We start from the raw sequence: 72,089 nt of genomic DNA on the forward strand, positions 1-72,089 counted from the left end.
AGGGGAACAACATTTGGAATGTAAATAAATAAAATAGTTTTAAAAAGTAGCTTCTCTGATGTAGTCTGAGACTCACACTAATCTACAAATAAAAAGATAAGTGTTCTAAAATCAGTTCAGCACAATGCTTTCAAGCTTCCACTTATCACTTATTACTGTCCCAGGCACAAATTCTTGGCCCAGTTTATAGTACTATATATGAGTTCCCTTCTATAGAACAAGTTTTAAGTCTAATTTTTCTATTGCAGTTGGTAACATTATAATAATGTATATATCTTGGTGAACTAGTCATTGTTGTACCTTGTAAAGTTTGCAGCTTGATAAAACTATTGATGACCTATTATTACCTTGATAGCCTACATACCACTTCTCAGGAATATAGAGTGTAGCCATTAGAAGGGAAATTCCAAGGAGCCTGATTGACATGACCTGTGGGTACAAGTCAACCCAAAGCACTAATGGGGGAGTGGGGATTGAAAAGACACAGACACAATGAATAGAGTATAGCCTGGTCAAGACTCAAAGTTTATTTCTGCACTTCCAGCTTATAGGCACTTCAACAAGCAAAGCTCTTCTCAAGAAAGTTTCTTCTCAGTTTGGTGTCTATATTGCTCCTTCATAGAAGCAGACATAGAATTGATATATGTTCTGTCTTAGGTTGATAGGAGCTCAAGAACACTCTTACCCATCATTGGTCATATTTAAACTGGAGAGAAGGATTTTTTAGATGGAGGCCATGTATATGACTCTTCAGATGTAAAAATTGTGACAACATGTACCAAACTACACATTGCAGCTGTAAACAGAGGAGCAATATTATTCCAAGCATGACAACAGCCATGCTGTGTTGTTACAGTGCAGGTCAAGAAGGAAACCAACTTTGCAACTGTCCTAGTAGATCGTGAGCTGTTTAAGCTGCATCAAAATGTACAGGCTCTGCTTTTTCTAATTTAATAACTTCTCGGTGTAATTTTAATAAGTCTAAAGGTAAATTTGCATGATTCCAAACACCTTGCAAGTGGGATTGCACACTCTCCCAACTATGTATACTATCATTAAAATTTTTGGCGTTACATAAATCCATCGATAATTAACAAGACATCTAAATCTAGTTTGCCTTTTTAATTCCTGAATTTCTTCCACAAGAAATTAACTGCTTCAAATAAGACATCCAATTTCTGTTGCATCTTATCATTTATATCCTCCTGAGTGTGCAATGCCATGGAAACATTTCTGGGTAATTCATATACAAAATGAGCTGTTTGAACTCTTTGGAATATGGCAATAGCAACAGTAGTGGCGGTGACTATTAAAGTAATCAAAGCTACAACACCTGCTATAATAAACTAATCATGAGTTTAGGCCTGGCTAACCCCCTTGTTAACTCTTCAATTACCTATAAGCCCTTGTCATCAAACCAATCTTCAGTAATATCTACAGAAACCATCACAAAAGCAGGTTGCTGTAAAAATCATTACAAACTGCTTAGAATAGGCTTTAAAACACATTTGATCTAATTACAGCCAACACAAGACACATCAAATATATTATTTTCAGAATGTAGAATAATGCTAATATTTTCTATTAATAGGTCATAAAGCATGCAAATATATGCCTCAATAGGCTTTTTCATCCAAGCTGGACTTGATCTTTCAGGCTGAGCATTCACATCATATAAGGCAGCAACTACCTTCCTTTTGTAGCCTTGCTGATAATCTGTGTGAATCACCAGAGTCCAGCAGACAAAGCTGAAGAGTAGAGGTAATGTAGAGAGGGAAAGCCAGTTGCAAAATGAGTCATACTAACCAGTTCCCTATATTCTGAGGATTCCAAAATCTTGAGGTCAGACCCATGAGGCTGATAAAGCACAGGCTAATTCCCCACACATCTTTTTCAGAAAACTGTGATATTTGTGTATTCCCTCATCTCACAATGAAAAAATAAAAAGCTGCAGTGTCTGGAATCCCTCAGCCTCTAGGTCAGTGGGTAAAGTTACTTGAATGCCATTTAAACTATCTTTGCATGAGTCAAGATCTTTTCTCTGCATTAGGAGGGGATACTCTCAGACATCCTGTAGCATTCTGCTTTGAAAAATATATGGAGACACTAGTTCCTGATTCTTGGTAATTAATTTTTCTACTGATAGTAAAATTTTGTCTAGCAGGCATATCCAATCATTGTACTGTTGTTTACTGTCACCACAACTTTTGGGCCTTCCTGTACCATTGGATGTAAAAGGGGGCAGATCAGGGACATAGGCCCAATACTGTTCACTCTGCAAATTCATTATTTGATTCAGACTCGCCAATATCAGCAGAAACCTTCACTTGTCAGACCAGCCATTCTGGTAACCATCAAGTGGCATCATTTTTCTGTGAGAAAACACAAACATGACCTTGTCCCAATATTAATACAGGGTCAGATCCATGCCCTGAGCAATCTAAACTATCCTTCCATTTGTCTATAGGCAAATAGAATCATGTATAAGGATGCCAAAATCTATCTGTGGTGGATCCACTGCCTTCCTTGTCTAATATTTTAAAAGTTTAAAATAAAAGTAGCATGTAACAAGGAATTCTTAGAGTAAGATGCATATAGTTCCCCCCTTCTTTATTTTAAAAAGTTGAGTTCTTAATGTTCCATGGGCATGTTCCACCATTCCTTGCCCTTGAGGTTTATAAGCAACCCCTGTTTTATGGTTATGTTAAATTATGAACAAAACTTCATAAATGCCTTACTAGCATATCCAGAGCCATTATCAGTTTTTAATATTTTAGGAGTTCCTATAATAGCAAAACAGTATAGACAATGATGTATAATATGCTTAGTTGCTTCTCCTGTTAAAGCATTTGCAACAAGAAACCCTGAGAAGGTATCAAGAGTCACATAGACATATTTTAATTTTCAAAATGAGAAATATGAGTAACATCCATTTCTCATAATTTATTAGGTACAAGTCCTTAAGTGTGGGGGGCCGACAGAAGGCAGCTATTATCCTTGCACCCATCTTGAGCTATATACCCTGACCAGAGACTTGATTGCATTAGCCTACAACAGGTGAGCACACTCTGATAACATCTTGCTTTAGATACCCAGGATTTTCCCTTGGGTGTGTGAGACTTAAAAGTGTGTGACTTAAGGGTGTGACTTAGAGATCAGATTTAGAGACAAGACCTAAGGGCATGATTAAAGGCATGACTTAGAGGTGTGGCTTAGAAGTAAGACATATAAAAGGTGAGAGGCAGACAGGAGAGTTCAGAACAATTTGGAGTATCAGAGAATCAGACACTTCAGAGAGACACCAGGAACAGAGAATCAGAGGACAGTACAACTTGGAATACAACTTGGAGTTAGTGATTATTAAGTTTTGCGAAATTGGAAGAAAGAACTTGGAACTTGGAGACACTTGGGACTAGGAACTAGGGACTAGGAACTCAAGACTTGGGACTTGGAGAGAGGAAGAGAGACTGAAGAATAAACGGGATTGAATCACACTCTGTCTGGTCTCCATTCTTTGAGTCCATCCTCACTCTCTTTCTTGCTGAACCCCAACCCCCAGACTGGAGCAGCTTGGGGTAGTATGGCTCTAATGATTTAGCCCCCAAGGCTTTGGCAGTACAGGTTCAAACATTGACAGAACGGTCCGAGACATTTTGGCCCCCAAACGTGGGGTAGTGCAGTTCTCAACAACTCTGGCCCCCAAACGAGGGGCAGCTTGGGCCGCAACACTTGAGGATTAACACCATTATGTGGTACACAAAGAAAGTGAGGACACTGAGGAAAAGTCTTTTCAATTTGATGTGCACATTTTCTAGAAATACCAAATGTCTCAAGCTACTATTATTTTGATGATGTAAAGAATGAAATTGTTTGGCTAACTGTTTCTGTATAAGGCCTATAATCTGCCAGGTATGTAAACCTGCTGTGGCATTGCCATCACTAAGAACAATCCAGTATGAGCTTTTAAATGTCCTATAAAGTAGGAAACAGTACATTCTCTTAAATTAAGTGGTATTTGCACAAATAATTGCAAAATTGGAGAATTAGCGGTATCTAAAACAGGTACAATTTCAAACAATTGTAAACCATGAGCTATGTATTGGATATCAGTATACAAATTAAAAGCTTTATTTTTCAACATTTCAACAACAGTAACTACAACATGTAATTCAATATTTGTGCTGAAGCAAGGGGAAACTTGAAAGAATAAACATGTGATACAATTACATATGCTGCCTTCTCATTAGATGAGCTGTCTCTAAATACAGTAAGCACATTGGCAGCATTTGTAAATTTACAGGAAATACAAAAGCATGAATAGAGGCAAATTCTAACAACTTGTCTTTTGGATAATGATTATCAAATTTGCCTAAAAAGTTTGTACATGCAATAGGCAAAATACCAGTATTCTGCAATAACCAATGTTGTTATGAATAAGAAATAAATATTTCATCTGGTTCTTTCCGAAAATACTTTCATGATTCTCTTCTACAATTCTTTATTAACACAGCAACAGCTTTGAAATAGGATGTTCAAACTTTACTTGGAGTTGAAGAAAGACGAATCCACATTAATGTTCTCTTTTGCCAAAGAACTGTTGTGAGTGCATGAGAAATAACAAGAATGCAAACAGCCAACAATTGGTCATAGTTTATATAATGTATCTGGCTAATAGTTTCCTCTACTTTCTGCAAAGCTATTTGTCCTTCATCAGCTAATTGTCCAGGGCAATTAAGATTTGTGTCCCCCTTGAGAATATCAAACAGAGGATTAAGTGCTTCTGTGATGAGCATAAGGTGAAGTCTTAGCCAATTAACATCTAACAGCTTTTGAAAATCATTTAAAATAAGTAAACCATCTTTTCTTATTAGGATTTTCAGTGCCACAATTTGTTTAGGATATGACTGATGTCCAAAATATTTTAAAGGATATTGACTTTGTATATTTTCAGGATCAACAACTAATCCCAAAGATTTTAAAGCTTGTATAAGAGCAAAGGCTTGTAGTAAACTCCTTCAGAAGGATCAGCTAATAAAATATCCATATAATGAATAATATACACTGTAGGATTTAAAGTCCTAACCTCTTTTCTTGAAGCAGAAACAATTTTTGCCATAATGCAAGGCTATTGGTTATTTCTTGAGGCAAAATTTTCCAATGATATCACTTCATGAGTTCTTGAAAATTACAGGCAGACATGTTAACTGTAAACCTTTTACAACCATCAAGATGCAAAGAAATAGTATAAAAACAGCCTTTTAAATCTATAATAATTTTATATGCATTTTTTTTGGAATGCCAACTGGAGTAGGTAAGCCAGGTTGTAAGGCTCCCATAAGTTCCTAGTTTCATTAACCTTTCGTAAATCTTGAAATAATCTTCACTTGCCTGACTTTTTAAAATTACAAATATGGGTGAGTTCCAAGGGGAACTAAAATCTTGAGCTTGTGATTGAATTATACACTGCAGCTAATGGAACATCAGCAGTTTAACTATAATTTATATTTCTTTTGCAATATCAAAGCACAACCATAATTTTGGAAAGCAAAACCCAATTTTAAACAGTGTAAACAATCAATTATCTCTAAAATCAATACCAAGTACATTACTTTCATGTCACAAAGTTTGGCTACCAGTTCTTATATCTGAATGCATGACAATGCAGCTTAAATACTTCATTAAAGAGATATTGTTTTAAATCCTATCTTTTATATGTCTGCTTCCTAGGACAGAAATTACATAAAATATTATCCCAATTTAGTGATATCTTTAGAGACCTGTTTCCCTGGTTTGGTTCATGCCAGGTGTTGTTGTTTAGAATTACTCCAGCCCTGAGTCACCAGTTTTAAGCTAACTTTCTGTTACCAATGTTACAAATTTTTAATCATACCCAATAACTTATAAACCAATACTCTATTACTAAGACATGCAGAGCATATTTGTACTTTTAAAACCAATAAAAAACAAATATGAACTGGCTACATACATCATATATATTTAGAGCAGACAAAAATTTTCACACCTTTTTTAGCTGTAATTTTAAAAGAGGAGCACCTTGTCACCTATTGAACCCAATAAACACAGTTATAGAGACCTTTCTAGAAAAAAACAAAAACAAAAACAAAAAACCAAAAAAAAAAAACAGCCATCAGCTCCCTTACCATAGAAGCCAAGAAACTGTTGGGCCCTTTAAGAGTGGATTGTACAATCAGCCCCTAGGAGGACTTCTCTAGCTGGTATTGCCTCCTAGCTACAGGTACAGGGCAACTTATCACTTTCTGTTGTGCAAATTGAGACTGCATTTTTTGTTTGTTTGTTTGTTTGTTTGTGTTTTTGGTTTGCTTTGGTTTGGTTTCTTTTTATTTGTTTTGTTTTATTGTTTTAGTTTTTGTTTTGTTTTGGGGGGCTCTTTTTTTGAAACAAGTTAAAATTAAATTAAGGGTTAGGCAGCCAGTGGATAAAAGTTTTAACCATGTTTTGTTTTCAACATAAAACAGAGAGCAACAATCAAGCAACAGAATGAAAACAGACAAACTGACAGACAAGGACAGGTTGATGTGCGAAGGACAAATAATGGACAGAGAGGGAAGAGAACTAAATGTGTGACCAAAGGAACCCAGGTAGCCTACCTAAAAGACCCTGAACCAGAACTAAACATTCCTCCAGTAGGAGCCAGAAAGAAAGCAGGATGTCTCCTCACCTCCTCCTGTCCTAGGAGAGAGTTCTGAAATAGCTTACATTTCATTTTCCTTCTCTTTCTCCAAAGCATCCCTGGGTAGACAAGGAGGATTGCTTTTCTGAGACCCACTTTCTCTCTCTCATGTTCAGAGTTTAACTCACATCTCATTCTTCATCTGGGAATTCTGCCAAAGATAGAGGAGACACGGTGGCAACTACTGATAGTTGCTCCCCAGTGCCCTCCTTTTTATACTTCCCTAATTCCTCCTTAGCTTGTCTAATTAATTCTTTCATTTTTTGAGGCTTATGGTGAGGGTCTAAAGCATACCTGATTAATGACCATGAAAAAAAAGTATCTACAGGAACTTTTCAAGTCCATGAGCAGTGTAATGATCTGTTAAGTTTGTATACATACTGTTCCTTGCTCTGGGAACCAAGGACAAACTTCTTCAATAAACTTTAAAAACTTCATCAACTGTTGAGAACTCACCTTGCCCCACCTCCCTTGTGTCTTTCAATTGCTTTTAAGCATATGGACAAACAACAGCCTACTGCTAGTCTGTCCCATTGCACTGCTCACTTACTTTAAGTTTCTTTGTTTTATCCAGCCTTCCTTCTCAGAGGCATTTCTCACTGAATCTCCCATCTCTCACTGAAATCTCTCATAGACTTGCCCCAAGCTGGGCACCACTTTGACATGGCCTACATGTGCAAGTCAACCTAAACACAAATGGGGAAGTGGGGATTAAAAAGACACAAACACTGATTTGTTTGAGTTAATTTTATATCCAGCCACTTTAGCTGAAGTTGTTTATCAGGTTTAGGAGTTCTCTGGTGGAAGTTTTGTGGTCACTTAAGTATACTATCATATCATCTGCAAATTGTAATATTTTGACTTCTTCCTTTCCAATTTGTATCCTTTTAACCTCCTTTTGTTATCTAATTGCTCTGGGTAGGACTTTGAGTACTATATTTAGTAGGTAGGGAGAGAGTGGGCAATCTTGTCTAGTCCCTGATTTTAGTGGGATTGCTACAAGTTTCTCTCCATTTAGCTTGATGTTGGTTACTGGTTTGCTGTATATTGCTTTTACTATGTTTAGTTATAGGCCTTGAATTCCTGATCTTTCAGAGATTTTTACCATGTAGGGGTGTTGAATTTTTTGAAATGCTTTTTCAGCATCTAGTGAGAAGATCATGTGGTTTGTTTCTTTCAGTTTGTTTATACAGTGGATTACATTGATGGATTTCCATATATTGAACCATCCCTGCATCTCTGGGATGAAGCGTACTTGATGATGGTGGATAATAATTTTTTTCTTTTTTCTTTTTTCATTTTCTCTTCTTTCAATATTTATTTACTTATTTCATTTATGGGAGTACACTGTCATGTCTTCAGACACACCAGAAGAGGGCATCGAAGAATCCCCATTACAGATGGTTGTGAACCACCATGTGGTTGCTAGGAATTGAACTCGGAAACTCTGAAAGAGCAGTCAGTGTTCTTAATAGCTGAGCCATCTCTCCAGCCCATGCATGATCATTTTGATTTGTTCTTGGATTTGGTTTGAAAGAATTTTATTGAGAATATTTGCATCGATATTCACAAGGGAAATTGGTCTGGCATTCTCTTTCTTTGTTGGGTATTTGTGTGGTTTAGGTATAAGCTTAATTGTGGCTTCATAGAAAAAATTGGGAAGTGTTCCTTCTGTTTCTATTTTGTGGAATAGTTTGAAGAGTATTGGTATTAGGTCTTCTTTGAAAATCTGATAGAATTCTGCTCTAAACCCATTTGGTCCTGGACTTTTTTTGGTTGAAAGACTTTTAATGACTTTTGCTATTATTTTTAGGAGTTATGGGACTGTTTAAGTGGTTTATCTAATCCTGATTTAACTTTGGTACCTGGTAGCCATCTAGAAAAAAATGCACATTTTATTCAAATTTTCCAATTTTGTTGAATATAGGCTTTTGTAGTAAGATCTGAAGATTTTTTGAATTTCCTCAGCTTCTATTGTTATGTCTTTGTTTTCATCTCTGATTTTTTTTTTTTTTGATGCTGTCTCTGTGCCCTCTGGTTAGTCTGTCTAAGGGTTTATCTATCTTGTTGACTTTCTCAAAGAACCCGTTCCTGGTTTTGTTGATTCTTCCTACAGTTCTTTTTGTTTCTACTTGGTTGATTTCAGCCCTGAGTTTGATTATTTCCTGCCACCTACTATTCTTGGGTGCATTTGCTTCTTTTTGTTTTAGAGCTTTCTGGTGTGATGTCAAGCTAATGTATGCTCTTTCCAGTTTCTTTTTGTAGTCACTCAAATCTGAGTTTTCCATTTATCACTAGTTTCATTGTATCCCATGAGTTTGGGTATGTTGTGCTTTCATTTTCATTAAATTCTAAAAAGTCTCTAATATCTTTCTTTTTTTCTTTCTTGATCAAGTTATCTTTGAGTAGAGCATTGTTCATCTCCCATGCATATGTGGGCTTGCTTTGTTTTGGTTGTTATTGAAGACCAGACTTCTTCCCTGGTGATTTGATAGGATACAAATTACAAATTGGAATTATTTTAATCTTCTTGTATTTTCTTGAAGCTTGTTTTCCATAGAAGCCTTATTTGTAATAGCCAGAAGCTGGAAAGAATCCAGATGTCCTTCAACAGAGGAATGGATACAGAAAATGTGGTACATATACATAATGGAATACTACTCAGTATACTATTAAAAAACAATGACTTCTTGAAATTCTTAGGACAGTGGATCAAACTAGAAAATATTATCCTGAGTGAGGTAACCGAACCACAAAAGAACACACATGGTATGAATTCACTGATAAATGGATATTAGTCCAAAACCTGGGAAAACTGAAGATACAGTTCACAGACCACAAGAAGCTCAAGAAGAAGAAAGACCAAAGTGTGGATGCTTAGGTCCTTCTTAGAAATGGGAACAAAATACTCACAGGAGGACATATGGAGACAAAATATGGATCAGAGACTGGAGGAAAGACCATTCGGAGACTGTCCCACCTGGGGATCCATTCTATATCCAGTCACCAAACCTGGATGCTATTGTGGATGTTGGGAAGTGCTTGCTGACAGGAGCCTGATATAGCTGTCTCCTGAGAGGCTCTGCCAGAACCTGGCAAATACAGAGGCAGATGCTCTCAGCCAATCATTTAATTGAACACAGGATCCCCAATAGAGGAGATAGAGAAAGAACTGAAAGAGCTGAAGGATTTTGCAACCCCATAGGAATAACAAGAATATCACCCAACCGGACCTCCAGAGCTCCCACGGACTAAACGACCAACAAAAGGCAAAGGATGGCCTTGTTGGGCATCGATGGGAGGAGAAGCCCTTGGTTCATGGGCTTGATTTCCCAATGTAAGGGACTGCCAGGACAGTGAGGTGGGAGTGGGTAGTGGGTGGGAGAACACCCTCATAGAAGCAGGGGAGTGGAGATGGAATAGGGGGTTTTCAGAGTGAAACCAGGAAAGAAAATGACATTTTAAATGTAAATAAAACACACCATAAGAAAAGAAAAAGAAAGACAAGACACAGGCACAAGGATTGGAGTCAAGCCTGATCCTGGTCAAGACTCTAAGTTTATTTCTGCAGTTCCAGCTTATAGGCACTTCAGCAAACAAAGCTCTTCTTGAGAAAGTTCCTCTACAAACTATACAGATAATAGTTCCTCTTGGCTGCACAGACACTGCTCTCTGACTTTGGCTACAAAGACTACTCTCTGACCTTCACTAAATAGACTGCTCTCATGATGTTACTCTGACTCTTCACACCTGATATATTCATATGTCACCAAAGAACAATGGTAATAGCCTGTAATTTTTTTATGATCTATAAGATTCCTTTGTCTTACAACTTAAATGGAGTGATTTCTTATCTGACAGTATTCTTTATAATACTACGGTTTCTGGGAGAAGTTCTATCCCTTCCAAATTTAATTACTCTATTAAAACCACTTTCATAAAAACAATTTTAGAATGTTTATAAAATAGCAGATTTTTATGATTTAAAGCATTCTTTATGTTATTTATTCTTGTGTATAGTCATTTATAGATACACCTGTCCTGACCAGAAATAAGATTATAAAGGTGTTCTCATAAATCCTCATGAAGTTTCTTCAGGTGCAATATTTTATATAATATAGTATCTGATAATATTATATTCTGCATTGTTTATACAATAGTTTTAATGAATTTTAAGAGCTTCATCAGTTATAACTGTTATGGTACATGTGGATTTAGTTTTATTATCATGTACATGAAACTGTAAGAAATTCAAGAATTTCTTTCTCATGACTCCCTTCACAGTTATAATCACACTTTCCCATGAACTGTTCAGTTTTTTTAGCTTTAGTAATTAAGTCATTGTAAGACTACAACAAGAATTAAGCCATAAAATAGCTTGTAGTCTGCAAACATACATTATCACTCATTATATTTCTCATCTGATACATCCAAATTGTTGCTTACATTATCAGTTTTACCGTATGGGCTCTATGCCATTGTTTGGATGGACCAAACACTGATAAAAAAATGTGTTTGGTACAGTATTAAAATAGTACAAAGGCTTCTACAGCTATCAATGTAAAAATGTATATGACTACATACACATCAATTTACAGAATAAATACCTCTGTGCATAATTACTTGTTTTTTATTGTAAATGACATTATTCCTTTTGTAAGGAAGGTTCAAAATGTTTTTCCATGTAGGCTGTTAAATTTTATTAGATTTTTAGTCTTTCAGTTATGCTTATAACAATATTTCATGACTATAGTTTTCTTTTGCTAACAACACAAGTAATCATATTTTATATATTTATTTTCTATCCATAAGTATACAATCTTTCTCTGTCTTTTGATAATTTTCTGTTATGAATATTTTTATTGTTCATCTTTGAGATACAATTATATTTTATGTTATTTTCCACTTCTGAGAATATTTGTATATTCATTCATATTTTCTGTATGAATATGTATGTCTAAGAATATCACAAGTAACTATATAACAAATGGAAATACCAGAAAGAGAAGATAGAACAATAGAAGTTTTTTTCCTTTGTTTTAACTGCTATGATTATAGTGAGAAAATATTTTAAGGGTACTGTGTCTGTTATTTTAAATAGTGATATTTGGAAGTCTTCTCAAGCTTAACTATGTTTTTAATAGTTTCAAGAAATATCTCAATAATATATAGAAATATAAGATGACTATCCATAGTGGACTGTCCTCAGAATTGGCTGAATTTATTTCATAGCTACAGGAGTATTTTCTAGACATTTTTTGAAAAACTTCTTGGAAGGCAAAAAATATCATCCAAAGTATTTTCAGTCTCATTGATTCATGTATAGTACATGTAGTTTTACCTATGTTTACCTCATTGTACCCACTTGAACCTTCAGTATAACAAATTCATTTGTAATAACCATGTGGTCCACTTACTGAGAACTACACTTTCAAAGAAAACTGGTTCTCCCTCTCTCACCATTTATCAGTTGCTAATATCGCCTCAGTAAAAGTAGGAGTTCATGCATACTTCTTCTTGTACATGATAAAATTTTTATCTAGCTTGTGTTTGCACAAGAAATCAGCTAGTGTCATGATTTCTATGAGGTCAAATGTGGTATCGACCTTATTGTCTGGAAATCTTTTCTTTGTGCTTGCTTTTTCAAATATTCTCACAGTGATTCCTATTTCCACTTTTATCAGCTTCAATTATGACCTGTGTTATTACTTGCTTCTGATTAGTTTATTTTTTTCTTCCTCATAAAGAACAATTGGCACTAGATTGTGACCTGTGATTTTACAATATATTATATGCTCTTCTTATTGTATTTTTCCCATTATTGCCTTAGTTAGAGCCTACTTTCTTTTATATTTCCTACTCAATTTTTATTCTGATAACCCACTTTATATGTACATATTTTTATACATTTTTTTCTTTCTCCTCAATTTTTTGGATCCATTCCTGTCCTAAATGGAATGCTATTGACATTGTTGTCTAGATTATTTTTGCTATTAGTTTATTCCACACAGTAACTGAAAAATTCTATATTATCTTAATTATCTACATTTTATGAGCTACAATTTTCTGGAATGCTAAATATTTTAAAAAATTGGGATCTCACTTTTTTGATGGGATGGTTTATAAATATTAATTATTTATGAATAGCTCATATATCTGACTGAATAAAGAAGAAGGATGAGGAATTCGATTTATTGCAACTGTTAATTCAGTATCTTTTGAATGTATTTATATCATGAGTGTATAAATAATTTTATAATTAAGTTACAATTGAATATTTTCTTCATCAAAATACCTGTTTGGATAAAATACAAGTACTAATTATTTCTATTGCTTCAAATCTTGTGGATAAAGTGAGCATTAAAAAACAGGGTGAGTGAAATTGCTGCTGCCTGATGACATTTTTATGTTTCTGAAACATTAATACTAGAACTTTTTATACTATGTAATGATTATTTTGTATTATTAGATGGTATGATATGCATGTAATATACTTATATATGCTTGGGTTTCCATTAAAAGTATAAATTGAGCAAATTGAATGGCATTGTACATATGTTATAACATATATTATAATTTGTATTAAATATAGTAAAAAGTCACATAAGTTTCAGAGAGTAATTTGTATAAACTTGTGAGAATTTAACACTTGCTCACATTAGATTTTGACTGTTTAAAGTTTAAAGTTTTGTACAGGTTTGATAAATTTGAAAACAGTTCAAACTTCCTTATATCTCATTGAACTTTTTAAAAAATTAAGTCTTTCTTTTTATTTACTAGTAAAACTTTCTCAGATCCATAACTTAGTAAAACTATAAATGAGTAAAATATTCCTAGATAAATTTCATATATATAATCTTAAATTTAAATCAATAATTCTCTTTAAGAACAAGGTTTCTGTACAAATGCCCATAACACAAATAAGTATTATGATATCTTCATTCATTTTATATGTCCAGTCTCTCACAAAAGAAAACAGTGTAATTTTCCACTATTTCTGAAGTTTTTCTATTTTTTTTTGCAATTCTATACCTTTATATGTATATAAATCTCAGATGATTTAAAGTTGCTAATTCTTTAATATATCTTCAATCTCTGTTCTCTTTACCCTTTGGTTTGGATATAACCAATATACAATCTATATTAGCAACATGTTCAGAGAAAAGGTACCAACTTCTAATCCTTACCACACTGATTGTCAAGAGAAATTAATTCTGACAATAAAACCCAAACATATTATACAAGCACTTGGTTTAAAATGTTATGAAAACAGTGCCTTCAGATTTATACCAAATAAAAGACAGATTAATGGATTCTGGCTTTTGTGTCTTAGTTATTGCTCTAGTTGCTGTGGAGAGCCATCAGTACTACAGCATCTTACAAAAAAATTGCTTATTGGGACTCATATTTTCAGAGTGTGAGTTCATAACCTTATGGTGGGAAACATGGCAACAAGCAGGCAAGCACAGGGCTGGAGCAGTAGCTGAGAGCCAACTTATGATTGAAAAACAAATGAGATAATGGGAACAATAGAGGGAGATAACTTGGATGGCATGGCTTTCGAAATCTCACACTTACCCCAGTTGAACACCCTTCAACAAGGCCATAATTTCTAATCATTCTAAAACAGGCCCAACAGTTGTAGACCACATATTCAAACTATGGTAGTAGCCATTCTCATTTGAACCATTATAAACATACAGTCATTTCATTTCCAGTTATTGCTTTTCCTCTTCTAACAGTTCCCTTTCATTTCTTATTAAACTCATAATCTATTCTACTTTATAAAATCCATTAAACATTATTTTATGTACATATGTATAGGCCTGATGACTTGGAATTGAAAAATCTATCAAGGGTTCTGTCCCCAGAGAAAACTGACTCTCCCTCTCAGTCAGCATTGATGCTTATCTAATTGTGTGAACTCATCTAATTGTGTGAACTGTGAAATTTCTTGCATCTACAGTGATATGTCGACTGATATGAATTTTATTCAGGTTTTGTTAACACAACTATATTTGTTGAGATTTAATGGGTGGACCATCACTGTTATGTCTAGAAGACACTAGTTTATTGCAGGAATTTGAATCAGTCTCTTATAGTCTTTCTGTCCTATCTTTTGCCATGTTCCCTGAGCCTTAAGTGTAGTGGTTACCTATAGATGTATATATTAAAACTGAATTTCTACCATCAGTTACATATAATTTATTGATGTTTGTAGTAGCCTACTTTAATTAAAATTTTGATTTTTTTCAATCTCTTCAGACAGTAAAAACATCTTAATATTACTTTCTCTGGATATTATAAAAATAAACAAATATACAGCAGATTAGCTAATGAAATTATATAGTTAACAGTGAGGTTTACATTACTTGACAGGTGTCATAAAAATAAATTATTAAAGAAAAGACAATTTATAGTTTTATTATTTATAAGATTTAATTGAGAGTAGATTTTTTAATGTGCCTATCTAGATAAAGATTAATTTAACAGGATTTGTTTCTTGAGTTTTTTTCAGCACTTCATACCTTTGTTGGTGCTCTTCTGGTTTGCACCTATGTCCAGAGCAGGCCCAGTGTTTTGGCTTCCTGCCCACTCCTACAACATACAGAGGAAGCTTGATTCCCATGAGGTGGGACATACTCAGGATCACAGGTGAGGCCACAACATCTGACCCAATACTTAGACTAACTAGAACCCCCAGGGACTCAGAAGACACAAGAACCCCAGGCCAGCCAGAGGTACACATTCTTCCATTTTGTACCTGTGCCTGGAGAAGACCCAGGGATCTGGTTCTCAAGCCACTCCTATAATACTCAGAGGAAGTTTGCCTCCCAGAAGCTCTGAAAGACTAGAATCTTAAGATCTCAGGATCTCAGGATCTCAGGATCTCAGGATCTCAGAGGCAGCTTGACTCCCAGGAGCTCTGACATACTCAGGGTGTCAGGATCCCCAGATCCCAGGATCTCAAGAATCACATAATCACAGTAACAGCAGGATTTTCAGGAGTTGTGACACAACCAGGATCACAGGTTCACAGGAAATGTAGGCTCCAGTCAGAAACAGCAAAGCCAGTTAGCACTAGAGAAAACCAGATGGTGAGATGCAAGTGTCAGAACAAATACAACAGAAACCAATGCTACTTGGCAACATCAGAACTCAGTTTTCCTATCACAGTAAACCATGAATCCCCAAGACAACTGAAAAGCAGGATTCAGATCTAAAGTCCCATCTCATGAATATGATAGAGGACTTTAAGAAAGAAATATATACCTCCATTTACAAAATACAGAACAGAGGTAAAAAAGTAGAAATCTTTAAAGAGAAAACCCATAAATTTCTTGAAATACAAAAAACCACAACCAAACAGGTAAAAGAATTGAACAAAACCATCCAGGATCTAAAAAAATGGAAATAGAAACATTGAAGGAAACAAAGAGAGAGACAACCCTGGAAATGGAAAAGCTAGGAAAGAGACCAGGAGTCATTGACTCAAGTGTCACCAACAAAATACAAGAGAAAGAAGAGAGAATCTCAGGCATAAAACATACCATAGAATATGCTGACATAAGAGTCAAAGAAAAATACAAAAAATAAAAAAGCTCCTAACTCAAAACCTCCATTACATCCAGGACACAATGAAAAGACCAAACCTAAGAATAAAAGGTATAGAAGAAAGCTAAGACTCCCAACTCAAAGGGCCAGTAAACATCTTCAAAAAAATTATAGAAGAAAACTTCCCTAATTTAAAGGAAGAGATGCCCATAAACATACAGGAAGCTTACAGAACACTAAATCCTGTTGGGGGCTGACTTTTAGCAGAAAGCGGCTGTCAGCTTTGCAGCCATCTTGAGCCATATACCCTGACATAAGACTTGGATTACAATAGCCTACAACAGCTGAGCACACTCCGATAATCTTGGTTTAGATACCTTGAGATTAAAGGTGCGTGAGAATAAAAGTGTGTGAGATTAAAGGTGTGTGGCTTAATTGTATGACTTAGTAATATAGAGATCAGAGTTAGAGATAAGACCTAAGGGCATGATTAAAGGTGTAACTTAGAGGTGTGGCTTAGAAGTGAGACATATAAAAGGCAGAGACAGAACAGATCAGAATCAGACTGAGATCAGAGAATCAGACACATCAGACATTAGGTAGAAGACACTTGGCTTCAGACAGAATCAGACACAGCAGGAGACACTTAGAGGAAGAGAGACTGAAGAATAAACTGGATTGAATCACACCTTGTCTGGTCTCCATTCTTCGAGTCTGCCCTCACTCTCGCTCTTGCTGAACCCCGACCCGTGGACCAGAGCGGCAGTTTGGGCAAGGATACAGTGGCCGCCCAAACGTGGGTCGGCCCGGGCCTCAACATTTTGCCTGGGCTGCGACGTTTTTTGGCCACCCCAATGTGGGGCTAGTGTGGACCCCAACATTATTTTGGCCGCCCCAACATGGGGCTAGTGTGGACCCCAACAATATTGGACCAGAAAAGAAATCCCACCCATCACATAACAATCAAAAGCACAGATTGAAGAAAGAATATTAAAAGCAGTAAGAGAAAAGGGACAAGTAACATATAAAGGCAGAGCTTTCACAATTACACAAGACTCCTCAATAGAGACTCTAAAAGCAGATCTTCGGCAAATGTAGTATAGACCTAAGAGAATAAAAATACCAGCCTATTATACCCAGAAAAACTCTCAATTACATTGGTGAAGAAATTAAGATATTCCAAGACAAAACCAAATTTAAACAATCTTTCCACCAATCCAGCCCTACACTGAATTATAGATATGAAATTCCAACACAAGGATAAAAAGTTATAAGATAAACTTTAGAACAAAATAATGTAAGAGGGGCTTATTGAGCTGCCTATAGCCTATGTAGTGGGTTTCAGGTTTCTCAAGTTAGTAAAAGAAACATGATGAAAATTCAAAGCACATACTAAACTTCATACAATAATAGTCAAGATTTCAACACTCCATCCATGGACAAATCATGGAAACAAAAACTAAAGAGGGACACAATGAAACTAACAGAAGTTATGAACCAAATGGATTTAATAAATATCTATAGAACATTTCATCCTATAACAATAGGATATACCTACTTCTTCATACCTCATGACACCTTCTCCAAAATGACCATATAATCAGACACACAACAAGCTGATTCATCTTTACAAGAAGATTGAAAAAATACCATGAATCCTAACAGATCATCATGGAATAAGGCTGTTCTTCAGTAACAACAAAAACAACAGGAAACCCACATACATATGGAAGCTGTGAACAATGTTCTACTCAATGATAACTTGGTCAGTGAAGAAATAAAGAAATTAAAGACTTTAGAATTTGATGAAAGTAGAAGCACAAAATACCAAAACTTATGAGACACAATGGAAACAGTGCTAAGAGGAAAACTCATAGCTCTGAGTGCCTCCATAAAAAATTGGAGAGAGTTTACACTAGCAGCTTAATGGGACATCTAAAAGGTCTAGAACAAAAAGAAGCAAACATACCCAAGAGGAGTAGACATCAGGAAATAGTCAAACTTCAGGCTGAAATCAACCAAGTAGAAACAAGGAGAGCTATACAAAGAATCAATAAAACCAGGAGCAGGTTCTTTAAAAAAGTCAAAAAGATAAATAATGCCTTAAGTAGACTAACCAGAGGGCACAGAGATAGTATCTAAATTAACAAAATAAGAAATAAAAAGGGAGACATAACAAAAGAAACTGAAGAAATTCAAAAAAATCATCAGATCCTAGTACAAAAACTGATATTCAACAAAACTGGTAAACTTAGATGAAATGGATGATTTTATAGATAGATACCAGGTATCAAAGTTAAATCAAGATCAGATAAATCATCAGAATAGCCCCATAACTCCTAAAGAAATAGAATAGGTTATTAACACTCTCCCAGCAAAGATAAATAAATCAGTAGCCTTCCTCTATGCATATGATAAATGAGATGAGAAAGAAATTAGTGAAATGACACCCTTTATAATAGTCACAAATAATATAAAATATCTTCGTGTGACTCAAACAAAGCAAATGAAAGATCTTTATAACAAGAACTTCAAGTTCTCTGAAGAAAGAAATTGAAGAAGACCTCAGAAGGTGGAAAGATCTCCCATGCTCATGGACTGGCAGAGTTAACATATTAAACATGGTCATCTTACCAAAAGAAATCTACAGATTCAGTGTAATCCCCATAAAAATTCCAACTCAATTCTTCACAGAGATAGAAAGAGCAATTCTCAAATTCAGTTGGATCAACAAAATACCCAGAATAACTATAATTATTCTAAACAATAAGAAAACTTCTGGGTGAATCACTATCCCTGACTTCAAGCTGTACTACAGAACATTAGCTATAAAAGCCATATGATATTGGTACAAAGACAGGCAGGTAGATCATTGGAATTTAAGTGAAGACCCAGAAATGAAACCACATACCTATGTTCACTTGATCTTTGACAGAGAAGCCAAAACAATCCAGTAGAAAAAATGACAGCATTTTCAACAAATGGCACTGGTTCCGCTGCAACTCAGCACATAGAAGAATGCAAATTGATCCATTCTTATCTCCCTGTACAAAGCTCAAGTCAAAGTGTATCAAGAACCACCATATGAAACTAGATACACTAGATCTAATAGAAGAGAAAGTGGGAAAGAACCTTGAACACATTGGCACAGGGGAACATTTTCTGAACAGAACACCAATGGCTCATGCTCTAAAGTCAACAATTGACAAATGGGACCTTATAAAATTGCAAAACTTCTATAAGGCAAAAGACACTGTCAATAGAAGAAAATGCCAACTACAAATTTGGAAAAGATATTTACCAACCCTACATATGATCGAGCTTGAAAAAAAATTGAGAGGTCAGATGCCAAATTGAATTCACATTCAGAAACCATAAAAAAAAACAATCAACCAACCAACCAAACAAACAACCAAACAAACAAACAAAAAAACAGGAAGTATAAGCAGCCTATGGACCTTCCAGGACCACCTCCTTTGACTCAATTGTTCCAGAAAGGCTCTACAGTCTTCCCAAAACCCAGCACAGTCTGAGACCTTTGTGTGCTGGTCACATTTAAACCACAATTTATACTATAAGAAAATTTAGTTCTTTTCAGTATTTCATTACATACAGTATTGAAATATCTGAGTGGGCAATGACTATGACATTGAAGTGGTGTATGTGACTTGTCATAAGATCACAATTAAAAGGTAAATAGATTTATTATCCTTAGGAATCTGAGGCAATGCAAAATTGTAAATATATTTGCCAGTCACAGTACAAAGAGGTTGAGAATTAAACACAGAGAAATATTTTCTAACTGCTTCATGCAGAATAATCAGAACAAATAACAAAACATCTTTGTTTCTGAATTTAAAACTGTTTTCATTTATATCTCCATAATATATCTTGAAGATAATGTGAATACATACCATAATCCCATCAAGTATATTGAATTAAATTTAAGAATCAAGCTTAAATCATTTGATTAACTCATGTAAAGTGTTAGTCTTAGTTATGAAGTTTATTTGTATCACTTATGACAGAAAGATATTCATAGAAAGTATAGTATTGAAAAACTATGATGTTCTTTGATGATTCTTCATTATCTATTGAAGTAGTATGGATAAGTATAATGCTGTACTCAAACTTAGTGAATATTCACGTACTCTGTTTCCATGTCATTACAAAGATAAAGCTCAAGGTATAGGACAAAAATAATTTAATTTAATTTAATTTAATATTGATTTAAGGAATCTCTCTCTCATTTAGAGAGTGTTAAGAAAAAGGCACCAGATGCTCTGGAACTTGAGACATGTGTACTCATGAGCTGCCATGTGCATACTGGGAATAAAATCTGCCAGAGAAGATAGTGTTCTCAAACATGCAGCATCAAAATATGCAACACCAAGTGATTAGTTATTTTCAAGACAATTTTATAGTAATTAAGTTGCTATTAAATAGTTGTGATGACTTTTTAGTCAATATAATTGTATAACCACAGTATTGATATTTTTATTCAGTCAGTTAGGGATTGATGAGTCATTAGATAATATTTGGATCAAGTTTGATTAAATATTTTAAAACTTAATTCATAGGTAAGTGATCCACATTTAAATTTTAATACCCAAATCTTGAAATAGGTTTGTTTCATAGGTTAAATAGGACTGATCTCATGAGTAGTTGAAATTACTTTGGTTTTTTTATTCAAATTTATTCTCACATATATTTTAATAAATAACTCATAGCTTGTTTTATTCGGGTTAAATTGTTATGTATTTTACTCAGAGAACAAGCTGTTTTGTATCCACAAATAATTTCTGGTAATAATTCAATTGTCCTTCAGGCAACAGCTTGACATTCTTTCATAGTCACAAACTTGACATTTATGTTCTATTCTCATTTGTAAACCAGATGACTCTCTGATTCATGATTTGACAAAATAGAAAATAAATATCTATGTATCACAATAAAATAAAGTTGATGAACCTCAAGTGTACTTCTTTAATATTATTGCTTATAATTAGAATGCAAGTAAAATATTTTAACTTCCAAATTTTAATGAAATGTAATTAATTCTAACATTTTCAATATTGAAAATGTCTAATGTACAATGAAAAGAAGTTGTGGTGCGATGTTAATACAAGGTCTTCTAAATCAACATGACCAAAATTCATAGAAATTCACAGAAACGGTAGCAGCATGAAGAGGGCTTGCATTTGTCTGCTGCAGGTCAGCTGCATAAATATCATGGCTTCTACTTCAATGATTTTATGGGTTTCTGAGTATGTGAACGAATATGTCTGATTCTCATGCCTTCCTTTGAGCCCATGTCCTTCTGTTTTTATGTCTTATCTGAGTTTTGTTTTATCTTATTTTATTATGTATTTTTGTCATCTCTCAATAGCCTTTTTTTGTGTGTTGTTTTTTAATGAGAGATAGAAGCAGAGTGTATCCAAATTTGAGAGTAGATGGAAAGGAACTGATAAGAGTAGTGAAAGAGAACTGTAATCAGAATATCTAACACCTTGGTAGGTGAGAGAAAAATTATTTTCAATAAAAGAAAAGGTAAAAATCAGAAAAATCTCTCACACACACATACACACATGTGTGCACACACACACACACACACACACACACACACACACACTGTACTTTGATTAGGTTTTATAACCTAACAAACCAGTACTGGAAAGACCAAAAAAGGAAGATCATGTGTTTGAAGCTAGTCTCATATACATTGTAAAACCATGTACCAAAAATTTAATAAAAATTAAATATTATAAAATATATATAAATATGAAAATAGACATAATTAATAAATTTTCTTTATTTATTTGCTTTATATCCCTATATCAGCTCCCCCTCCCAGTTCCCCCTACATTTCCTCTCCTTTTTCCTCATCCCCTTCTCCTATGAGAAGTGGGAGGCCTCTCTGGCACATCAGTTCAGTGCAGGACTATTCACATCTTCTCCCATTGAGGCCAGACAGGGGAACAGAATCCATTGTCAGACAACAGTGCCTCGGGAGAGTTATAGTACTCTCCTGTTTACAACCATAATAAAGTATCATTAATAGTGTCAGGGATTGGTTATTGCCCATAAGACAGGTCTCAAGTTGGGCCAGTAATTGATTGGTCATTACCTCAGTCTCTGTTCCATCTTTGTCTCTGGACTTCTTGTAGGCAAGACAAATTTTGTTCAAAAGTTTTGTGGATGGTTTTGTGTCCTTACCCCTCCACTGGGAGTCCTGCCTGAATACAGGAGGCAGCCACTTCAGGCCTCATAACTGCCCCCAACTGCTAGAAGTCTCAGATAGAGTCACTCTCATAGTTTCCTCTTTCCCATGTCTCTGGCAAGTCCTAGAGATGCCCACTTGCCCCTTCATCACAAAATCACAAACATTCTCCTGGGATTGTCTCATGGGCTCCCCCTAAACCTAATCTAATAACTAGATGCCTTCACCATCACTTCTCCTGCCCAGTTCTCTCTCTCTATTCACCTCTGATATCTGATATATTTCTCCTCAGTGAGATTCAAGAATCCTCACTCGGGTCCTCCTTGTAATTTAGCCTCTTTAGGTCTGTGGATTATAGCATGGGTAGCCTGTATTTTATGGTTAATATATACTTATAAGTGACTACAAACACTGTATGTCCTCTTTGGTCTGGGTTATCTCACTCAGGAAGATACCTTTTTAGTTCCATTCATGTGCTTGAAAATTTTATAATTTTTTTTTTTGTTTTTAATAGCTGAGTAATATTCTATTGTGTAAATGTAATACATTTGATTTATCCATTCTTCCATCTAGGAACATTTTTTTCCAGTTCTGGCTATTACAAATAAAGTTGTTATGAACATATTGGGACAAATGTCCTTGATATATGGTAGAGTAGTCTAACTAGATATTGAGGTTGAACTATTTCAAATTTTCTGAGTTATTGTCAAATTGATTTTCAGAGTGGTTATACAAGTTTGCACCCCCACCAGCAATGAAGGAATATTTACCTTGCTCCACACACATCCTTGCCACCATGTGCTGTCACTTAAATTTTTGATCTGGGCCATTCTGATAGGTGAAAGATGGAACCTCAGAGTCCTTTTGACTTACATTTCCCTGATGACTAAAGATGTTAACAATTTCCTTAAGTGTTTCTTGTTTGTCTGTAATAGAGTGCCTTCTTAAGATTTCTCTGTTTAGCTCTGTACCTAATATTTGAATTGGGTTATTTAGATTATTGGATTCTAACTTCTTGAATTCTTTATATATGTTTGAATGCTAGACCTTTGTTGGGTGTTGGGCTGGTAATATCCTTTCCCATTCTTGCTATATATTGCCTGTTCTGTGTTTAGGTATGCGATGTTATCTCTAATCTTTCTAAGACTTTTAACATGAAGGAAACTTAGATTTTGTCAAAGGCTTTTTTAAGCATCTAGTTGGAGGGTCACATGGGTTTTTTCTTTCATTTTATTTATATGGTGAATTACTTTGATGGATTTCCATATATTGACCCCTCCTGCATCTCTGGGAAGAAGCTTACTTGATTATGGCAGATGATGTTTTTGATGTGTTCTTGGAATTGGTTTGTAAATATTTTATTATTTTTACATCAATATCTGTAAGAGTAATTGATCTAAATTATTGTTCTTTGTTGAATCTTTCTGTGGTTTGGCTATCAAGGAGACTTTGGCCTAATAAGAATGTGCTTAGCAATGTTATTTTTTGCTTCCATTTCCGCAACAATATGAACAAGCAAGGATCATCTCAGAGAGCTGCTTCATTAATGATTGCCTTGAGAAGGCCTTTGACTAAGGAGCTGTGCTGGAGACTCCCAGGGGAGGCTTTCTCCCCTCCAGCCCCTCTGGTACTCTTTTGGCACTTGCTCCCAACCACATTTTGATTGTCCCTGGCTCCACCTCCCCTTCTTCTCTGGCATCCTGATGGGAAAGATAGAACTAGTACACCTTGTTCCCTACTCCCTCTCCTTACAGTCAGCCAGCAGCACCCAGTTACCCAGAGAGAAGACTGGGAAACACTGTGGACCCTCCCTTCCAGAATTCGCTCTGGTTCCTCCAGACAAAAGCCTTCTAGCTATACACAGGCACCCCACACACACACTCTCCAGTGAAGAGGCAGAATGCAGTACAATTCTTTGCAGTACAATTCTTTGGATTTTCTCACTTCTTTTTGTTATGCCCCCCTTTCATTCTGATTTTTAAAATTTGGATATTGTCTCTCTGCCTTTTATTTAGTTTGTCTATGGGTTTTTCTATCTTACTTATTTTCACATAGAACCATCTCTTTCATTTATTTTTTTGTTTGTTTGTTTCTAATTTCTTAATTTCAGCCCTGAGTTTGATTATTTACTGCAGTCTACTTGGGTGTGTTTAGTTCTTTTGGTACTAGAGCTCTCAGGTGTGCTGTTAAGTTGCTCATATGAGATCGTTCCATTTTCTTTATGAAGGTACTTATGCTTTTAGTTTTCATTGTGTCCTATAAGTTTGGGTATGTTGTGCCTTCATTTTCAATGTATTCTAGAAAGTCTTTAGTTTATTTCTTGATTTCTCTATGACCCAGTGGTCACTGAAAAGATAGATTTTCAGTTTCTATGAATTTGTAGGGTTTTTGTTGTTTCTGTTGTTCACATCTATCTTGAAATCATGGTGGACTCATAAAATGCAAGGGTTATTCCAATCTTGTTGGATATGTTGAGGCTTGCTTTCTGACTAAATTTGGAGTCATTTAGAGAATATTCCATGAGATACTGAGAAGAACATACATTTGTTTATGTTTGGGCAAAATGTTCTGCAGATATTTCTTAGGTACATTTAATTCATAACATCTGTAAGTTTCATTATTTCTCTGTTTAGTTTCTGTTTCAATTAGCAGTCCATTAGTGAGACTGAGTCTTGATATCTCCCACTATTAATGTGTGGGTTTCAATGTGTGATTTAAGCTTTAGTAATATTTCTTCGAAGAACTTGTATATCTTTGAATTTGGGGCAGAGATGTTCAGAAGTGAGATGTCATCTTGGTGGATTTTTCCGTTGATGAGTATAAAGTGTCCTTCCCTCATCTCTTTTGATTACTTTTGGCTGAAAGTCTCTTTTATTAGCTATTAAAGTGGCTTACTGCAGGTTGTTTCTTGTTTCCATTGCTTGGAAATTCTTTTTACAGCTCTTTACTCTAAGATAATGTCTGTCTTGCTCATGTGTTTTTATCATATTCAGAAGAATGATGTATCCTGTGCATACATCACTCTGTTAGTCTGTTTCTTTTTATTGAGTAATTTGAGTCCATTGATGTTAAGAGATAAATGACCAAATACTTTTAATCCCTATTATTTTGATGTTGGTGATAGTACTGTGTGTGTGTGTGTGTGTGTGTGTGTGTGTGTGTTTTATGCATTTGTGTGCATGCTCGTATACAAATGTTCTTGTCCCTGAGTATGCATGGGGAAGCCAGAGAACTGTGTTTTGTCCTGTCTGTAGCCATCTACATTACATTTATAAGAAAAGGCCTTCTTACTTAAATTTGAATATCCCCAGTATTTTTATACTGTCTCACCACTGAGTTTCTGTGATATGTGTGTCTCCTTGCTGTTTTTGCAGCTACATACTTTTAACACTAGATGTGGCTTTTATATACATAGTAGAGATACTAACTTAAATCCTTATGTTTTCATAGCAAGCACTTTGCTCACTATGAAACCTCCGTAAAACATTATTTTAAAGATGAACTTTATAAAATGATAAAGATCTATTAGTATACAAATCTTTTATTGATTGTCCCACCTCTTTATCACCTGTTTGTTATAAAAAAAAAAAATATGGACATTTGGGCTTATTAGTTAAGTAGTAATATTAGCACCGAGTGAAAATTGTAAACTTCTCTGAGTATGGTAGAAAAATACAAATAATAAATTTGAATGACAAATAAAATTACAGATTTAAGCAACAATTGGTGGAATTAGAATTCAGGAAAATGGAATTCAAAGCAATATACAGATTTCTAAGAAAATGCATGGAAGAATTATCAGTTTTGCAATAATCCAAACTCTGACGACTAAACTGCACAAAAAATTAACGTATATCTTTAGTTTTCAAATATAAAAAAATAGCATGAAAATTTGTGTAAAATTGCTTTAAGATCCTCTTAGCAAAATAACAACAAGAAATTAAGGAGTAATAAGATTGTGAAAAATAGTCTTCTATAGGAATGTACAAACCAGTTAGTTATCTATCATCAAATTATCAGCCTTGAAAACATATATATTACCAATGTTATACAGGCTGAGAATGGTACATTTATAGAAACATGCATATATGTGTATGTAATAATTAAAAAATAAGAGGCCATAAATTTGAAAGAATGAAAGGAGGGATATATCAGATGCTTTGGATGGAGGAAACAAAGGGGGACACTGTAATATATATTATCTAAAAAATTAATGAAAAAATTGTGAAAAGATAATGAAACTGTTTTATAAAAATATGTAAAATTCTGCCATAAACATAGGTGGAACAAAGATTCTGTTAAATGTGATATAACTAAAGGGAAATGCTGAAATAAATAATTATTACAAATAACTGTGAAACAACTTTAGAATCAATAGTAGGCAAAAATTCTCACCCATTCAATGATGCTGAAGTATTTCTTATACAATGCCTTAGGTTTCTATTGATGTGATAAAATATCATGACCAAAAACAACTTGGGGAAGTTATTTTTTTTGTTGTTGTTGTTTTAGCTTACATGTCCTGATCATTGTACATTATGAAATGAAAGTAAAAATAGGAATTCAAAAAAGAAACTTATAGGCAGACACTGAAGTTAAAATCCTTGGAGCAAAACTTCTTACTGGCTTGCTTTCTATGGTTTTCTCAGTCTGCCTTTTTAAACTATCCAGGACCTCCTACTCAGGGGTGGCATTTCTCCTATACTGAGCTGACTTTTCCCACATTAATCACATAAAAATAAAAAAATAAAACCAAAACAATAACAAATGTTCTACTTGCCCAACAGGCCAATCTGGTGGAAGCATTTTCTCAGTTGATATTCTGTCATCTCAAGTGTCTCTGCTTTGTGTCTTATTGACAAAATGTAACCAAGATGCTCTATCACACTCCTTGTGAACTTGAATAACACAATTATTATTAAGAAAATTGAATACAACTCTCTATTATAAGAGTTTCTTTATGACATTAATTGAAGTTTTACTTGATGTCAGTTATGAAACACATATTTTCCCATTTATGTTTCACTTTCTTAATTAACAGAAAGAATGAGATTTTTTCATGACATTTTTGTTTGTACTTTGTTTTGATTATCTTCTTTCCATTTTCCTCTCCTCAATTTCCTCTTCTCAATTTTACACTTATGTCTTTTATATCAAGATACATATTATGACAATCATTAGCCATGGTTATGTTTGCTTTATCTGAGAGACATGGTAATTATTTAACAAACATACATGTCAACAGTGTAATAAATAGTATAAATGAATTTACAAAAAAATAAATTTATGATCATCTCAATAGATGCAGAAAACAGCTGTGGCACAGTACAACTTACTTTTGTGGCAAAATTCCTAGAGAAGTAGTATTTGAGCATAAGTATCTCAAAATAATCAAGGCTGTGTATGATAAATCTGCAACCAACATCATCCTAAATGGAGAAAAATCAATGAGTTGGCTGAAAATGCCTTGGCTTATATCTGGATCATCAAATCTATTCTATTAATCAATGTGTCTTTCCCTTTCTTTCATTTTTATTTTCTTTCTCTTTCTTTCTTTTTTTCTTTCCTTCTTTCTTATTTTTTATTTTGTAGTACAAATTTAAATTAGGGACAATGTTACCTACAGCAGAATTTTTATTATTTAGGATTATTTTAGCTATCATAGATCTTCTGAATTTTGATGTGGATTTTAAGAATATTTTTTAGACCAATAGTGTTTGGTTTTACTCTATGGCTCTGGGGTGTCAAATTTCTAGTTCTTGGTTACTCAAACAGTATATGGCATGGATTTCTTCTTGGAGTGGGACATACATCAAAACAGAATCTTTTCCATATCTTTGGTTGCCATGTTGTATAAGATATTTTTTACTTCATCTTATTGTGTCTTAATTTAAGAAACAAAGAGAAACAGAATTTGAGACACACAAAGAAAGGCAAAACATCTCCAATCATATTCCATTACTTTCAACTAAATTCCTGACCAGCTGAAACCTCTCTATACTCTGCAGCCTTCATTGGTTAGGTAGAATTAGCCATCCATATTTTAATATATTAAAATAAAGTCCCATATAATTTAAAAATACTTTTTTAAATTCTATGAAGAATTGTGTTGTAAGTTTTGTGAGAAATGAATCAATATGCATCTTTATGAATATGTAGATTGTTTTTGTTCTTGTTAAGACGAAAACTTTCAGAGACACTGTCTTAGTTTCTCTCCTCTCTATATGTATAGGAGTATGTGTGTCTGTGTGTTGTGTGTCTGTGTATCTGTTTGACAGTGTGTGTGTATCCCTGTGTATGTGTTTTATACCACTAAGTATGACAATGATTCCCAACAAAAGCTGTGGATTATCTTTAAAAAAAATTCTCATTGCCAGGCAGGGGAAAATATCCCTCAACTTATTGGTCAGGATAAGCAAAATGATTCCAAAATACTGTAAATAAGGTAGGTTTGTCATTGTCCTCAGTTACCTCCTAAAACTTGCAGGAAAGAGCATATTTCTGAACATAGCTCTTGCTGTGGACACAGCTCAAAGAAAATTGAGGTGGAACTGTCCATGAAGGCTATTTGTCAAGAACAAACTCTCATAGTATCTGAAGGTGATTTGTCAGAGGGCAAGGAGACAAACACATAATCAATAATTGTATCTAGCTAGGACAGCTGTGATCAACATCAATGAACATCACAGGTAGTTATTTCTAAAGGTGAAATACTGTCATTTATAACAGGACTGCAACAACACCAGTCTAATTATATTTAAGGTCTACTCAATACTTGAAAAACCAAAGTCTAGTAGTGTTTACCTACCAAACTACATACACATCACCAATGAAATCACAGATAATAAAGGAGGACAAACTACTGCCACTGTCCAAAGCCAATAAAATTTCTGAATACATTGTAAACAATCGTTTTACCAGTGGATGAGTAATCCAGTTTCTACTCACTATAAATGACTCATAGTACAGCATTTAAAAAGCATTATAGAAACACCTGACTGGACAAAATGCAAAGTTCAGCTCATCTTGGGGTGTCTAACTTTGAATGAACACACACATAAATGATATATGTGAACAATTGTTGGGGACCAACTTATAGCAGAAAGCGGCTATCAGCTTTGCAGCCATCTTGAGCCAAATACCCTGATATGAGACTTGGATTACAATAGACTACAACAGCTGAGCACACTCCGATAATCTTGGTTTAGATACCTTGAGATTAAAGGTGCGTGAGATTAAAGGTGTGTGACTTAAGAGTATGACTTAGAAGTATAGAGATCAGAGTTAGAGACAAGACCTAAGAGCATGATTAAAGGTGTAACTTAGAGGCGTGGCTTAGAAGCAAGACATATAAAAGGCAGAGACAGAACAGATCAGAATCAGACTATAGAGAGACGAATCAGACACATCAGACATTAGGTAGAGTCTGCCCTCACCCTCGCTCTTGCTGAACCCCGACCCACAGACTGGAGCGGTAGCTTGGGCCGGGATACAGTAGCCGCCCAAACGTGGGTTGGCCCGGGCCTCAACATTTTGCCTGGGCTGTGACTTTTTTGGCCGCCCCAACGTGGGGCTAATGTGGACCCCAACACACAATGTATATACATATGTATATATATATACACATATATGTATATATAATGTGTGTTTGTTAAGTTACTTATATGTGTTATGCATATATGTACATATAATGAATATCTACATATACACATGTATATATACCTCAAATTGAGTTGGACATATATAAATACATATTATATATATATATATATATATATATGTGTGTGTGTGTGTGTGTGTGCATGTGTTTGCATGTGTTTGTGGTTATGTATATATGATGTATATATGTATATAACATTCATGTACATTCATGTTCACAACAGTTTTAGAGAATAATTCAGAAGAGGTGAAATATATAGAGAGAATCTCTTGTGTAGTGTGTGGAAGCATCACCTGTCAATAAAAGCTAATGGCCTATTAGGAAAATGCAGGAAACAGAGGTGGGAGTTCCATTAGGGATATAGGAACTCTGGGAGTTAGTCAGGTGCAGTAATATTCACCTCCCTGGCTCAGAGAAGACAAACATATAAAACTGAGTAGAAGTAACCAGCCATGTGTTACACATAGAATAAAGCAAATGTCTTTTGTAAGTTAAGTCCAAGTCAGGGAATAAGCCCAAGCTTATAGCATAAACAATAATTCATAAATAATTAAGTCAAAAAGTTACTATATGAGAATTGGGGTGCAGGTAGAAATGTAACTGTACTGCAGTTACAGAAATGTTTATAAGAGTCATAGAATCAGGATAATTTTGAACTGCTGGAACATAAACCTTTTACATATGACAATGAAGATGTACCCATGGAATATCAAAAGTAAAATTACATAAATAACATATGCACAATAACAATGTAGGTTGATTGACATGCTTTTATTGATAAGGGAAATCTGACAAAACCTTAACTCTAAGTGAGGAGCAATAGAAAATTGATGACTACTAGAAGAAGTATCAGGAATGTTCAGGGACAAGCCCCTGATAGATCACCTAATTTAAAGTAGTCAGGTATAAACACATACACATGATTAACACAAAAAAATCAAAAAGTCTGTGTGTGTGTGTGTGTGTGTGTGTGTGTGTGTGTGTGTGATAATAATGAAAGGAAAAGAAGGGAGTAGAAGGACAAGTGAGGTGTTGAAGATAGGAAGAGAAAGGGGTAAAAATGTAAATATTGTCAGCCACAGAAATCACATACTTCTTCAGGAAATAGAACACTATCTGTTAATTTAAAACCTCTCTCCCCTCTGCCTCATCCTTTTTGTTGAGGCAGACTCATAGCTGGCCTGTTTCCAGGAAGACAACATATTATGACCCATCCCAGAGGATCCATTGCACGTAGAGCAGTTGACTCCTAGGCGGCCTGCTCCAGTGAAGACACCATACCCTGATCCATTGGCATGGATTCCTTCTGATCTGAGCTATTGCACTGAGTAGACCTTGTGTGCTACCGCTGCAACCAATCCCACAATACTGAAAGGCAGCCTGAATGCCAGGAGCTCTGACACCCAGGATCACAGGATCACAGAGACAGCTGGACTCTGAGGAGCTATGACACAACCAAGATAACAGGAGAGACAGGCTCTAGCCAGAGACAGGGAGTGCAGGTAACAATAGCAATAACCAGATGGCAAAAGGTAAGAACAACAATGTAAGCAACAGAAACCAAGGTTACTTGGCATCATCAAAACCCAATTCTCCTACCACAGAAAGTCCTGGATACCCCATCACACCAGAAAGGCAAGATTCAGATTCAAAATTACTTCTCCTGATGATGATAGAGGACTATAAGGACATAAATAACTCACCTAAAGTAATACAGGAGAGCACAGATAAACAGGTAAAAAGCCCTTAAAGAGGAAACACAAAAATTCCTTAAAGAGTTACAGGAAAACACAACAAAACAGGTGAAGAAATTGTACATAACCATCCAGGATCTAAAAATGAAAGTAGAAACAATAAAGAAATCACAAATGGAGACTCCCCTGGAGATAGAAAAAATAGAAAAGATGTCAGGAATCATAGATGCACACATCACACACAGAAGAGAAGAGATAGAAGAGAGAATCTCAGGTGCAGAAGATGCCATAGAAACCATTGACACAGAGGTCAAAGAAAATGCAAAATGCAAAAAGATCCTAACCCAAAATGTCCAGGTAATTCAGGACACAATGAGAAGATCAAATCGAAGAATAAAAGGTATAGAAGAGAGCAAAAATTCCCAACCTAAAGGGTCAGTAAATATCTTTATAAGAATTATAGAAGAAAATTTCCCTAACCTAAAGAAAGAGATGTTCATGAACATACAAGCATACAGAACTCCAAATAGACTAGACCAGAAAAGAAATTTCCCCATCACATAATAATAAAAACACCAAATGCACAAAACAGAGAAAGAATATTAACAGCAGTAAGAGAAAAAGTAAAGTAACATATAAAGGCAGACCTATAAGTATTACAGGAGACTTCTCACATAGATTCTAAAAGCCAGAAGACCCTAGACAGATGTCTTACAGACCCTAAGAGAACACAAATGCCAGCAAAGGCTACTATACCCAGCAAAACTATCAATAAACATAAATGGAGAAACCAAGATATTACATATGCAAAACAAAATTTATACAATATATTTCCACAAATCTAGCCCTACAAAGGATAATAGAGGGAAAAGTCCAACACAATAAGAAAAACTTCACCCTAGAAAAGGCAGGAAACTAATCGTTTTTTAACAAACCCAAAAGAAAATACCACACAAACATAAGTCCAACTATAATAAAAAATAATAACAAGAAGCAACAATCACTTTTTCTTAATATCTCTTAACATCAGTGAACTCAATTCCCCAATAAAAAGACATAGACTAACAGACTGGATATGTAAACAAGACCCCGCATTTTGCTGAATACAGGAAACAAATCTCTGTGACAAAAACAGACACTACCTCAGAATAAAAGGATGGAAAACAATTTTCCAAGAAAATGGTCCCAAGAAACAAGCTGGAATAGCAATGCTAATATTGAATCAAATTGACTTTGAACCCAAAAGTTATCAAAAAAAGATAAAGGTACTTCATATTCATCAAAGGAAAAATCTACCAAGATGAACTCTAAGTTCTAAACATCTGTGCTCCAAATGCAAGGGGACCCACATTCATAAAGGAAATTTCACTAAAGCTCAAAGTACACATTGAACCTCACACAATAATAGGAGACTTCAATAGCCCACTTTCAGAAATGGACAGATCATAGAAACAGAAACCAAACAGAGATATAGTGAAACTAAGAGAAGTTATGAACCAAATGGATTTAACAGATAACTACAGAACATTTCACCAAAAAACAAAAGAATATGCTCAGCACCTCATGGTACCTTCACCAAAATAGTCCATATTATTGATTGCAAAACAGGCCTCAACAGATACAAGGAGATCGAAGTAATGCCATGCATCCCATCAGATCACCACAGAATATGGCTGGTATTTATTAACAAGAAAAACAACAGAAAGCCCAGGTACACTTGTGGAAATTGAACAAGTGTACCTGGGCTTTTGCTCTACTCAACGATAATTTGGTCAAGGAAGAAATAAAGAAAAAAATTCAATACTTTTTAAAATTTAATGAAAATAAAGGCACATCATACCAAAACTTATGGGACACAATGAAAGCAGTGCTAAGAAGAAAACTCATATCATAGCTCTAATTGCAAACAAAAAGAAACTGGTAAGAGCATACATTAGCAATGTGACAGCACACCTAAAAGCTCTAGAACAAAAAGAAGCAAATACACACAAGAAGAGTAGATGACAGGAAATAATCAAACTTACAGCTGTAATCAACCAAGGAGAAACAAAAAGAACTATACAAAATATTAATAAAACCAGGAGGTTGGTTTTTTTGAGAGAATCAACAAGATAGATAAAGCCTTAGCCAGACTACCCAGAGGGCAGGGAGACAGAATCCAAATTAATAAAATCAGAAATGAAAAGGGAGACATAACAACAGAAACTGAGGAAATTAAAAAAAAAAAAATCATCAGACCCTACTACAAATGCCTATACTCAACAAAACTGGAAAATCTAGATGAAATGGACAATTTTCTAGAGAGATACCAGGTACCAAACTTAAATCAAGTTCAGATAAACCACTTAAATGGTCCTGTAAACCCTAAAGAAAGAGGAGCAGTCATTAAAAGTGTCCCCACACCAAAAAGGCCAGGACTGGATGGTTTTAGTGAAGAATTGTATCAAACCTTCAAAGAAGACCTAATACCAATTCTCTTCAAACTATTCCACAAAATAGAAACAGAAGGAACACTACCCAATTCATTTTATAAAGCCACAATTAAGCTTATACCCAAACCACACAAAGATCCCCCAAAAAGAAAACTTTGGATCAAACTTTCTTATGAATATCAATGCAAAAATAAAAAAATTTTTGCAAACTGAATCAAAGAACATGTCCAAGCAATCATCCATCATGATCAAGTAGGTTTTATCCCAGGAGTGCAGGGATGGTTCGATATTTAGAAATCCATCAATGTAATACACTATTTAAACAATCACACACAAAAAACCATGACTTTCTCACTAGATACTGAAAAATCATTTGAAAAAATTCAGTACCCCTTCATGGGAAAAGTCATGGAAAGATCAGGAATTCAAGGCCCAAACCTAAACATAGTAAATGAAATGTAGAGCAAACCAGTAGCCAACATCAAACTAAACTGAGAAAAAGGTGAAGCAATTCTACTAAAATCAGGAACTAGACAAGGCTTCCACTCTCTTCCTACCTATTCAATATAGTACTGGAAGTCCTAGCCAGAGCAATTAGACAACAAAAGGAGATCAAAGGGATAAAAATTGGAATAGAAGAAGTCAAAATTTCACTATTTGCAGACAATATGATAGTATACTTAAATGACCTCAAAACTTCCACCAGAGAACTCCTAAACCTGATAAACAACTTCAGCAAAGTGACAGGATATAAAATTAACTCAAATATCAGTAGCCTTTCTGTACTTAAAATATAAACAGGCTGAGAAAAAAAAATAGGTAAATGACACCTTTCACGATAGTCACATATAATATAAAATACCTTGATGTAAATCTAACCAAGCAAGTAAAAGATCCATACAAGAACTTTAAGTCCCTGAAGAAAGGAATCAAAGATATCAGAAGATGGAAAGATCTCCCATGCTCAGAGATTGGCAGGATTAACACAGTAAAAATGGTCATCTTGCAGAAAGCAATCTTCAGATTCAATGCAATCCCCATCAAAATTCCAACTCAATTCCTCAAAGAGTTTGAAAGAGCAAATCTCAAATTCATGTGGGATAAAAAACAACCCCAGATAGCAAACACTATTCTCACCAATAAAAGAACTTCTGGGGAATCACCATCTTGAGTCTCAAGCTGTACTAAAGAGCAATGGTCATAAAACTGCATGGAATTGGTACATAGATAGGCAGGAAGATCAATGGAATAGAATTAAAGACCAAGAAATGAAACCACACACCTATGGTCACTTGATCTTTAACAAAGTAGCTAAAACTATCCAGTGGAAAAAAGACAGCATTTTCATCAAATGGTGATGGTTGAACTGGATGTCAGCATATAGAAGAATGCAAATAAATCCATTCTTACCTCCTTGTACAAAGTTCAAGTCCAAGTGGATCAAGGACCTTCACATAAACCAGATATGATGAAACTAATAGAAGAGATAAGTGGGAAGAGCCTCAAACAAATAGGCACAGGGGAAATGTTCCTTAACAGAACAATGACTTATGCTTTAAAACTGCAAAGCTTCTGTAAGGCAAAGGAGAAAACAGAAACTAACAAATTGGGAAAATATCTTTACCAATTCTACATCCAATAGAAGGGTAAAATCCAATCATACAAGGAACTCAAGAAATTAGATTCCAGAAAATCAAATAACCCTATTAAAATTTTTGGTACAGAGCTAAACAAAGAATTCTCAACTGAGGATATTCAAATAGTTGAAAAGTACCTAAAAGATGTTCAACATTCTTAGTTATCAGGAAAATGAAAATCAAAACAACCTGAGATTCCACCTCACACCAGTCAGAATGGCTAAGATCAAAAACTCAGGTGATAGTAGATGCTGAGGAAGATTTGTAGAAAGAGGAACACTCCTCCATTGTTGGTGGAATTGTAAGCTGGTATAACTACTCTGGAAAGCTGTCTGGTGGTTCTTCAGAAATTTGAACATAGTATTACTTGAAGACCCAGTCATACTACTTCTGGGAAGACACATGCTCCACTATGTTCATAATAGCCTTATTATAATAGCCAAAAGTTGGAAAGAACCTAGATGTCCTTCAAGAGAGGAAAGGATACAGAAAATGTGGTACATTTACACAATGGAGTACTATTGAGCTATTAAAAACAATAAAATCATGAAATTCTTAGGAAAATGGATAGATCTACAAAATATAATCCTGAGGGAGGCTACCCAATCACAAAAGAACACACATGAAAACACTCATTGATAAGTGAATATTAGCTCAAAAGCTCACAATACCTAAGATACAACTCACAGACCACACAAAGTTCAAGGAGAATAAAGACCAAAGTATGAGTGCTTCAGTTCTTCTTAGGAGTAACAAAATATTCAAGGGAGCAAATATGGAGACAAAGTGTGGAACAGAGACTGGATGAAGAGCTGTCATCCACGGGGTCCATCCCATGTGCAGTCACCACATGCAGTCATCACATGCACATACTGTTGTAGATGCCAGAAGTGCATGCTGACAGGATGCTGACATGACTGATATACCAGTCTCCTGAGAGGCTCTGGGAGAATCTGACATATACAGAGGCAGATGCTCATAGCTAACCTTTGAAGTGATCATGGGAACCCCAATGAAGGAGTTAGAGAGAACGCTGAAGAAGATTGTGTCCCCATGGGAAGAGCAACAATACCAACAACCAGAGCTCCCAGGGTCTAAACTACCAACCTGGGTGCACACATGAAGGGACCCAGGCTCTAGATGTATATGTAGTGGAGAATGGCCTTGTCACGCATTGTTGGGAGAGGATGTCCTTTTTCCTCTGAAGGCTGGATGCCCCAGAGTAGTGGAATTCAAGTAAAGGAGGGGGGAAGTGAGTGTATAGGTGGGGGCACAACCTCATAGAAGCAGCAGAAGGGCAGACAGGATGGGGGATTTCTGGGTCAGGGAAACGGGGAATGAGGATAATATCTGAAATGTAAATAAATAAAATATACAATAAAAAATTGGATGCCAAGGCACTTTCCACTGAGTGTTTTTGGCACCCTGCAACTAGGCATACTTATGCCTAGGTGAAAAGTAAGGATCCACTTACTGGCCTATGGCATGATCCTGATCAGGTATCTAATATGGGGAAGAGGGCATGTTTGTGTGGTTTTTTTTTTTTTTTTCCTGCAGAATGCTAAAGGAGCATGATGGCTGCCAGAGAGATGGGTGAGTCATGCTGATGACAGGACAAAGAATGATGCTGACCTGTGAGCTTGCTGAATGCTCTGACAATTGTGACTGGGAAGCTGTATTGGACATATGTTCCTGAACCACCTTTGTTTTCCTGTATCCCAGATGGGACAAACTGCCTTGCCTCAAGTTTTTAGACCTTGTTACACAGAGCATCAAAAAAAAAGAAGTTACAATGACTCTTGAATTTTTCTTAAATGTGACCAGTTATTCTGACTCAATAATGTACTGGTCTAGAAATCAATCCAATATTGGGAATAATACACTTCATGGGGAAAACTGGATCTGTACATTTTCAGAGACATATTTGAAAGTTAGCTGTAGTACTCTAGGATGTCATGTTAGCAAGAGATAAAGTTGGGACAGGATCTGGATTTCAAAAATGTGTTAGTACATGTGTTAAGGCTCTTTGGATTGTCAAGTTAAATTTACTTTTGTTTCTTCTACCATATTTAATGCATGTTGCAATAATTGTACACTTTCTAATTGTGTTAGTATATTGAAATCTGGCATGTCTGTTATGGTGGTTTATCAACCAACTTTTATTGCCTGTGAATATTACAGAACCTTGGTATTCTGAAAAAAGTTTGCAAGTACTGGAAGAAGTGAATTAGGCTTTAAGCAGAAGCAAGAGGGTATTGGGCTTAATTATTGCTAGTATAACAGTTTTAATAACATTAATTGCTAGCACCTCTGCTTCTGCAATTGCTTGACAGAGGAAGTTAAGACATCTACTTTTGTTAATCATTTAGCAAAAAAATATTACTAATGTGTTGAGTATATAAGAGGATTTAGATAGGCATTTGGAAGAATGGATTGATGTTCTTTATCCTATTCAAATTATTGGAATGAGGTTCAGAGTTTAAGAGTAAGGAGCCTTCTCAAATGTCATGCCAAATAGCAATAGAGTTGTGTTGCTTCTATAATTTACAATGATTGTCATTATAATTAGAAAAAAGTTTAAAGACAATTTGGAGGGTATTTGGCATAATTCTAACACTGCTCTGGATGCCTTAATTTTGCATAGTGAGATTATGAGTTTAAAAAATGACGCTCTGTTGAGATTTGATGCTGAAGTTACAGCTGTTAAAATTATCTATGGTTTGAGGTCAGTATTTCCATTTTGCTCAAGCGTCAAGAATGGCATATATAGCTTGATCATGCTAGCCTTTTTTGTCCTGGGAATACATTTATTCCTGCTCATTGTGTTAAAGCTTGTCTCTAACTACGTCAACAGTTTGGTAGCCAAAGTATGTGACTTGAAACTAAAAATGGACCCCCAGACAGAGTTATTATTTTAATAGGCTGGCAAGCCAAGGACAGGTAAGATTCGGCACAGAGCCTTACCAACCTAAGACATAATTGCATTGCCTTTGATAATGCATATTCCAGGATGGGTAAAGAAGGCACTCTTGTCAGAATGCCCTAAGACAAGTTCAGTCTTGTTTACTGAATAAAAAGGAGAAAATGTGCAGAGCTTTTGGATCTGCATGGCAGGAATTTGACATTGGACAAGGACAAGCATATCAGCTTCAGGCAGGAATCTGAAATCAGGCTAGAACAAAGAAGTAATTTCTGCCAGAAATCTAAATCCTTAAGGCTAGAACAAATTAATTTCAGGTAGGAATCTAAATCTTAGGCTAGAACAAAGAAGTTGGCTTTCAGGCATGAAAATGACTTTGAGCTAGGACATGGAGGTAGGCACAGACATTTTGGCCATCCTGATAAGCCCTTAGAAACAGTGATCACAAGAGTGATCACTGCACTTTGTTTATTGCCTTGCTTCTTCTTTGACCATTTGCGTTTATTGTCTTGCTTGTTCCTGACTATTTGCATCTATTATATTGCTAGTTCCTCAACCTAGAATTGACTTTAAATCTTATATGTAATTAAAATTGTATAAAAGCAAAAAAGTTGGAGGGGGATGGGATAGGCTATTCTGAAGGGAAGGAAATGAGGAAAGAGTATGACATCTGAAATGTAAATAAGTAAAATATCCAATAAAAACAAGAAAGAAAAACAATAAAAATTTTTCTTTTTAGTGGCAAATTTCTATCCTTTAATTATAGCACAACCAACAAAAAAAGGGATCTTCCAAAGATATTATAGTGAAATATAATGTATGTTTTTGTAATGCAACAATTGAGGATGAATGATTCAGTGGTTCAATAAAAGCACACTGTAGTTGATAGTGCCATAAATCTAAGTAGATTTTAAGTGAGGCAACCAGATTAATTAATATGTTAAGTGAGTAAACTCTCAAAGAAGTACAGAGAGCACAGCATGCTAATATTGAGGAGTAATCTAGTTTTCATCTGTGATCATGTTCTTAAACCTTTGTCTTTATTCATTGAAGCAGTATATTTAAATTTTATAAAACATGTCTTTTTTAACATTAATTCTTTTTGTTTTTTAAGTTGAATATTATGACATTTCGTAGCTTACATTTAAGACAATTGGTTTACTTTAACTAATATTTAAATGAATAGTTTACTTCAAAATTCCATTTTAAATTTAGTTCATTATGTGAAGGGTTATAATAAGAATTTATACTTTAAATTTAAGAAAATAAATCACACATGCTAATGGGTAACAAATTAATTTATAGTTAACTTGACATAGCTGAAATCATTAAATAAGTGGAAAAAGTATAAATGTATTGAATTTCCAGACACATAAAAATTAAAAGAAAGAAAATGTCAAAATGAGAGAAAATCCAATTAGTCAAAAAAAAATTAAAATAAATAACAAATTTGATAGATAATACAAAATTTAAATGTAGCAAATCCAAGAGAAATATTATCTTATTTTAATGATAAAACTAATGTTTTGTCAGAGCATGACTCAAGACTATGATAGTTTCTTGTTCATTGTCACCTATATCTTTTAAATAGAAATACATCAGCATTAAAAACTCATCCCAAACAACCTTTGCCTTCCAATTTGCACCTATTCTGCACAATCTGTACAAATGGAAACAGAAAATTAGATTTTGTTATTTATCACAAAAATTTCAAGATCTTTCTTAGTATAGTAGATTTAATGACTTATCCTTTATACTACTTAATAGTAAGTGGTAAGTTACATTGTTAGCATTCATTCTTTATTGGATATTTTCATCATTTATATATTTGGGTTAATATATAATACAGATGTAGAGGTTATTATACTGAAGATTTGCAATCCTACTGACATAATACTAGGTAAAGAATATATCTGACACATATATAATTCTATTTCATTTAATGGGACCACTACAGTGCTAAGATATTTGCAGCATATTTTAGTCTAACAAATAGTGTGTGAGCTTCTAGATTTAATCTCTCTACCTTTTCATCTTCAATATATTTCTTATTTTCTGGTGGCTCATTAGCTCATTTTTATATTTTTTATTAGTTCTTTAAGAATTCATACTGCATATTTTGATGATATTCACCTTCTTCCTCCAACTGTTCCCATATTTATTCTTCCCCATTCTCACACAGCCACATATAGTAGATGATGTGAATTCTGTTTTACATCACTTATCCATGAAGAGTCACTATGCTAGACACCTTACTAACTTGTGGTTAATTTTTGTATCTTAGTAAAATCAAAAGAGCTTTAATTATGAATGAAATATTTTAAAAATATTCTGTTATCAGGTAATTTGCATTTTCTTCTTTCTTGGTAGTTTTATATGACTTATAAAAATTTATTCCATGAATCCATTTTATAGACTTTCTCTTCTGCTGACTGTGCTTTGATGTCATATCTAGGACTCTACAGTCAAATACAAATAATATCAGGATCCTTTTTTACTTATTTTTAACATATGAAATTCCACCTGTTCCAGCTTGAATTTTGGAAAAGATTGTTCTTTCGCTATTGAATAAACTTTCTGTCCATCTTAAAGATCAGTCAATCCTAAATACATGGTATTATTTCTGTGCTTCTGATTATCTTTTAATATTTTTTCAGAATAAGCTTACTTCTAAAAATAGTAACATGAGTTAAGTGATGGTAGTCATTTTTACAGTAATTTTAAATACAAAATGTACAAATCTGTCATATTTACTCCTTGTATATGTGCACATATAGATACAGATTTGCTGGTATCTATGGGTAGGGTGGCTGGAAATGCAGAAAGTTTCTTCAGGAAGGGAGTAAGGTGTGATGGCTGTGGCTACAGTGGCTCACTAAAGACCTTCTCTGTGATTCCCCACGGTGGGCCCCAGAAGACACATAGAGTCCATGGGTTAAAGAGATATATTTTTATGATGGATGGTAGTTGAGTCTGGATGTGCACCCTGTGAAACTCAGGGAAGACCTGAATTAAATAGGAAGGGAGAAGGGGGGGGGGGTCTGGGGAAGAATGCTTAATTGTCTGTGCCCTCTGGCCTTCAGGTATCTCATTAGTATGTAAATCTCTTGAGGCTAAGGCCTGTAGTCACACCCTCTACCTATGCTCTTTGGAAGGGGCTGCATTGTCCTGAGTGATGTAGGTTAATGGAGTTCCATGCCATGTGTTAGGAGCCTGGATTCTTGGAGTGCAGAGGAATACATGCCCATTTCTTGCAGGGTCTCTGAGCTAGTTCCAGCCAGTTCTTCTACCAAAAACCAAGACCACCTTTATGGCCCTACAGGTATCCACAATGCATCAATTTATTTTTTTAAAAATTGTAAACAGATTTTTATTGGCTATTTTTTTTTACATTTGAAATGTTGTCCCCCTTCCAAGTTTCCTCACTCCAAGCCCCCCATTTCATTCCTCTCCACTTTGCCCCTGTGAGGGTTCTCATCCTGCCACCTACTCACTTCCACCTCAATATTCTACCATTCCCCTATGCTGGGGCATCAAGCCTCCACAGGACCAAAGGCCTAAACTCCCATTAATGCTAAATAAGGCAATCCCCTGCTACATACATAGTTGGATTTTTAGTATAGATTGAGGCATCTATACTCTTTTGTTGGTGGTTTATTCCCCCAAGAGTTATGGGGGAGAAGGTCTGGTTAGTTGATATTGTTGTTTTTCCTATTAGGTTGCAATGCTCTTTTGTTCCTTCATTTCATACCTTTGTAGAGTGAAAAATTATAAAGGCCATTTTATAAAATCTGTGTAGATATTTCGCCTTACAGAACACGGAACTGAAAATAAGATTTCAGGCCTTCACATTCCAGGTGAAGGACACTTGCTGGATTACATTCTCCAATAGGTGGGAGAGGCCCAAGGCAGGAAGACACATTCCTGACCACAGATAAAAGATACAGCCACCTAGGTGAGGCTATAGCAGGAAGAAGCAAAGATAGTTAATCTGAAATAGTTGGTAAATGGCAGGATAGGACACAATGCCATGGTAAAAACCACATTTTTGAGAAGAATGAGTGTGCAGAGCGATTTCCACATGACTCTAGATCATTTGGGCTAGATTCTCTGAAATGTTCCACTGTTCTTGGTTACCCCTCCCTTGGTCTTCCCAGTGCTATGTTCAAAATTTGTAAAATAACCAATCATGTGTAACTGCGTGAAAATGCAACCATTCATGTGTAAGCGTGCGCAAATGCCTTCCTTTCTCCACCCCATGCTATAAAAGATCCATTAACCCACCACTCTGGGCCAAAACCTTGCTCTTGGAGCTAAAGAGCTTGTAGTTTTGACCGCTGGCTATTTTCCCTAATTTTGAGATGGGTGGATGACCCTATCACTCAATTATAGGCCATGTATATCTAACAGAAGTGGTCTCTAGAGGTTCTATTTCCCCTTTGTTAGGTATTTCAGCTAAAGTCATTCCTGTTGGGTCACTGTAACCTCCTGCTTACCTGGCACCTGAGACTTTCTAGTGGCTACTCTGAGTTCCTCACCCCACACTGCTACATATTCCTATTCATTTTTCTGACCCTCTGTACTTCTCTCCTGTCTCTTCCCATGCCTAACCTTGACCCCACTGTTTTCCCTCTTCCTCCACTTTCCTTCTCAGGTCTTTCCCTCCAGCTACCTCCTGTGATTATTTTGTTCCCCCTTCTAAGCAAAATTGAAACATCCACACTTTGTTCTTCTTTCTTGTTAAGCTTCATATGATCTGTGAGTGGTTGTAGGACCGTAAAAGAATGATTTGGTTTCCCGTAAAGCACTAGCCTAGAGATAGCCTGAGACCCAACAGTTAATTCATTGCCTGTGTAGGTATGGCACATATCTCGCCACACCCCCTGATTCCAGACTCCTGACATGCATTCTAAGATCTCCATTTGATCTGTGCCTTGCAGTCACATAGGACAAAGCAGCCCCTTCCAGAAAGGTGTCACCAGCACAGGTAGAGGGCGTGACTACTGGGCCTCAGCCCTAGAGAGATTTTCATATTAATGAGTTACCGAAAGGTCAGAAGGCATAGCTAATTAAGTTATCCCCTCCCAGATTCTTCCTTCTCCCCCTCCCTAATTAAGTCAGGCCCACCCTGTGCAGGCAAATGCACATCCAGACCATCTACATTTGCCACGTCAATAAAGCTCTTAGAAACCCACGGTACTTCCTCGTATCATTGGGGCCTGTTTTGGAAAGCGTCTCTGTGTTTCTGCCACTTCAAACAAGCTACAGCATTCCAAGCCAAGCAAGTATAACAAGCGAGCACTTTTCACGGGGTGGCACCGGGCCCTCTGTCTCTTTTTCCCATGTGTGTCCCCATCTCCATTTTGCTGCAGCTCCCACCCCCAGTGGTGTGTGGGGGCCCCGAATGGAGACAACAACCACTGGGTTCACTCTGCAGAACCAGACTCGGTGAGGGACTTGCCACGCCAGGCCTGGACCCACAGTGCTTGCCCAGTGCTACATGGACCCGACTCAGCCAAGATTCCACACATTTCTACCATGCTGAGCTGCAGTTCCAGCCACTCTGAGCTATTACAGATGAGTGAACCCACAACACAACAGAGATACACACACACACACACACACACACACACACGCCCTTGCATAGCACAGGCCCTTCAGCTTTTTGCCCCACCCCCCGCAAGTGGTATCATGGCTATTCTGAGATTTGGGGCTAATATCTACTTATCACTGAGTACATACCATGTGTCTTCTTTTGTGTCTAGGTTACCTCACTCAGGATGATATTTTCTAGTTCCATCCATTTGTCTGTGAATTCCATGAAGTCATTGTTTTTAATAGCTGATTAAATTGTTCAAACGTACCACATTTTCTGTATCCTTTCTTCCATTGAGGGACATCTGGGTGTTTTCCAGTTTCTGGCTATTATAAATGAGACTGCTATGAACATAATGGAACATGTGTCCTTGTTATATATTGGATTTTTTGGGAATATGCGCAGTAGTGGTATAGCTGGGTCTTCAGATAGAACTATTTCTAATTTTCTGAGGAACTTACAGGTAGTTTTCCAAACTAGTTTAACCAGTTTACAATCCCACCAGAAGTGGAGGAGTGTTCCTCTTTCTCCACATTCTCACCAGCATCTGCTGTCACCTGAGTTTTTTAACTTAACTTTTCTGATAGGTATGAGATGTAATCTCAAGGTTGTTTTGATTTGCATTTTCCATATGACTAGGGACTTTGAACATTTCTTTAGGTGCTTCTCGGGCATTCACAATTTCTCAGTTGAGGATTCTTTTTTAAGCTCTGTATCCCAATTTTATTAGGCTTATTTGATTTTCTGGACTCTAACTTTTTGAGATCTTTATATAGTTTAGAGATTAGCCCTCTATCAGATGTAGGGTTAGCAAAGATGTTTATCAAATTTATAGGTTGCCATTTTGTCCTATTGACAGTGTTCTTTACCTTACAGTAACTTTGCAATTTTATGAGGTCCGATTTGTCAATTGTTGATCTTAGAGCCTAAGCCACTGATGTTCTGTTCAGGAAACTTTTCCCTGCTCCAATATGTTTAATATGTTTACTTTCTCTTCTATTAGATTCAGCATATCTGGTTTTATTTGGAGGTCTTTGATCCACTTGAACTTGAGCTTTGTACAAGGAGATAAGAATGGATCAATTTGCATTCTTCTTCATGCAGACTGCCAGTTGAGCCAGCACCATTTGTTGAAAATGCTGTCTTTTTGCCACTGGATGGATGATATGATTGTGTACATGATTGACCCCAAAAATTCTACCACAGAACTTCTACAGTCGATAAACAACTTAGACCAAGTGGCTGGATATAAAATTAACTAATGCAAACAGATCAGTAGCCTTCTTCTACTCGAAGAATAAATGGGCAGAGAAAGAAATTAGGAAAATAACACTCTTCAAATTGGCACATGCTCATTGATCTGCAGCATTACACAGTAAAAATGGCCATCTTAACAGAAGCATTCAATCTACAGATTCAATGCAATCCCCATCAACATTCCAACTCAATTCTTTACAGAGATATAAAATACAATTCTCAGATTCATCTGGAATAACAACAAACCCAGGATAGTAAAAACCGTTCTTAACAATAAAAGAACTTCTGGGTATATCACCATCACTGACCTCAAGCTGTACTACAGAGCAATAGTTATAAAAAACACATGGTGTTGGTACAGAGATAAACAGGTAGATCAATGGAGTAGAAATGAAAACTCAGAAATAAACCCACACACCGATGGTCACTTGATCATTGACAAAGAAGCCAAAACCATTGAGTGTAAGATTTTTAATACAATATATTCTAATTATGATTTCCTCTTCCTCAAATATTTTGAAATGCTACTTAGCTAACCACACATCAAATCCACCAACTTTCTCTTTCTTTTTTGGATAAAAGGAGGAATCAAAAAAATTAAAATAAAATTAGATAATACCATACAAAGGTCTGTAAGCCCATCTTGGCATCAGCAATGCTGTAGGTGTTTGCTGTCTGAGAATTGAATGAATTGCAAGGTGGGGCAGTCTTTGAGTGGCAACCTTTCCTTCTGAGAGGCTCATCTGAATAAAACTCATGCAGATACTTGCAACCAACCTTTGGACTGAGCCTTGGGGACCCCAATGGAAAGGCTGAAGGAGCTGAAGGGGGTTGTAAACCCATGGGAAGAACAAAAGTATCAACTAACTGGACCCCCTCAGAGCTCCCAGGGTCTAAAACACTATCAAAGAGGATATATGAGCCAGTCCATGGCTCCCACTACATATATAGTAGAGTACTGCTTTACCTGGCATCAGTGGGAGGGGAGGCACTTGGTCCTGTCCAGGCTTGATGCCTCAGAGAAGAGGGAATGCTAGAAGGGTTAGGCCGGAGTGGGTGGGTGGAGCACTGTTTTAGACTCAAAAAAGAGGGGAACAAAGTGGTTGGTTCATTGAGGGAAGATCAGGAAGGGGGATAACATTTGAAATCTAAACAAATTAAATGATTGATAAATTTAAAAAATAGATAACATCAATAAAGCAGAAAACAAACAGAAACTCAAAGAACCCACCAAAAGCTCAAGAAACATAGATACAAAAACACACACATTCATCACACAGAAGAAAGAAAAAAGAAGAAACCCGGGATGGAAGAAAGAAGAAAGAAGAAACCTGAGAACGGGGGACCCGAGGAGGAATTCTTGCAGATCCAGAACTCTTCACCCTAGAAGAGGTAGTACCCGTAAGTTCCCAGGTCAAATGGGATAACAAGAAAAGGTCCTCGGAAAGAGAGGATTTGAAAGTCTGGGGATTCAAAAGACCTCACTAAAGAGGCAATTCAGAAGTCCACGGTATAGCAGCAACTTGTCCATCAGCAGTAAAGTGATGGGGGAAGTTTCCAAGGGAACGGGACAATATAAGCCCTGTATTTGATTAAGACAGACGAGGCTAGACAACTCCGCCTGTCCACCCATGTGTAAACCTCATGTAGCTAAGTGAGTAACATGGGGAATACTCACTCCAACCAATTTTTGAGCGTGCTGCACGAGCTCCTTGAGCAACGACACCTTGATATGAAAGAAAAAGTCTTATAGGGCTTTTTATGTGAAATAGAGCGAGTAGCCCCGTGGTTCATGCTCACAGGGTCTCTAACCATTGGCTCATGGAAAAAATTGGGTCGAGATCTTGATAAGGAGGCTGAGGAAGGGTCGGTGAAACTCAGGGTGAGGCCTCTTTGTCGCATGATACTTGCCTGCTTGGATGATAAAAGATGTGTTGAGGGTGTGAAAGCAGGACAGAAATTGCTTCAAGAGCATCAGGAGAGCATGCCAGAAAAGGAAAGGGCTTTTAAGGAAAGAAAAGAGGATAAGGGACACAAAGATAAAGAAAGGGGAAAAGCTAGCAGAACCAAAGATAGGCCTAAATGGCCTGAAAAGGATAAGAGGGAAGAGGGGTCCACAGGAATTTACCCCTCTTTGAAGGAATTGGAGACTTCAGATGAGTCTGGGTTAGCCTCTGAGGAAGAAGTGGCGCTCAAAAAGGAGGCTGCTAAATATATACAAAAAGGATGTGATCCTGATTGAGGAAACATCAATGAGACCAAGACAGATCAGGGACAGATGGTGCCATCTTATAATCCTGAGAGTCATAAGACTAAGGACAAACAGGAAGAGGATAAATTAGACAAGATGGAGGAGGAGCTGAAAGAGTTGCTAGCCAAAATTGAGGCGATAACTTTTTTGAAAAAGAAACAGGAAGAGGAGGGGAGAAAAGACAGAAGTGGGCTTAAGCCACCGCCCTGGGCAGTACCCAGTGTGCCACCTTTGGTTCCTCCTGCAGGAACGCCGCCTTATGCGGAAGTTCCGCAGCACCCACCATTGAATCAGAGATCTTCCTTTTGCCCTCTGACGTGGAAGGAGGCCGTGGGGGCCTTTCCTGGTTTTGAGGATGACAACCAACAGAGATTTTATGAGCCTTTAGAGTTTAAACAACTAAAGGCCCTGGCTGAGTTCGTCCAAGCATATGGGATTTATGCATCTTTTACTCAGGCATTGTTAGAAAGATTAACCTTGTGTGCCATGACCCCATCCGATTGGATGAGTACAGTTAAAAGCCTGTTTAACCATGGGTCAATATTTGAACTGGAAGGCCCTGTATACCGAGTATGCTCAAAGCCAGGCTCGGGCCAACCAAATTGATGGCCAGGCCACATGGTCTTTTGATATGTTGATGGGTCAGGGTCAATGGGCTGCAAATCAGACAGTTTATCCTGTACAAGTTTATGTCCAAATTAATGCCATGGCCATAAAGGCATGGAGGTCCCTGCCCAACAAAGAAAAGGTATCAGGAAACCTAACAAAGGTCATTCAGGGACCCACAGAGCAATTTTCTGACTTCGTGGCAAGAATGATGGAGGCAGCAGGGAGGATCTTTGGCTACCCAGATACAGCCATGCCATTGGTAGAACAGCTTATCTATGAACACTGTACTAAGAAGTGTAGGAATGCAATCACTCCATGGAAGGCCAAAGGATTGCAGGCATGGATGAAGGCATGCAGGGAGATAGGAGGCCCTTTGTCCAATGCAGGATTAGCAGCTGCTGTTCTGCAAGCTGCAAAAGGAATAGAAAGAACCAGAGCCTGCTTTACTTGTGGGGAAACCTGGGCATTTCAAAAGACAGTGCCCCGAGAGGAATAGCAGCATGAGACAACAAAGACACGGCCCTGGGCCTTGTCCCAGATGTAAAAAGGGGAATCATTGGGCAAAAGAATGTCGCTCTTTCAGAGATTTTAACGGACGTCCCCTCAGTGACAACTATGGTGGTATTCGTCCAAAAAAATGGGCAGAAGGGCCCACGACCCCAGGGCCCATAAATGTATGGGGCCATTCAGAGTCCATCTCTGCGAGCCTCTCGAAACCAAGTAGGGCCACTCCAGGTTCCACAGGATTGGACCTCAGTGCCACCACCAGAATCGTGCTTACACCACAAATGGGAGTGCAACCTATAGAGACTGATTTTGCAGGACCATTGTCAAAAGACACTGTAGGCCTACCTTTAGGACATCAGCTCTGAGGGGAATGCAGATCGTTCCAGGAGTCGTAGATGCAGACTATACTGGAAAGGTCAAAATATTGGCCTCCTCTCTGAGAGAAATTACGGCTATTTTTCCCAGGAGATAGGATAGCCAAATTGTTACTACTGCCCAGTTTGCATGGCTATTTTCCGTCCCATAACAAGACCAGAGGCAATAGCGGGCTCGGGTCCACCTGGTCTTGCTTTGCCTATCTTTCTTTGGAGTTACAAGATCGTCCTATGATGACGCTCTGGGTAGAAGGTCAATCCTTTTTGGGATTGTTGGACACTGGGGCAGATCATAGCATTATATCTGCCCATGACTGGCCTGCCAAATGGCTGACCCAGAGGTCTGCCCAAAACCTTTGGGGATTGGGCTATGAATCCTCCCCCATGATGAGCTCTAAGGAGCTGCTGTGGAAAGACCAGGAAGGGAAAACAGGAAGGTTTACTCCGTATGTTCTGGACCTCCTGGTCACCTTGTGGGAAAGGGACGTATTAGTACAATTAGGCATGAAACTTACAAATGATTACTCTGCTCAATCACAAAATATGATTCAGGGCATAGGCTATATGCCAGTCAAGGGACTGGGAAAGAATCTGCAAGGTAGCCCAGATGTGATAACCACACATCCCAAACGTGATAGGACTGTGCTGGGTTTTTCTTAGGGGCCATTGAGAGAGGTATACCTATTACTTGGAAAACAGGGGACCCAGTGTGTGTCCCTCAGTGGCCATTGCCTATAGAAAAGTTACAGGTGGCAGGAGCCTTAGTGCAAGAACAATTAGAGGCAGGACATGTAGAACCATCCCAATCCCTCTGGAACACCCCGATCTTTATAATAAAAAAGAAATCGGATAAGTGGAGATTGCTGAATGATTTGTGGGCCATCAACACCCAGATGCAGCCTATGGGCCCCATTCAATGAGGCCTCCCTCTACTTTCTAGCCTGCCAATGGAATGGCCTGTTTTTATAATTGACATCAAAGATTGCTTCTTTTCCATACCGTTGGCCCCTGCCGATTGCCAGCGGTTTGCTTTTACTGTCCCTGCAATAAATAATGAAGAACCTGATGCCCGCTACCAATGGCAGGTACTACCACAAGGAATGGCCAATAGTCCTACTATGTGTCAGCTGTATGTAGGATGAGATTTGCTGCCAGTTAGGCAGGCCTTCCCGGAGATTAGAGTTTGTCATTACATGGATAACATTTTACTGGTCGCTCCCACCAGAGACCAGTTGAACTCTGCTTATGCAGCATTGATTAAACAACTGGAGAAAGCACACTTATATGTGGCTTCAGAGAAGGTACAGACAGAAACGGTAGGATGATTCCTGGGAGCAGTGGTGTCTCCCAGGGAGGGACATTAGGCCTCAAAAAATAAACATCAGAAAAGATAATTTACATACTCTAAATGATTTTCAGAAATTATTGGGAGATATCAATTGGATTAGACCCTATCTGAAGATCCCCAATCATGAGTTGGTTCCTTTGTTTGACATCTTGAAGGGGGATCCCCACCTGACCTCCCCCAGGAGCCTCACGCCAGATGCTAGGTTAGCCTTGAAGAGGGTGGAAACTGCCCTAAGTAAGGCACAAGTTACTCGCATCCGTGATGTGTATACCATCCTTTTATGTATTTTACAGACACTAAGACAACCTACTGCAGTATTATGGCAGGAGTGCCCCCTATTATGGACACATCCTCATGTTCCTCCTAATAAAACCGTGGGGGCGGTGGTGGTGCATGCCTTTAATCCCAGCACTTGGGAGGCAGAGGCAGGTGGATTTCTGAGTTCGAGGCCAGCCTGGTCTACCAAGTGAGTTCCAGGACAGCCAAGGCTATACAGAGAAACCCTGTCAAAAAATAAATAAATAAATAAACAAAAACAACAACAAAGAATTAAGTTAAATCAGAAATACACAGGACTGGCCTGCTCTGGGACTGTGTGAGGAGCAGAGGAGCATATGTTTTAAAAATAAATAAATAAATAAATAAATAAATAAATAAATAAAACCATGGAACACTATCCCACTGTTATTGCACAGTTAGCTTTACTGGGCCTTAAGTTGTGCTTGGCACACTTCGGTGTACCTCCAATGAGGATTATTACCCCTTACACTAGTCAGCAGATACAAACCTTGTGTGCCGTGATAGATGATTGGACTATTCTTAGATGTAGCTTTGATGGGGATTTTGATAATCATTTCCCCAAGAACCCTATTCTGCAGTTTTTTACTGATTACCCCGTTATATTTCTAAAAGTTACAGCCTCATTACCTATACCTGAAGCGGTGGACATATACATGGATGGCTCCAAAACAGGAGTTGGGAGTTATGTTATTGGTTCTGAACCCCTCAGTACAAATCCAGTTTACCCCTGGAACTCCACAGCTCGTGGAGTGCCAGATCGTTTTGGTGGTCTTTCAAACCTTCCCTGGCCCATTTAATTTGGTATCAGACTCCAGTTATGTGGTCAATGCTGTAGCTTCTTTGGAACTTGCAGGACCTATTAAATCTAATATTCCTGTCTGCCATCTTCTCCAACAGATCCAGAAGCTTATTTGGCTAAGGGAAAATAAGTTTTTCATCCAACACATAAGAACCCATACTATGCTGCCAGGTCCTATGACAGAGCGCAGTGCTCTGGTGGATGCAGCTACCCACATAGAATTTGTCTTCCACATGGGTACAATAACCAAAGCCTCTGCTTTTCATAAGCAGTTTCATGTGCCATCCACCACACTCCACCATATGTTTTGCTTGCCTCGAGCAGCAGCCAGAGATATTGTAATTAACTGTCCAGACTGTGCACAATTTTTTCATCCACCTCATACTGGCATTAACCCTAGAGGCCTGTTGCCTCAGATGTTACCCACATATCCCGCTTTGGGACTCTTAAGTATGTCCACCTTTCAATAGACACATGTTCAGGCATCATCTTTGCCTCTCCCCTAAGCGGGGAAAAGGTCCGCAATGAGATAGTCATTACCTTGCGGCTTGGGCGGCATGGGGAAAGCCCGATGTCATTAAGACAGACAATGGACCTGGCCTATGCATCTAGGCCCTTCACCACATTCTGTCAACACATGAATGTGAAACATATCACTGGTTTACCCTACAACCCTCAAGGTCAGGGTATCATGGAACGTGCCCATCGCATGCTAAAGGAACTGCTAATAAAACAAAAGGGGGGAGTAGCTCATGGGCACTCCCCAAAAGATCAACTTTCTTTAGGCCTCTTCACTCTAAATTTTTTGACACTTGATGCGGATGGATGCTCAGTGGCCGACTGACATTCATTGTCCACCCTGACCGTTAAACAAGAAGTAAAATGGAAAGATGTCTTAACAGGCTCATGGCATGGTCCGGATCTGGTTATTTCCAGATCCAGGGAAGCTGTTTGTGTTTTTCCACAGGACCAGGAAGATCCGATTTGGGTCCCTGAACGCCTCACCAGATGCACTTGAACCATCCCAGGACCAGGACAATGTGGGGGTACACGCATGAGGATCCAGATGCTGAGTCTACTGCTGATGGTAACTCAGGGATTAGCCATTCAACTATGGGCTTGATAGCCAGAACCTGGCCAGTCCCCATGCACATCCATAGCAATTCCCCGGTTCTGCCCACCTTTTCACCTTTTTCTCCACCTCCTGTGAGCAGGATATGCCTTGCACTATTCCCACTCAGGAGGTCCCCACAAGGTATACAGCCACTAATTATACCTTGGCAAGCACCTTATGTTTCACCCTTAATAGGAGTGTTGCTCCATGCATTTTCCTAGCACCCCAGGTATTTAGTGAATTGGCTAGATCCCATAGATATAGGGGGACAAGCACTGGAGCATTACATGCAGCTCTATCAAAGCTGAGCTCCGGTTCTAGCCAGGGTTCGGGAGAGACGGGTACTAATTCTAGTTCCTCCCTTAATATCACCACCTTGCTTATGTCTCAATATCTAATTATACCCTTTGATGGCAATTCCACCCAAGGCAATTCCACTAAACGAAAAATCCTGCCTATTTGTCCACCTTACCAAGGTTTTCCCCCTGGTTTTTCCCCTTGCCAGAGTCCTGATCATCGGGACACCCAGATATCTTCTGGGTTTGAATTTAGCCCCCCTTTGTTTAAAGCCAAGTATACTACTAACTCCAGGATTGCATCCAGGCTGGGTAACATCTGGCCCTGGTATCAATGGCTGCTCTCTAATAACAAGTCAGCCTTTACTTCTCTCACCCCATTCTCTAGGCTGAGAGGGGGCAATTTCTCATTGGTTAACATTAGTGCCACCAGGCCCCCCAATGTGAGCTTGACAGATATCAAGATTAATGGGCGATTATGGAATCTTTCTTACACAGGGGCTCCCGTTTGTGTGAAGCCCCCCTTTTTCTTTATTCTGATTAACACCTCAGAGGAGGTGCTAAGTTGCAACGCCTCTGGGGTTGCCTGCCTGATATCTGAGTGCTGGGATGGGACAAGTACCATCGCGCTGGTGGTGCGGTTGCCAACCTTTGTACTCATCCCTGTTGAAGCTGATCCTGAACAATTTCCTATACTTACCCTGTTGCGCCATAAGCATGACTTCGGTATCACAGCATCGATAGTAACTGCTATTGTAATGTTTTGTATCTGGTTTAAAGACATTCTTTTAAAAATGTATTCTTCTCTCATATATTCCATTCCAATTGCAGTTTCCTGTCCCTTCCCTCCAAATAGAGCATGATAAGCTACAATAAGAACAGGCACATATTCTCGAATATAGGATTCATGAGGCAATCCTGTAAATGAGAAAAGCCCCAAAGCAGACAAAGTGTTAGAAACATCCCCTGCTCCCACTTTTAGGAATCCTAAAAGAATACCAAACTATATAACCTCTGCCTATTTGCAGAGGACCTAGCTCAGACCCACACAGGCTCTTTGATCTCTGTGAAGTCACTTGAGTCCCAGTCTGTATTAGTTTTATATTTTGTATTCTTGTGGTATCCTCAATTGATCTGGCTCTTCCAATCCTTTCTCCCTGTCCTTTGCAGGACTCGCCAAGCTCCACTTAATTTTGCTGTGATTCTCAACATCTGCTCCCATCAGGTGCTGGAGGAGTTCTATCTGGTCTCCTTGATGACAGTTATTCTAGGTTCAAGTCCCAGAATATCATGCAAGCCATGACAAACTGTAGATTGGAGGTTTTGTGGCTGAACTGGTTTCCCAATTCCTCCTCTTGTTTTGCCTGGTTACAGAAAATGGCCTGTTCAGGCTCTGTATCTCACATTACTAGGAGTTCCCTAGTGTTACCCTTGTAGATTCCATGCAGCATCCGTTGCCTTAGGTTTCTACCTCACTTCTGAAATGCCACAAATGCTAATCATCTCTTTCAGTAGTCTCTCCCTCCATCCCTTGTACCTGGTCCCTCCTGTTCCCATCTCTATCTGACCCAAGTCTACTCATGAAATCAATTCTAGTTCCCCTTCCAAAGTAGGATTCTTGTATTCTGCCTTTAGCCCTCATTGTTACTTAGCCTTAAAGACATTCTGTGAAAAATAACTTTTGTATATTTTATATAGCTTTAATTATAACATATAATGACATCATAATATGTAGTTATAAAATGTTCAGTGTTTTTCCTTGCTAAATACTGCATCATAACCAGTATAGCTGTAAAATCAAAACATGTTCCTAATTCAAATGTAGTTTAAAGATTCTTCCAATGAAACTATTGATGGAAGTCTAAATGCATGACTTACTCTAGATAGCTTTCATGTGACTGAAGCATCTCTTTGGAACACAAAATGCTATAACGCAGTAAGATCAGTAATACTGTATGTGTTACCTAAGGTGCCGTGCGGAAGTGAAGTGCTGCATTTACCAAACACTGATCTTTTTATCACACAGTATGTTTAAGAGCTCCTTTAGTGCTTCAGAGGCATTAACTAATCATTACACTCAATAACTTAAGGCTTTATCCGTTAAATACAACTAAAGAAAGAAGGTAAGTGGTTTTACAAAGTCTGCGTTATAAGTCAAGGTGAAGTCAAGACAGAAACTTTTCTGTTTTTCATATGACTTAAATAGCTATACATGTGTTTTCCCCAAAAAGCTCTATGGAATGGGAATTACTGATGGAGGCTAAGGGGAAGAACCAGGGAAAACAGTTGGAAAACTTTCAAAGCACATTTTATTTTATCATATTAAGAAATGACCCATCATCTGTGAGTAACATTTCATGATGAGTCACCCATATTCAATAAAAGTGTTAGAAATTGGAGAGGTAAGCATTACCAATATGGAGATCTAAAGAGTAAGTTTCAAGGATGCTAGAAATACATTACTGGTTTTTTTTTTTTGTTTTTTAATGTAGAAGCAGATAGTTTCTTGTACCAGTCAAAAAGCTTTATAGTTGATTAGGCATTGGTATCTAGCAAAGTAAAAATGAATTGAAGCTCATGGCCACATTAATATATTACATCATTATATAAACTTCATTTTCTATTCAGTTATTTACCACCACATTATGGTTCCTAACATTTTTCTTGGCTATCCAAAAGATAAATGATATTATTTGGGTCACACTATCATAGATAAACTTCAACATGTTTTTTCTGTCATCCTTCCTTGTTAGAGTATACCAGATCTAACAATAGTTGCTGTGTGAGAGATTTTGCCTAAGGACCAATTTGTAGGACTCAGTTTCCACCCATGTTACACGTTAGGGTAGTAGGAAGTCCGCGGTTAGCAGTAATATATCCGCCATTCCAAGATGGCGTGGACATTGTGTTCTCCCCACTAGTAAACAACTAACTGCGCAGGTGCAAAGGCAAAAAAGCGCGCCAAAAGTCACTGGCCAATCCTGAGGCGTAATATTGGGTGATGAGGGAACAGCCAATCAGAAGTGAACACACACCACTCGAACACACACCACTCTAGGGCATAAATAGCAGTGCCATTCCCGAGGTTCCTCCCTTCCTCGGTCTTCACTTCTGTTGATGCAAGATTAAAGCCTCACTGTGGTAATACCCAAATTCTGCCTCTTGTGTCTTTCTTCCACTGGCGAAAGGGGACACGGGAGGTGCGCGGAACAACTGGAGCCGAAACCCGAGAGTTTCAAGGCAACGCGGAGGCCCCAAGTTTTGGGGCGGGTTAAAAGACTACAGGAACGAGGTACGCCTTTGGAAGATATGCCTGGGGTGGAAGCTTTCGCTGCATTGTTTTTGTTTTTAGCTTATTTGTGTTGTGAGAAAGAGATCCACCCTGGCATACCAGAACCAGAGTGTGTTAGCCAGCATCAGGCCAAAGAGCCTGGAGAAACAGATAAGGCCAGAGAGCCTGAAGAGACAGAGTACTCAAAAGGAACAAGGGCTACTGCAGAGCTCATTAAGTTTAAGGACCCTTCACCGGCTGATGGAGAGAGAGTGGAGGACAAAAGGACCCTCCTTTATGACAGAATCTTTGGGGAACCAGAGCAAGCAATGCCAGGGATAGAACAGATGATCTTTGTAAAATGCCACAGCTGAATGTGGTTTGAGAGACACCCTTACTAACACAGGACTAGCGGCAGCTAATTTACAGATGGCTGCAATTCCTTTCCAAGGTCAGGGACGAGATAGGCCCTCGCCATGGCTGGGAAGGGGGGCCGTTTGTGCTTATTCCACAGGTGAAGACAATCCAATTTGGGCACCTACATGGCTGGTTTAGATCATGAAGAAGGAAGCCAGATTGCAAGATCACGACCCTGATTCTTCTGATACTGACGTTCGATTTGGGGATAAGTATACCACTATGGGACATAGTTAGATCTTGGCCTGTTCCCTTGCCAGTACATTCAAATGCTGTAGTACCACCATTGTTTACAACTATTGAGTATTACTTGGTTGCCCTGGCCTCAGGTGCATCTGCCAACAGCCTGGGTCATAAATGCTACAAGTTTTCCATTAAATTTTACACTTTGTTTTGTGGCAGCAAAACTTTATAGCATAAAGGTAATATACTTGGTGTTGATTTTAGAGAAAAAACATAGTTAAACTGCCAATTATTCCATTGGCCTACAGTTGGTAGTTCAACCGAGAGTTTGAAAATTTTTTGATTTGCCTATGTTTATAGAGAAAAGATACAACACGTGTCTTTTAAGGTTTACAGTTTAAATTTAAGATTTAAAGTTAAAGCGAAAATGCACAATTCGGCCTAGCCAAGCCTCAGAGAACAGGCAGGAGGGAGGTTAAGCACATTTACATTTGAATTAAGACAATGCAGACTGAGCTGCAGCAGCTCAGGTGCTAAAAGCTCCTTTTGTTCTGGGTCTTCAGACCTGGTCCTAGAAATGTGCTTACCGGAATTTGTCTTTTGTCCTCATTGTTTCTTGTGAGAAGAGGGATAAATCTAAGACCCAAAGACTTTATAAAAGTCTGTGGGCTAAAAGTTATGATTATGCTGGAGAAATTAAAATTATGTCTACTTCCCTCCATGAGTATAACTGTACCTGCTGATAAAATATGGTTCAAATTGTTTTAATTCCTTTATATTCAAAGTTGTTAAAAATGAGATGCTTTGGATTCCTCTAATGTATGTAACAATTATTAGAGAATAAGGTTGGCTTTTATCCGATATTCTCATTGGACAAAAAAAGATTGGTTATTAAATTAATCCAAAATAAAGTTCAAATTTAAGATTTATACAGCCTAACTTGTCTACTCCAGCTGCCATTTCAATAAATGCTTATAGAATTTTATAGATACAAAAGATGTTTTATACCATCCCTTTAAGTTTCTGGTAAAGGTGAGAGATTTACAGTTAGTAAATTTATTCATAATTTTTAAGAGCCCATGAAGCGATATTTGTTAGAAATAATTGCTTCAGAAAATGGTTAATCGTTTTACATTATATATATATAAATATTGTTGTTACTTTAATGCAAAAAATTAAGAGGTTAAATCTTTTAGTGTATATTATTCATTGTGTGATACTTTATTAGTGGATTTCTCTAAAGAAGTTTTCTACAAGCCATTGCTCCAATATAACGAGCTTTAAAAATTTTTTTGGACTACTTGTTGCTCCAGAAAGGGTTCAAAGGCAGTGTCTTTTCAATATTTGAGACAAGTTGGGGCTAGAGAGATGGCTCAGCCTTTAAAGGCTAGATTTGTAATTTAAAATATAAAGGCTGAACTCCCAGCAACCACATGGTGGCTCAAAACCATTTGTGGTGGGGATCTAACGCCATCTTCTGACTTGTGAATGTACATACAAAAAGAAAATGGTTTACTTTTAATCTTGATTTGCTCTTAGTGATTTTTAAAAGTAGTTAAGAGATATTATTTGGCTAAAACCTCATCGTAAGCTTACCATAGGAGGATTTAAATCTCTGTTTGATGTTTTCAAAGGGATGCAAGTCCTAAATTAAATCATATGTGTATTTTCTTGAGTTTATCCTGCTTCAACACAATTAAATTATGTGTTGTAGCCACTGTTTAGAATGTTAAAAAAAGGGTGTATCTGCCTTTGTCTTGTTAAATGATATATTTCATGAAATACAAAATGTTTCAGCTACATGATCTAATATCTCTAGCCATTTGGATAACATTAAAATTAATAAGGTGTTTAGAAATGCATCTGCACAACCGGTGTCGGTGTGTGTGGACCCTCCATTTTTCTTTATGTTATCCAACTTTCAGAATAATTCTGATATCTTGGATTGTAAGAATGTTACATGCTTTTTAGCACAATGCTGGAATGGATCACTAGACCTAGCCTTGGTTGTGCACATGCCTACCTTTGTGCCCATCCCAGTACATCATTATTGAGACATAAAAGAGACTTTGGCATTACTGCAGCCATTGTCGCTGCTATTGCCATCTCTGCAGCTGTGAGAGCTGACACAGGCATGGTTAATCAAGTTACAGCAGCTACTGTTGTTAATCAAATTTCAGAAAAGACCTCTAAGGCTTGACCATTTTACAGAAAGTGAATGCATATCAGGCATCCTGTTGGTCAATCAGAGAGTTGATTTGCTCCAAGCCCATGTGGAGCAGCTCACGGATGTGGTTCAAATGAGCTGCGTGTCAGCAACCACACATCCAGGTATTACACCTCTGAGATTTGTGAATGATACATTTATTCAAAGCCATAATCTTTCTGCTTATTTAAAAGGGAAGTGGACTAGGAAGTTGGACTAGGTGCAGCAGCAATTGCAGATCCGGATTTCGAGCCGTGACGGAACACGAGTCGACCCTGTTACCCCTGGCGATTTTACTTCTTGATTTACCTCTGCCTTTTCCTTCTTTCTTAAAGGGTGGGGATAGGCCTGTTTGGTGCAGCCCTATGTTGTGGATTAGTGTTCATGATGGTTGTTCTGTAAGCTCAGAGCCCAGCAAAAACGTGACAAGGCTGCTATTGCCCAAGCATGCACAGCCTTGGAGCAAGGATCTCCCCCTGAAATTTGGCTATCTTGGCTGAGAAAGTAGCCGATGACTGAGACCCTCAGTCGATGCACCCTAAGGGTTCAGCCCATTGCACTGGATCGATGAGAGGTCTAAGTCCAGCCAGCCCTTGCCTGAATAGCTGTGGTACCTGAATAGTAGGTTGACAGCCCTTGCACTCCTGGGAACTATACTCCATTGCACAGGGACGGGTGTCAATTCCTCTTTACATCCCCTTAGCCCTTGCACCCAGAGGACTTGTTTTCATTGTACCTGGTAGGGTAAGGAAGAATCTTCGGGCTGTAAGCTCTTGATCGCTTATTCCCCCAAGATGGAGTTTGCTTGATCGGGCTTGAGTTCGAATCTGAGTTGGTGCTGCACTTGATAGGCAAAAGGCTGTTCCATATTAATAATTTAAACAGGGGGAGATGTAGGAAGCTGCGGTTAGCGGTGATATATCCGCCATTCCAAGATGGCACGGACATTGTGTCCTCCTCACTAGTAAACAACTAACTGAGCAGGTGTAAAGGCAAAAAAGCGTGCCAAAAGTCACTGGCCAATCCCGAGGCGTAATATTGGGTGATGAGTGAACAGCCAATCAGAAGTGAACACACACCACTCTAGGGCATAAATAGCAGTGCCATTCCCGAGGTTCCTCCCTTCCTCGTTCTTCACTTCTGCTGATACAAGATTAAAGCCTCGCTGTAGTAATACCTGAATTCTGCCTCTCGTGTCTCTCTTCCACGGGCGAAAGGAGACATGGGAGGTGCGCGGAACATTAGGGTGTATCAGATATAATATACATGGCAAATGAGAAAGTAATTTTCTGCCATTTTGCTATGCCTTAGGTTGTACATTAACACTGTCTGGAGAAAATTTGATCAGAAGTCACATTATCATACGTTTGTGATTATATCATTTCTTTTTAATTTCTATGTATTTTCTATTACTAATTTGAAAATTGTGATGACAATAACTACAAACACATATATTCATATTTGTATGAACATAAAATAATGTGGTATACACATACTTAAACTTTGAAAATAATTCTTAGTATGTACTCAAAATAGATAAGTTATCCTATGGACGTTTAAGGTGATTTAATCTTATTTTTCCTGTTCATTTTTGTTAATATCTATATGCTTTCTATAATTAACCCAAAGTTGAGTCTAATCAATTAAAAAATCAAAACTGAAAGTACCAATTATGTTTCCCATATACTAAATTTACCATAAAAAATAAACCAGTTTAAACTTTTCCAAATTATTGTCCTGAGTAAATTTTAAAAACTCTAACTACATTGTCTCCAAGTGTTTTCAAGTCTAAAGCTCTTTAATTCACAGAAATACATTGGTTTAGAACTGAACAGAAATTTCAACATTTCAGATAAATCCAGTGTTCTAAAATTAGATGAATATAGGTTACATCATTGTATATTGTCTTCTTTTTATTTTACTCTTCTTTCATACATTACATCCTGATAACAGTCTCCCCTTATTGGATTCCTACCAGCCTTTTCTGAGCTCCTCTCAACACTCCTCCATTTCTCTTCAAAACAAAACAAAACAAAAACAAAAGCAAAAAAAAAAAAAAAAAAAAAAAACCAACAACAACAAAACAGTCTTCCAGGAATATCAAGACATAAAATGTTACAATAAGACTAGGCACAAACTCTCCTATCAAGGCAAGATGAGGCAAACTAGTAGGCAGATATTTTAGTATAAGAGAATACGTTTGCTTTTAAAATACTGTTAATATTTCTGTGCAACATGAATTAGAGTCTTAATATCTTAGTGCTTGCCTATGTTTTGCTAGATAGTACCATAGCAGTGGGAAAAAATGAATTCTTAGATTATTAGGTCTCTTGAAATGTCTGGAGGCTTTGGCTTCTAAACAATGTTAAATCATCATTTATTAGTGGCAGAAAACAACTTCTCTTGGGATAATTCTCATTTTTGGAGAGTGTCCTAACTATAGTGGGTAAATAACATGGGTAATCAAGCATACAGAAATTGTCTAAGTATAAATCATGAACACTGAAAAACTCAAGAAATTATTTGTGTGTTTACTTGTGTGTTGTATATTGGACTCTAGGTGCATTCTATGTGATTATTCAAAAAATGTAAAAATGTTTGATTAATGCTTATGCTAACAGTGTTTTAGCTATAAAAATTTTATGTGTTGGAAATTTAAACGGAGGACTTTCACATCACGTCCATGAAATAAATAGTTATCACTACTGTTATCTTTAAATATATCTGATATTACTCCAACTAATTAGGTAATGGTGTGCTAGTGCATTTGATTCAAAATTTACCAAGGTATGCTTCTGCATGGAAAAAAATTAAAGCTAATCACTGAATTCATTGTTAATTCATAATGTGAATAAACATAATAATGATAAATATATGCATAAGAATATCAGCTTTACATTATTTTTCAAGTTTTATGTTTTTACTGAAAAATATTTAAAAAAAAAAAAAAAAAAAAAAAACAAACCATTTAACTCTGAGGCAAAGAACAAGCAAGCATATTGCTTTCCATAAAAGGTGATGGACCAAACTGAGGTAATGGCTCAATAAGTTTAGATATCTAACAGCAAAACTGATGACCTTAGTTCAATTCCCAGGGCCCACCTGATGAAAGCAGACCACTAATTCTCTATTTTCCTCTGACATATAATTGCTGGCCTGCCAAATCCCTCAAAATAAATGTATAAAGAAACATTTTAAAATGTGATGGGTTAGCAATGCGTAGTGGTGAATACCTCTAATCCTAGCACTTGGAGAGCAGAAATACCTAGATCTCTGTGAGCTCAAGGTTAACCTTGTATACATAGTGAGTTTCAGGGCAGTCAGAGGTACAAAGTGTAAGCCCTTCTTAAGTAAACAGAAACAAAAGAACTTTTAAAAATTGAAGGTCAGTATTGCTCAGTTTATGTATTATGCACAGTACAAGCTGGGCGTGCTTGGCCAAAGTTTTGGGGTTGAAACACACAGGTACAAACCTGTTACTTTCTATGCTTATATATTTAACATTTTTGTTTCTGAATTTTGTTGCAGTCTTTTAGCACATATATGACAATAAAAGACTTATTGATAGGTTAACATTTAATCTTATGCCTAAAAATCCTAAGGGTTTTGAAAATTATGATACCAATGAAAATTCTAAGGGTTTTGAAAATTATGATACTGATGAAATATTTGGTATTTCATTATGCTGAGATAAGTTTATGGCTCTAACATATTAGACTTAATTTAAAACAATGGTAAATTAGCAAGTTGGTTTTTCAGCATTCTAATGAACTATTTCAGTTTGTAATTATTTAATATGTGTTTACTATTATTACTATTACTGTTATTATTATTATGATTATAACTTTCATTGTATAGTTAGATGATTTTCCCCATTGCTTTCTTCTGTTTAGTCTCTTTCCAGCTATCCTTCCTATGGCATCTTTTTTTTAATTTAATATTTTTTGTTCAATTTTAGAAATAGCACAGCCAAGAAGCACATTTTATCATTTAGTAGACATGACATGATATCTAAATGTGAGGATATAAATATCACTTCAACTGTAGCTATAACTATATACAGTCTATATGATGATGAGTTATCTAGTCTTTTCCACAAACTATTTAATTTTAATGGAATTTTTAACTGTATTTCTTAGCTATTCAATGAAGTGTTTAAAAGTGTCCAAGGATTTAAAATAACTTAGTTTTGGAAAGAAGACGACAAATAAAATTGACTGATCAAAAATATTTTTAAATATTTTTTAAGATTAAAGTACTATAAAAGTTTCAAATATTAGTGGTTTATTTAGTCTTTCATACTGAGTATGAAGAAATTAATGTAAACATTATATCAATTCCCTATAAAACTGATTTAATCAATGCGTAAGATAAATGTGTGGCATGTTTATATTTTAATATATCACATAACTCACCTTAAGTTTAATTATTTTAATGACTCTTCAAGAATTTTGTATACTGTTTCAATCTCATTCAGAAAACCTTCCTTCAATACTCCCAGATCTTCTAGCCATATCTCTTTAATCTCCATCTTCAGATCCTCTTCTATTTTTAAAATACTATTGGTTTCAATTTGTGTTACTTATAAGTTTCTCTTGGTAGAGTCATACATTAGAACATGGATGACTCAATGGACCAATCAGGAATGATATGATTTTTTAAAAAGGACTTTCTCTGCCATAGTAGCATCAAGTGTCCATAATTCCTCAGTTAGTGTAAATTTATGAACCCCTTCTCTCCCCATGCTGGAAAGTATACTGGTTCAGTCATTTTTTATGTGTTGGCAGCCTCAGCTAATGTGAGTTCATGAATGCAACAGTCCTGTCATACCCAAATGACAGTGTTTTGCTGAAATTCCCTGGAATCTTAACTCTTAGAAATTTCCTACCGTTTCCTCTGTGGTAGCCCATGAATGTTGAGGATGAGGTGAAATTCATAAGTCCCAGTTGGACATTTATCCTCTTCACTATTACCAAATGTAATTTTCTGTTTAGTTGCCATCTACAATCCAAAGAAACATCTATTTGAGGTCTGAGACCTACATTAATCTACCCATGAAGAAACAGATACGAAACCACATCCATTTAACAAATTAGCAATAGGTTTATTTTGAGGCCTCTGAGTTTCCAAAACATGTATTCTACTACTTAAAACTTATTTGTTGGTTTTGCTAATATTAAAGAAATACATTCATAATATTAAAAAATATTGAGGGATTAATCAGTATTAATGTAACCTTTACAATGTTCCACTGTGGAGTGCCATTTTTGTGTACATATTCACTAATATGTTGGTTCAATTACTTTTTTCTACTTGAAAAGATCATTTGAACAAATGTCAAATGATTTGATACTTAATGCAATTTTCTAAACCTAAATAAACACAAATTACTATAGCTACTGAAAGTACATAAATATGATGCCATGAAAGACATAAAACTATTCACACACGACAACAATTTTAAGAGTACACCTTAAAATGAGAGTAAACCTTACTAGTTTTAGAAATAAATCAGCACTAATAAGCTCATATTAGGAGAAACTATTTCAACTTGTCTTAAAAGCAACAAAAGATGACATGTATATTATGTGTATTGATTTGATATTATTTTTATATTTGCTGCTTGAGGACAGGGTCTCACATAGCCTAAGATAAGCTAGCCAAAAATTTACTATGTAGCCACAAGTATCTTAATAGCCTACCCCCTTCTAAATTTATCAGCTGACATTATAAAAATATTCAACCACTCTTAACTTTCCTATTCATATATTAACAAAGACATTTATAGTTTACAATGATATGGTATTGACTAATGCATATTAATGTCATCTTAAAACATGTTTCTATATTTACAGTAATAGTCTTTTATCATCCTAAATTCAAAGTAATATTTAAATAAAAAACACTGTTTTCTGAAAAATGATACAAATGTTATTTATCTACAATAGAATATTTATTTCTTTTTCTGAAGCATTAGTATTTTGACAACATTCATAAGTGTTCCACATGGTGATTGCCTCATGGAGTTTTCTAATTGTATGTTGTGGTCATGGTACAGATGTGGATACTTTCAGTTAACCATCAGACTGAGCAAGGGAATGCCAATTTAGGAGTTAAAGGAAGGACTTAAGGAGCTGAATCAACCAAACAGACACCCCCCCACCCCCCACCTCCCACAGCTCCCACTAACCAAATCAACCAAAGAATACACATGGAGAAACCCATGGCTTCAGCTGCATATGTAACAGAGAATGGCCTTTTTCTGGCATCTATGGGAGAAGAGGCCTTTGGTCCCATAAAGGCCAGATGCCCCTGTGTAGGAGAATGCTAGGACAGTGAGGCAGGAGTGGGTAGGTAGGTAGGGAGCACCTTCGTAGAAGCAGAGAGGAGAGAGGAATTGGGATAGGCAGTTTGCAGGAGGGAAAACTGGGAAGAGGGATAACATTTGAAATGTAAATAAATAAATAACCAATTTTTTAAAAAAGACAAAGGTTAGAGAGAACCAGGGAAAAGAAATGGTTTTTGGATATAATAAAACCACTGCATATTTAAATTCATATCTTTGGTTTCTTACACAAGAACTGCACAAGAGTAAGTCAATTAAAATGCCAGTGTGGAAAGCAGGAACTGCTTGCAAGCTCCTACATTATGCTAAGGAATTATTGGCATTTTGTACTGTTAATAGAGGGAATGTCAGGTTTTTTCCTTTGTTTGTTTTTGTTTTTAATACTAAGGTACATTGTGTGTTTTTCATCTTTGAGTGGATAGCTTCAACCCCATGATTAGATGGGCAGCAAAATCTAGAGTCACTGGGGTATCAAGAAATTTAGGGGATTGAAGTTGAGGATGAGTATAGGAGAAGATGGGGGAAAACAATTGGTAAATTCACAGTACCTAACTTTATATCTTAAAATCTTGAGGAATAAACACATATATTTGTCTTTAAAAAAAGAGAGAAACAAATTTGGAAAGTTTATTTTGAAAATACTGATATACAAAGTTTTATTTTTCATATTTATATTGTAGAATGATTTTATCAGGTCAAAATCCCCTTGAGTACTCTGAATGATTTTTATTAACTTCTTAAAAGATCAGCACAAGAAGAGACATTAACTGTCAATCCAATACTGATGAATCTCTATGATGAACAGATGTATTATGTGGTGTGATGAAGGTTATTATAAGTTACAATTTATAAGGTCACTTTCTTTAGTCAACCATATTTTATATTATAAAATCCAGGTACTTTTATAGTCCACACTTGCACAGTAATAAAATATAAAAACTATTTTCTCATCTTTTCCATTTATTTTTTTTTTGATAAATGTACAGCATACATCCTAAGAACTAGGCAGGATCTTCATTAGGTATCTAGGGTAAAACCAGAGAAAACTTGCAAAAAATGAATATTCATTGATCAATCTCTTGTCCAGTTATCATCAAAGAAGCTTCCTCAACCAACAGACATGAGTGGATACAATAACCCACATCCAGTCATTACAAGCAGAGAGAGTGTAAATTGGATGTCTCCATTATGTTGCTCCTAGGAACACAATGAGTTAGAGTTAGGGAAGGAAAGATAGCAGGATCAGAGGTGATGGAGGACATCAGGAAATAATGGACTACTCAGTTGACAAAGAAGGGATCCCAAGGGGTCACAAAGACTCAACCAACAAGAATGGGACCTGTACCAGGTTCTCTTCATATATGTTATGGCTAATTGCTTGGTGCACTTATGGGACTTTTAACAGAGGAAGCAGGTGTGTCTCTGACTCTTTTGTTACTTTTGAGACTCTTTTCCTCCTGTTCAATTACCTTGTCCAGCCTTTGTATTATTGTAACCTCCTCCCATCCCCTGGTTTGGTTGTTGTCTCTTGTAGGCCTACTCTTTTCTGAAGAAGAAATGGAGTGGGGTAGATGTGTGGGAGTGAGGAGTTGGGGACTTCCTGAGATGGGCACAGAAAGTGCAGTTAAGATGTATTATATAAAAGAAGCACCTATTTTCAACAACAAAAAAGAAAGAAACAAAATAAAATGCAATATATTTTGAGTATATTTTTAAAGATTAAAAGTATTTCTAATTAATGATAAATAATTTTATTTTTGCTCAAAGATGAAAATATTGGTCATAAGTCATATTGGCTATTTTTGTGAGATGTACTTTGAAATAAATTTATTTTTACATTTTTCTACATTTTCATCTAGGTAATAATATTGAATAAGATTAAGTTTAAAATTTATCATTCTCTTGTTCTTTTGCTTGATGTCTTAGATGTCATCTATTTTATGAATCACATGAAAATCATCATTATTATATTTAATTATAATGTATAAGAAATAATATATTAGGATAAGTAGAATATTAAATGCAAATATTTTTTAAAAGTAAAGATAATCATCTAAATAAATATAAGATACTAAGTCTTAGGAGTATGACTGAGTCCCAATGTATAGAATCACATTCCATCTGTAACATTCTGTTTATATATCTCTTTTAAAAATATTTGTGTAGTAATAAAAATTAATGCAGAAGTCATTTGAATGTCAGTTTATAACACAAATAAAAATAATAGAAATTTTTTAAAAATCACTTTTTCAGACTTACTTATATCTTGAAATAAAAAGTCATAGAAAATAAAGTTGCTCAACTTTTCACAAATCATAATAAAATAGTAAAAACAAATTTGTACATTTTAAATAATTATGTTGTTATATAAGTTGGAATATAAAATAGCTTCTTCATTTGAAAATGTCAGCTACATATACCTTTCTATTTTCAAATTTTTAAACAGTAAGTTGGTAAGTATATTCCAAAATAATTTTGGACATGAACACAATAAAGCTGATAAAAATAATAATATGTAAGTTTTCAATTCATTAAGGTTGTGTGTATTTATAAATAATTGCCTTTGACTTTCCTTGCATAAAATCTTTTTAAAAAAAAATAAAGAAAAATTGCTACATGAGTTATTTTCCCAGCAGGGTAATATATTTATATCAAAATATCTCCTATTCTTTCTGATTTCTTGCTGACTTTCTTTACTCAACAACTTAAACTACAACCTCCTCAGTTCTTTAGAAGAAAAGGGAAGCTGTTGGAGATCATACAATATTACTGAGTTCTCTTGCATTCAATTCAAACAGAATTACAGCGTGGATACAAAGGTTCTAATTATTTAAACAAGTCTGCAAATCCTAAAACATAACAAAACATTCTGTTAAAATTAACTATTTGTAAAGAAAATATAAAATTAAGTTTCACTTAGTGTAACTAAAATGATATATGCTACTAAAGAATAAACATTTGCTATTAATATGTATAAACTATATTTTTGAAATTCAACATTTTACCAATTAAACTCATTGAATCAAAATGAGTTACTTCAACTGTCCACCAGGGTATCAATACAAGTCAGAGAAGACAAAAATGCAGATCCAGTATTAAGTTACTATTTTTTTCTTTTAAGTCAAAAGTCTCCAACTTATATATTAGTTGCAACTTGTATCTTTATGGAAATTCTGTCTCTACAAATGTGTAAGCATTTACAGCTATATGTGCACTTTGTGCTTTTCCTTTGACTCTTTTTTTGGTTAGTTTATTTGCTTTGTTCTATAGACACTTTATTTTATTATATATATATTTAAATTTTGTATTAGATATCTGTTTGTTTTCTAAAGACATAAAGAAATGGTATGGATTTGGTCAGGTGGACTTGAAGGAGTAGTGTGAGAGAAACCATAATCAGAATATATTGAATGAAAAAAAAAATCATGTTCAATAAAATTTACTTCCATCTGGAAAATCTTCATCTCAATGATGATGTTGCCATGATTGTTGTACATTACACTGATGTGGATTTAAATACACACATAGTGAAATTAAATGAAGAAAAATAAGTCATTAATGTTTTGATGTATATTAGAAGAAAACTTGTTTTGTCTAAGCAAGCAGAATAGCAAAGCAAGTCACAATGTATTACTGTATAAATTATACATCCTTAAAAAGCACAACATGGGTGCTACTTAATAGCAGCATGGTATTTAAAATATACACCAAGATAGTTTTATCTTGTTTTTCATGCTTTCTGAATTACTTGATGATTTTGTTCAAATTTATATTTCTTTTAAAAAATTAATAGATAAATTTCTGTATTTACTTTATTTTTTTGACCACAGTTTCTACTCTCTCTTTCCTTACTCCTATTACCCCCATCTACTCTTAGTCCTTTTCCCCTCTGGCTTCTAATTCCTTGCTCCCCATATTTGCCAGGATTCCCCAATATCCATCTGTTTGGCTGTGGGCCTCTGAATATGTTAACATCCTGGGTAAAGCCTCTCTGATAATATTTATGCTACGCACCTCTCTGCAAGTATAGCAAAATATAATTAATAGTATCAGAAATGGGCTCCCTGTCATGAATCTAAATGTGGACTAGTCATCGATTGACAACTCCCTCATTTTCTGTTACATCTTTACCCCTGTACATCATGTAGGCAGAACAAATTGTAGATTTAAGTCTTTGTGGATGATTGAAATCCCTATCCCTCTGCTGGTCTTTTCTACTTATTTGAGATGTTTGTTTCTGGTTCCATGTCTACATTGCTGGGAGTCTTAGCTAGGGTCAACTTCATAGATTACTGGTTGTTTTTCACTGTACTTGTGAAGACCCCCATACTTGGGAGACCCTTCCTCAAGTCTCAGGAAATCATGACCACCCAAAAATCACAAGAAACCATACCTGGATGCAATCAGCAGAGGTTTATTGGGGAAGAGAGCTGGCAGCCAGCAGTCTGACTACATACACGCAGGAGTAGAGTTTGGCCCCGCCTGCCAGTCTGAGGAGGGTTTTAAAGGGAAAAACCACAAACCAGGGGAGTGGGAAGGGGGTGAGGGGTTGCCAAGGACACATAACATAAGAATAGCAAAACATTCCAGAGAAACCCACCCTGAAAGGTTAATAGCCATGGAAATTACTCAGTACAATCATTTTTCTCAAAAATGTGGTTTTACCATATCACTGCCCTACCCTGTCAACTATCTATTAACTATTTCTCACTAGCTCCAGCCATAGAGCCACAACCCTGTCATTGTGTTTTTACCACCTGAATGACTTTCATTCTTTATATCCAGTTCCTGAAACTGGCCTGGCTTGTTTCAGAGAAAAGTTTCCATGTCCCTAAAAGAACTTTAAAGGCATATATATATATATATATATATATATATATGTATATATTTTATAAAAATGATTTTTATAATTTTTCATTCTTCACTTGGTTTCTAGCTCACGTCAGGAATGATTCCCTACCCTGATTTCAGTTTTCTTCCCAGAACTGTCTCTCGTTGTCCTCCCCAACCTGATCCTTCCTGTTCTTATCCCCACCACCACCCAGTCTACTTCCCTCCTGCTGTCTACCCATCATGTCAATCATATTTCTTCTTAGAGAGATTCATGTGTAGATTGAACCCTTTTTGATACTTAGCTTCTTTGTATCTGTGGATTTTAGCATGATTATCCTTTACTTTACTGCTAATATCCACTTATAAGTGAGTATATACCATGCTTTTTTCTCTGGGTCTGGGTTACCTCACTCAGAAAAATCTTTTATTTTTTATCCATTTGCCTGCAAATTTCATGTTGTCTTTGTTATAAATAGCTCAGTAGTACTTCATAGTGTAAATGTGCCACATTTTCTTTATCTATTCTTCTGTTGAGGAACATCTAGGTCATTCCCAGTTTATGGCTACTAAGAAGAAAGCTGCTATGAACATAGCTGAGTAAGTGTCTTTGTGGTATTATAGAGCATTTTTGGATATATGGCACAGGAGTTGTGCCCTTCCCCCAGGCCTGAGCAGACCTGCAAGCCATTTACCACAATAGACCAAACAACAGTAGGACCTAGGAGGAGGCATTACATTGCTGGCCTTGGCACCCTGCAGTCTACTACAGGAGCTAAGAAGAATGGACCGCCTGCTGAGCTTGTCTGACACCTTCTGGCTACTTCTCTTTCTAGCTGAACAGAGAAGAGACTCTGGGGGGTGGGACTTACTCTTTATATGTGAAAGCAAAATATTAAACTTGGGGCCTTGATCAGAGAACTTTGTCTTGGCCTCAATCTCTTCTCACCCTCCATTCCCCTTTCATTCCCAGCCTTCCTCTTAGGTGAACCTGGTACAAATAGCCGCTAGCGGCTACAAGTTGTGGTATAAGTGGGTCCTGAGGTAGAACTATTTGAAATTTTCTGAGAAATCACCAATTTGATTTCCAAAGTGACTGTAAAAAAATGTACTCCCAACAGCAGTGGAGGTGAGTCTCCCTTCCTCCATGTTCTCTCAGTAACAAGCTGTCACTTAAATGTTTAATCTTAGGCACTTTAAGGGTTTTTGGTGGTTGGTTTTTGTTTGTTTGGTTGGTTGGTTGGTTTGGTTTTTTTTTTTTTTTTTTTTTTGTATTTCTTATTTTGCTAAGAATTTTGAACATTTCCTTAGGTGCTTCTCAGCCATTAGAGATTCCTCTCTAGAGAATCTGCTTAGCTCTGTACCTCAATTTTAAATTGGGATATAAGATTTCTTGGTATCTAGCTTTTATTTTATTTTATTTTTATTTTTTATATTTTCTAAGTCTGCTTTCATACCGTTTTAATTACATGCAAGTATTAAGGTCAGTTCTAGGTTGAAGAACTAGCAATACAATAGATACAAATAGGCAAGAAACAAGCAAGACAATAAACAA

Source organism: Arvicanthis niloticus, chromosome 3 (genome assembly GCF_011762505.2).
Source record: "Arvicanthis niloticus isolate mArvNil1 chromosome 3, mArvNil1.pat.X, whole genome shotgun sequence".
Lineage (NCBI taxonomy): Eukaryota > Metazoa > Chordata > Mammalia > Rodentia > Muridae > Arvicanthis > Arvicanthis niloticus.